The 72089-nt window shown below is 38.6% G+C and overlaps 1 long non-coding RNA gene across 11 annotated transcripts; it reads right to left on the bottom strand.

Annotated features, from left to right (window-relative positions):
• Positions 1 to 44710: 44710 nt before the first annotated feature.
• On the bottom strand, positions 44711 to 54811 carry LOC309689610. 11 transcript variants are annotated; one of them, XR_014271450.1, is made up of 9 exons: positions 54430 to 54811; positions 52351 to 53212; positions 51990 to 52098; positions 51765 to 51884; positions 51461 to 51622; positions 47467 to 47580; positions 46592 to 46749; positions 46107 to 46164; positions 44711 to 45153 (listed from the first exon to the last, which is right to left on the bottom strand). It is a non-coding gene; the product is annotated as an uncharacterized lncRNA (long non-coding RNA). The 11 variants fall into 11 exon arrangements; XR_014271460.1 differs by having other exon boundaries at positions 44712 to 45153; positions 52351 to 54495; positions 54701 to 54803; XR_014271451.1 differs by adding an exon at positions 46974 to 47073 and having other exon boundaries at positions 44715 to 45153; positions 52351 to 54805.
• Between the last annotated feature and the right edge of the window lie 17278 nt (positions 54812 to 72089).

The raw sequence follows: 72089 nt of genomic DNA, 5'->3' as shown, positions 1-72089 counted from the left end.
ACAATGCGTTTCTCACTGTTACATGCATTTGAATGGGAAACTCGCCTGAAACAAAGTATAGGTTTTCATTATGTGAATAATTTTAAAATCTTAGCTCAAACGGCTGCAAAACCTGTTTGCCCAGCACGGGGATATTGAGTTCTATAAGATAAAGCCATAAACATGTGTTTCTGAGTCTTCTATCAAAAGTTACAGCGATTTATATGAAGTTGTACGAAAACGCTTTATTTCGCCAAGACAATGCGTTTCTCACTGTTACATGCATTTGAATGGGAAACTCGCCTGAAACAAAGTATAGGTTTTCATTATGTGAATAATTTTAAAATCTTAGCTCAAACGGCTGCAAAACCTGTTTGCCCAGCACGGGGATATTGAGTTCTTTAAGATAAAGCCATAAACATGTGTTTCTGAGTCTTCTATCAAAAGTTACAGCGATTTATATGAAGTTGTACGAAAACGCTTTATTTCGCCAAGACAATGCGTTTCTCACTGTTACATGCATTTGAATGGGAAACTCGCCTGAAACAAAGTATAGGTTTTCATTATGTGAATAATTTTAAAATCTTAGCTCAAACGGCTGCAAAACCTGTTTGCCCAGCACGGGGATATTGAGTTCTATAAGATAAAGCCATAAACATGTGTTTCTGAGTCTTCTATCAAAAGTTACAGCGATTTATATGAAGTTGTTCAAAAACGCTTTATTTCGCCAAGACAATGCGTTTCTCACTGTTACATGCATTTGAATGGGAAACTCGCCTGAAACAAAGTATAGGTTTTCATTATGTGAATAATTTTAAAATCTTAGCTCAAACGGCTGCAAAACCTGTTTGCCCAGCACGGGGATATTGAGTTCTATAAGATAAAGCCATAAACATGTGTTTCTGAGTCTTCTATCAAAAGTTACAGCGATTTATATGAAGTTGTTCAAAAACGCTTTATTTCGCCAAGACAATGCGTTTCTCACTGTTACATGCATTTGAATGGGAAACTCGCCTGAAACAAAGTATAGGTTTTCATTATGTGAATAATTTTAAAATCTTAGCTCAAACGGCTGCAAAACCTGTTTGCCCAGCACGGGGATATTGAGTTCTATAAGATAAAGCCATAAACATGTGTTTCTGAGTCTTCTATCAAAAGTTACAGCGATTTATATGAAGTTGTTCAAAAACGCTTTATTTCGCCAAGACAATGCGTTTCTCACTGTTACATGCATTTGAATGGGAAACTCGCCTGAAACAAAGTATAGGTTTTCATTATGTGAATAATTTTAAAATCTTAGCTCAAACGGCTGCAAAACCTGTTTGCCCAGCACGGGGATATTGAGTTCTATAAGATAAAGCCATAAACATGTGTTTCTGAGTCTTCTATCAAAAGTTACAGCGATTTATATGAAGTTGTACGAAAACGCTTTATTTCGCCAAGACAATGCGTTTCTCACTGTTACATGCATTTGAATGGGAAACTCGCCTGAAACAAAGTATAGGTTTTCATTATGTGAATAATTTTAAAATCTTAGCTCAAACGGCTGCAAAACCTGTTTTCCCAGCACGGGGATATTGAGTTCTATAAGATAAAGCCATAAACATGTGTTTCTGAGTCTTCTATCAAAAGTTACAGCGATTTATATGAAGTTGTTCAAAAACGCTTTATTTCGCCAAGACAATGCGTTTCTCACTGTTACATGCATTTGAATGGGAAACTCGCCTGAAACAAAGTATAGGTTTTCATTATGTGAATAATTTTAAAATCTTAGCTCAAACGGCTGCAAAACCTGTTTGCCCAGCACGGGGATATTGAGTTCTATAAGATAAAGCCATAAACATGTTTGTCTGAGTCTTCTATCAAAAGTTACAGCGATTTATATGAAGTTGTACGAAAATGCTTTCTTTCGCCAAGACAGTGTGTTTCTCACTGTTACATGCATTTGAATGGGAAACTCGCCTGAAACAAAGTATAGGTTTTCATTATGTGAATAATTTTAAAATCTTAGCTCAAACGGCTGCAAAACCTGTTTGCCCAGCACGGGGATATTGAGTTCTATAAGATAAAGCCATAAACATGTTTGTCTGAGTCTTCTATCAAAAGTTACAGCGATTTATATGAAGTTGTACGAAAACGCTTTATTTCGCCAAGACAATGCGTTTCTCACTGTTACATGCATTTGAATGGGAAACTCGCCTGAAACAAAGTATAGGTTTTCATTATGTGAATAATTTTAAAATCTTAGCTCAAACGGCTGCAAAACCTGTTTGCCCAGCACGGGGATATTGAGTTCTATAAGATAAAGCCATAAACATGTTTGTCTGAGTCTTCTATCAAAAGTTACAGCGATTTATATGAAGTTGTACGAAAATGCTTTCTTTCGCCAAGACAGTGTGTTTCTCACTGTTACATGCATTTGAATGGGAAACTCGCCTGAAACAAAGTATAGGTTTTCATTATGTGAATAATTTTAAAATCTTAGCTCAAACGGCTGCAAAACCTGTTTGCCCAGCACGGGGATATTGAGTTCTATAAGATAAAGCCATAAACATGTGTTTCTGAGTCTTCTATCAAAAGTTACAGCGATTTATATGAAGTTGTACGAAAACGCTTTATTTCGCCAAGACAATGCGTTTCTCACTGTTACATGCATTTGAATGGGAAACTCGCCTGAAACAAAGTATAGGTTTTCATTATGTGAATAATTTTAAAATCTTAGCTCAAACGGCTGCAAAACCTGTTTGCCCAGCACGGGGATATTGAGTTCTATAAGATAAAGCCATAAACATGTGTTTCTGAGTCTTCTATCAAAAGTTACAGCGATTTATATGAAGTTGTACGAAAACGCTTTATTTCGCCAAGACAATGCGTTTCTCACTGTTACATGCATTTGAATGGGAAACTCGCCTGAAACAAAGTATAGGTTTTCATTATGTGAATAATTTTAAAATCTTAGCTCAAACGGCTGCAAAACCTGTTTGCCCAGCACGGGGATATTGAGTTCTTTAAGATAAAGCCATAAACATGTGTTTCTGAGTCTTCTATCAAAAGTTACAGCGATTTATATGAAGTTGTTCAAAAACGCTTTATTTCGCCAAGACAATGCGTTTCTCACTGTTACATGCATTTGAATGGGAAACTCGCCTGAAACAAAGTATAGGTTTTCATTATGTGAATAATTTTAAAATCTTAGCTCAAACGGCTGCAAAACCTGTTTGCCCAGCACGGGGATATTGAGTTCTATAAGATAAAGCCATAAACATGTGTTTCTGAGTCTTCTATCAAAAGTTACAGCGATTTATATGAAGTTGTACGAAAACGCTTTATTTCGCCAAGACAATGCGTTTCTCACTGTTACATGCATTTGAATGGGAAACTCGCCTGAAACAAAGTATAGGTTTTCATTATGTGAATAATTTTAAAATCTTAGCTCAAACGGCTGCAAAACCTGTTTGCCCAGCACGGGGATATTGAGTTCTATAAGATAAAGCCATAAACATGTGTTTCTGAGTCTTCTATCAAAAGTTACAGCGATTTATATGAAGTTGTACAAAAATGCTTTATTTCGCCAAGACAATGCGTTTCTCACTGTTACATGCATTTGAATGGGAAACTCGCCTGAAACAAAGTATAGGTTTTCATTATGTGAATAATTTTAAAATCTTAGCTCAAACGGCTGCAAAACCTGTTTGCCCAGCACGGGGATATTGAGTTCTATAAGATAAAGCCATAAACATGTGTTTCTGAGTCTTCTATCAAAAGTTACAGCGATTTATATGAAGTTGTACGAAAACGCTTTATTTCGCCAAGACAATGCGTTTCTCACTGTTACATGCATTTGAATGGGAAACTCGCCTGAAACAAAGTATAGGTTTTCATTATGTGAATAATTTTAAAATCTTAGCTCAAACGGCTGCAAAACCTGTTTGCCCAGCACGGGGATATTGAGTTCTTTAAGATAAAGCCATAAACATGTGTTTCTGAGTCTTCTATCAAAAGTTACAGCGATTTATATGAAGTTGTACGAAAACGCTTTATTTCGCCAAGACAATGCGTTTCTCACTGTTACATGCATTTGAATGGGAAACTCGCCTGAAACAAAGTATAGGTTTTCATTATGTGAATAATTTTAAAATCTTAGCTCAAACGGCTGCAAAACCTGTTTGCCCAGCACGGGGATATTGAGTTCTATAAGATAAAGCCATAAACATGTGTTTCTGAGTCTTCTATCAAAAGTTACAGCGATTTATATGAAGTTGTTCAAAAACGCTTTATTTCGCCAAGACAATGCGTTTCTCACTGTTACATGCATTTGAATGGGAAACTCGCCTGAAACAAAGTATAGGTTTTCATTATGTGAATAATTTTAAAATCTTAGCTCAAACGGCTGCAAAACCTGTTTGCCCAGCACGGGGATATTGAGTTCTTTAAGATAAAGCCATAAACATGTGTTTCTGAGTCTTCTATCAAAAGTTACAGCGATTTATATGAAGTTGTACGAAAACGCTTTATTTCGCCAAGACAATGCGTTTCTCACTGTTACATGCATTTGAATGGGAAACTCGCCTGAAACAAAGTATAGGTTTTCATTATGTGAATAATTTTAAAATCTTAGCTCAAACGGCTGCAAAACCTGTTTGCCCAGCACGGGGATATTGAGTTCTATAAGATAAAGCCATAAACATGTGTTTCTGAGTCTTCTATCAAAAGTTACAGCGATTTATATGAAGTTGTTCAAAAACGCTTTATTTCGCCAAGACAATGCGTTTCTCACTGTTACATGCATTTGAATGGGAAACTCGCCTGAAACAAAGTATAGGTTTTCATTATGTGAATAATTTTAAAATCTTAGCTCAAACGGCTGCAAAACCTGTTTGCCCAGCACGGGGATATTGAGTTCTATAAGATAAAGCCATAAACATGTGTTTCTGAGTCTTCTATCAAAAGTTACAGCGATTTATATGAAGTTGTTCAAAAACGCTTTATTTCGCCAAGACAATGCGTTTCTCACTGTTACATGCATTTGAATGGGAAACTCGCCTGAAACAAAGTATAGGTTTTCATTATGTGAATAATTTTAAAATCTTAGCTCAAACGGCTGCAAAACCTGTTTGCCCAGCACGGGGATATTGAGTTCTATAAGATAAAGCCATAAACATGTGTTTCTGAGTCTTCTATCAAAAGTTACAGCGATTTATATGAAGTTGTTCAAAAACGCTTTATTTCGCCAAGACAATGCGTTTCTCACTGTTACATGCATTTGAATGGGAAACTCGCCTGAAACAAAGTATAGGTTTTCATTATGTGAATAATTTTAAAATCTTAGCTCAAACGGCTGCAAAACCTGTTTGCCCAGCACGGGGATATTGAGTTCTATAAGATAAAGCCATAAACATGTGTTTCTGAGTCTTCTATCAAAAGTTACAGCGATTTATATGAAGTTGTACGAAAACGCTTTATTTCGCCAAGACAATGCGTTTCTCACTGTTACATGCATTTGAATGGGAAACTCGCCTGAAACAAAGTATAGGTTTTCATTATGTGAATAATTTTAAAATCTTAGCTCAAACGGCTGCAAAACCTGTTTGCCCAGCACGGGGATATTGAGTTCTATAAGATAAAGCCATAAACATGTGTTTCTGAGTCTTCTATCAAAAGTTACAGCGATTTATATGAAGTTGTTCAAAAACGCTTTATTTCGCCAAGACAATGCGTTTCTCACTGTTACATGCATTTGAATGGGAAACTCGCCTGAAACAAAGTATAGGTTTTCATTATGTGAATAATTTTAAAATCTTAGCTCAAACGGCTGCAAAACCTGTTTGCCCAGCACGGGGATATTGAGTTCTATAAGATAAAGCCATAAACATGTGTTTCTGAGTCTTCTATCAAAAGTTACAGCGATTTATATGAAGTTGTACGAAAACGCTTTATTTCGCCAAGACAATGCGTTTCTCACTGTTACATGCATTTGAATGGGAAACTCGCCTGAAACAAAGTATAGGTTTTCATTATGTGAATAATTTTAAAATCTTAGCTCAAACGGCTGCAAAACCTGTTTGCCCAGCACGGGGATATTGAGTTCTTTAAGATAAAGCCATAAACATGTGTTTCTGAGTCTTCTATCAAAAGTTACAGCGATTTATATGAAGTTGTTCAAAAACGCTTTATTTCGCCAAGACAATGCGTTTCTCACTGTTACATGCATTTGAATGGGAAACTCGCCTGAAACAAAGTATAGGTTTTCATTATGTGAATAATTTTAAAATCTTAGCTCAAACGGCTGCAAAACCTGTTTGCCCAGCACGGGGATATTGAGTTCTATAAGATAAAGCCATAAACATGTTTGTCTGAGTCTTCTATCAAAAGTTACAGCGATTTATATGAAGTTGTACGAAAATGCTTTATTTCGCCAAGACAATGCGTTTCTCACTGTTACATGCATTTGAATGGGAAACTCGCCTGAAACAAAGTATAGGTTTTCATTATGTGAATAATTTTAAAATCTTAGCTCAAACGGCTGCAAAACCTGTTTGCCCAGCACGGGGATATTGAGTTCTATAAGATAAAGCCATAAACATGTTTGTCTGAGTCTTCTATCAAAAGTTACAGCGATTTATATGAAGTTGTACGAAAACGCTTTATTTCGCCAAGACAATGCGTTTCTCACTGTTACATGCATTTGAATGGGAAACTCGCCTGAAACAAAGTATAGGTTTTCATTATGTGAATAATTTTAAAATCTTAGCTCAAACGGCTGCAAAACCTGTTTGCCCAGCACGGGGATATTGAGTTCTTTAAGATAAAGCCATAAACATGTGTTTCTGAGTCTTCTATCAAAAGTTACAGCGATTTATATGAAGTTGTACGAAAACGCTTTATTTCGCCAAGACAATGCGTTTCTCACTGTTACATGCATTTGAATGGGAAACTCGCCTGAAACAAAGTATAGGTTTTCATTATGTGAATAATTTTAAAATCTTAGCTCAAACGGCTGCAAAACCTGTTTGCCCAGCACGGGGATATTGAGTTCTATAAGATAAAGCCATAAACATGTGTTTCTGAGTCTTCTATCAAAAGTTACAGCGATTTATATGAAGTTGTACGAAAACGCTTTATTTCGCCAAGACAATGCGTTTCTCACTGTTACATGCATTTGAATGGGAAACTCGCCTGAAACAAAGTATAGGTTTTCATTATGTGAATAATTTTAAAATCTTAGCTCAAACGGCTGCAAAACCTGTTTGCCCAGCACGGGGATATTGAGTTCTTTAAGATAAAGCCATAAACATGTGTTTCTGAGTCTTCTATCAAAAGTTACAGCGATTTATATGAAGTTGTACGAAAACGCTTTATTTCGCCAAGACAATGCGTTTCTCACTGTTACATGCATTTGAATGGGAAACTCGCCTGAAACAAAGTATAGGTTTTCATTATGTGAATAATTTTAAAATCTTAGCTCAAACGGCTGCAAAACCTGTTTGCCCAGCACGGGGATATTGAGTTCTATAAGATAAAGCCATAAACATGTGTTTCTGAGTCTTCTATCAAAAGTTACAGCGATTTATATGAAGTTGTTCAAAAACGCTTTATTTCGCCAAGACAATGCGTTTCTCACTGTTACATGCATTTGAATGGGAAACTCGCCTGAAACAAAGTATAGGTTTTCATTATGTGAATAATTTTAAAATCTTAGCTCAAACGGCTGCAAAACCTGTTTGCCCAGCACGGGGATATTGAGTTCTTTAAGATAAAGCCATAAACATGTGTTTCTGAGTCTTCTATCAAAAGTTACAGCGATTTATATGAAGTTGTACGAAAACGCTTTATTTCGCCAAGACAATGCGTTTCTCACTGTTACATGCATTTGAATGGGAAACTCGCCTGAAACAAAGTATAGGTTTTCATTATGTGAATAATTTTAAAATCTTAGCTCAAACGGCTGCAAAACCTGTTTGCCCAGCACGGGGATATTGAGTTCTATAAGATAAAGCCATAAACATGTGTTTCTGAGTCTTCTATCAAAAGTTACAGCGATTTATATGAAGTTGTACGAAAACGCTTTATTTCGCCAAGACAATGCGTTTCTCACTGTTACATGCATTTGAATGGGAAACTCGCCTGAAACAAAGTATAGGTTTTCATTATGTGAATAATTTTAAAATCTTAGCTCAAACGGCTGCAAAACCTGTTTGCCCAGCACGGGGATATTGAGTTCTATAAGATAAAGCCATAAACATGTGTTTCTGAGTCTTCTATCAAAAGTTACAGCGATTTATATGAAGTTGTTCAAAAACGCTTTATTTCGCCAAGACAATGCGTTTCTCACTGTTACATGCATTTGAATGGGAAACTCGCCTGAAACAAAGTATAGGTTTTCATTATGTGAATAATTTTAAAATCTTAGCTCAAACGGCTGCAAAACCTGTTTGCCCAGCACGGGGATATTGAGTTCTATAAGATAAAGCCATAAACATGTGTTTCTGAGTCTTCTATCAAAAGTTACAGCGATTTATATGAAGTTGTACGAAAACGCTTTATTTCGCCAAGACAATGCGTTTCTCACTGTTACATGCATTTGAATGGGAAACTCGCCTGAAACAAAGTATAGGTTTTCATTATGTGAATAATTTTAAAATCTTAGCTCAAACGGCTGCAAAACCTGTTTGCCCAGCACGGGGATATTGAGTTCTATAAGATAAAGCCATAAACATGTGTTTCTGAGTCTTCTATCAAAAGTTACAGCGATTTATATGAAGTTGTTCAAAAACGCTTTATTTCGCCAAGACAATGCGTTTCTCACTGTTACATGCATTTGAATGGGAAACTCGCCTGAAACAAAGTATAGGTTTTCATTATGTGAATAATTTTAAAATCTTAGCTCAAACGGCTGCAAAACCTGTTTGCCCAGCACGGGGATATTGAGTTCTATAAGATAAAGCCATAAACATGTGTTTCTGAGTCTTCTATCAAAAGTTACAGCGATTTATATGAAGTTGTACGAAAACGCTTTATTTCGCCAAGACAATGCGTTTCTCACTGTTACATGCATTTGAATGGGAAACTCGCCTGAAACAAAGTATAGGTTTTCATTATGTGAATAATTTTAAAATCTTAGCTCAAACGGCTGCAAAACCTGTTTGCCCAGCACGGGGATATTGAGTTCTTTAAGATAAAGCCATAAACATGTGTTTCTGAGTCTTCTATCAAAAGTTACAGCGATTTATATGAAGTTGTACGAAAACGCTTTATTTCGCCAAGACAATGCGTTTCTCACTGTTACATGCATTTGAATGGGAAACTCGCCTGAAACAAAGTATAGGTTTTCATTATGTGAATAATTTTAAAATCTTAGCTCAAACGGCTGCAAAACCTGTTTGCCCAGCACGGGGATATTGAGTTCTATAAGATAAAGCCATAAACATGTGTTTCTGAGTCTTCTATCAAAAGTTACAGCGATTTATATGAAGTTGTTCAAAAACGCTTTATTTCGCCAAGACAATGCGTTTCTCACTGTTACATGCATTTGAATGGGAAACTCGCCTGAAACAAAGTATAGGTTTTCATTATGTGAATAATTTTAAAATCTTAGCTCAAACGGCTGCAAAACCTGTTTGCCCAGCACGGGGATATTGAGTTCTTTAAGATAAAGCCATAAACATGTGTTTCTGAGTCTTCTATCAAAAGTTACAGCGATTTATATGAAGTTGTACGAAAACGCTTTATTTCGCCAAGACAATGCGTTTCTCACTGTTACATGCATTTGAATGGGAAACTCGCCTGAAACAAAGTATAGGTTTTCATTATGTGAATAATTTTAAAATCTTAGCTCAAACGGCTGCAAAACCTGTTTGCCCAGCACGGGGATATTGAGTTCTATAAGATAAAGCCATAAACATGTGTTTCTGAGTCTTCTATCAAAAGTTACAGCGATTTATATGAAGTTGTACGAAAACGCTTTATTTCGCCAAGACAATGCGTTTCTCACTGTTACATGCATTTGAATGGGAAACTCGCCTGAAACAAAGTATAGGTTTTCATTATGTGAATAATTTTAAAATCTTAGCTCAAACGGCTGCAAAACCTGTTTGCCCAGCACGGGGATATTGAGTTCTATAAGATAAAGCCATAAACATGTGTTTCTGAGTCTTCTATCAAAAGTTACAGCGATTTATATGAAGTTGTTCAAAAACGCTTTATTTCGCCAAGACAATGCGTTTCTCACTGTTACATGCATTTGAATGGGAAACTCGCCTGAAACAAAGTATAGGTTTTCATTATGTGAATAATTTTAAAATCTTAGCTCAAACGGCTGCAAAACCTGTTTGCCCAGCACGGGGATATTGAGTTCTATAAGATAAAGCCATAAACATGTGTTTCTGAGTCTTCTATCAAAAGTTACAGCGATTTATATGAAGTTGTACGAAAACGCTTTATTTCGCCAAGACAATGCGTTTCTCACTGTTACATGCATTTGAATGGGAAACTCGCCTGAAACAAAGTATAGGTTTTCATTATGTGAATAATTTTAAAATCTTAGCTCAAACGGCTGCAAAACCTGTTTGCCCAGCACGGGGATATTGAGTTCTATAAGATAAAGCCATAAACATGTGTTTCTGAGTCTTCTATCAAAAGTTACAGCGATTTATATGAAGTTGTTCAAAAACGCTTTATTTCGCCAAGACAATGCGTTTCTCACTGTTACATGCATTTGAATGGGAAACTCGCCTGAAACAAAGTATAGGTTTTCATTATGTGAATAATTTTAAAATCTTAGCTCAAACGGCTGCAAAACCTGTTTGCCCAGCACGGGGATATTGAGTTCTATAAGATAAAGCCATAAACATGTGTTTCTGAGTCTTCTATCAAAAGTTACAGCGATTTATATGAAGTTGTACGAAAACGCTTTATTTCGCCAAGACAATGCGTTTCTCACTGTTACATGCATTTGAATGGGAAACTCGCCTGAAACAAAGTATAGGTTTTCATTATGTGAATAATTTTAAAATCTTAGCTCAAACGGCTGCAAAACCTGTTTGCCCAGCACGGGGATATTGAGTTCTATAAGATAAAGCCATAAACATGTGTTTCTGAGTCTTCTATCAAAAGTTACAGCGATTTATATGAAGTTGTTCAAAAACGCTTTATTTCGCCAAGACAATGCGTTTCTCACTGTTACATGCATTTGAATGGGAAACTCGCCTGAAACAAAGTATAGGTTTTCATTATGTGAATAATTTTAAAATCTTAGCTCAAACGGCTGCAAAACCTGTTTGCCCAGCACGGGGATATTGAGTTCTATAAGATAAAGCCATAAACATGTGTTTCTGAGTCTTCTATCAAAAGTTACAGCGATTTATATGAAGTTGTACGAAAACGCTTTATTTCGCCAAGACAATGCGTTTCTCACTGTTACATGCATTTGAATGGGAAACTCGCCTGAAACAAAGTATAGGTTTTCATTATGTGAATAATTTTAAAATCTTAGCTCAAACGGCTGCAAAACCTGTTTGCCCAGCACGGGGATATTGAGTTCTTTAAGATAAAGCCATAAACATGTGTTTCTGAGTCTTCTATCAAAAGTTACAGCGATTTATATGAAGTTGTTCAAAAACGCTTTATTTCGCCAAGACAATGCGTTTCTCACTGTTACATGCATTTGAATGGGAAACTCGCCTGAAACAAATGTTACCGCGCCAGATCCGCGGCCCCGAACCGTAGTAAGGAAACCTCTGGCAGTTACTTGACTCGCAGCCGGCAACAGCTTACTATACAGGTCAACTCCGCTAGCAAGAAGATCGAGGGAGGCGTAGGAAACTGCTTTACCGAACCTTTATTTCTCCTCCAAGGCACGAACACCGCGTACAGTGGGCTGAAACAGTTTACTCACAGCGGGCATCGCCGATACAACTTTGGCTGCCGAGGGAGTTATTATATTCCTTTTATTTACTTTCTCTTCGTCTCTTCTGTAGCTAACCGTTACTTTTCTTTTCCTTCTCCGCTCACCCTCACACACCCGACAGGCAGTTCCGCTACACACACCCGCATACATTTCCCATCAGGCTTCACCCTTAAAGGACCATGCCTGTAACACTACCCCCACTCTGGATGATAATTAAACCCTTAACATCATTCCAGCACATGAACCCCCCATTAACAAGGAAACATACAGCATTCGTGCCCCCAGTCCAAAAATGGCGATCCTTAGGATGGAACAATCTTGAAGTAGACAACTGTCCATATTTTAAGCACAAGAAAACATAGGATGTACAGGGTTCACTTTGAGGAGGGTGCAAGTCAATGTCCATATCCCGCCCTTCACATAGACAGTATTCATAAAGAAAGACATTAAGGCACTACAGCTGAACGTTTACCCCTATATCCAGCTTTACCTCATTAGTATAAACAGTTCAAACAATAACTTGCAGCCCGTCGACAGCCATGTTGCCAGGAAACAGCAAGACAAACAAACCCAACAGTACACGTAAGAATAGCCCCCTGTAACAACTCAATTTACAACAGTCATATCCCTTAACATATGTAACATGAACAATTTTTTTTTTTTTTTTTTTTTTTTTTTTAACTACTGAGCAGGGCAGCGATCCGCCTACACCCCGACTCAGTTAGGACATACTAGCCTAGTGACTGACCCAGTCACCAAACATGTCCGGCGCCCGCCGCACACGCTGTGGTCTGGAACGGGGTGTGGACCTGAAGGAAGGGTGCTGTTCTGGTCCTTCAGCCCCATCCATGTAAGGCTGAACAGGGCTGGCTGGCAACCCACTACCATCTCCTTGAGCGGGTGGCGGAGAGCCAGCTCTCAGGGAAGCACCAGTATCTGGTTGATCTGCCCCAGCTGGGGTCTCCCACAAGTCGAAGGGGCCGAAATCAATGTCAGAATCGCTTTCGTCGAGCGCTGGAGGAGGCACCTCGGTGGGTGCTGCCTGGTCGGAGTCTTGGAAGACCCAGCTGTTGTCCAGCGGCGTTCTTGAGTGATAAGGCTTGAGTCTGTCGTGATGAACCACTTTAGCCTTTGCTCGGGGCCCCTTTTTAATGCAGTAGACTAAATCATCCAACAGGCCCACTACGAAGTAGGGGCCCTCATAGGAAGGCAGAAACTTGCGAACCTTGTGCCGCACTCTCTTGGTCCCTTTGATCAGATGCCACACTGCAGCGCCGACTGGATACTGAACTTGGCAGATATTCTTATCGTACTGTTTCTTAGCGCGCTCAACAGATTTCCCGAGAGCCTCCCGTGCCAGTTGGTGGGAAAGCTCCAGCCTTTCCCTGAGTTGCACCACATACTGTGGTGTAGTGCAGTTGGGGGTGTCGTCGGCCGGCAGACCCGCGACCAGGTCAATAGGCTCGGTTATCTCTCGGCCCAGAAGCATCATGTTTGGGGTCAATCCTGTGGAACTGTGCTTAGTTGCCCGATAAGCCATGACAGCATAGGGGATCATTATATCCCAGTCCCAGTGGCAGCGCTCCGCGGTGGTGGCTAAGGCCTTCTGCAGGGTAGCATTAAAACGCTCTACCTGGCCATCGGACTGTGGATGAAAGGGCGTGGTGCGTGTCTTTTTGATTCCGAACAGTTCACACATCCCCTGGAACACAGCCGACTCAAAGTTGGTGCCCTGGTCGCTATGCAGAGACTGTGGGGCTCCATATCTACATACCCACTCCGCAACAACCTTTCCTGCCACCGTGGGCGCTTGTGCATCGGGGACTGGATAAGCCTCCACCCACTTGCTGAAGTAGTCTTGTACCACCAATATGAATCGGTTATGCCTTTCTGTTTCGTTCAACGGTCCCATCAGATCGACTGCAATCCTCTCCATGGGGGCGCCAACACGTACCGTGCCCATCGCTGCCTGGGGGGTTTTTGGGGGCCGCGCCCTTTCAGCACAACTGGTGCAAGTGCGGCACCACAGGGTCACATCATCTTTCATGTTGTACCAGTAGTACCTATTCTTCAAGCGTGCCAGGGTCCTTTCTGCCCCAAAGTGGCCACCCACTGGGCCATCGTGCATCTGCTGCATTACGGAGTGACGATAGGCGTGAGGCAGAAGGATTTGGGGGAAAAACACATTACTTTCTGTACAGTGGAATTTCCTCACCAGCACTCCATCTTTTAGGTACAGTCTCTTCCACTGCGCCCAGTAGGCTTTGGTTGCGGGGCTGCATGCCGCTACATCGGCCCAGACGGGCCGACCTTCCCCTTTTTCCTTCCATTCCCAAACTGGGCCTATATCCACATCGTTCTTCTGGCTAGCCAAGAGCTGTTCTGGGGTCCAGCCACTGAACAAGCTAGTGTGATGGGACTCATCCACCCGGTGGATATTTGGGCAGGTGTCGTGGCTACTACTGGAACAACAGTCCACTGCTGCTACGGGTGCACACTCTGGTTCTGCTACCCGGCTTTTCCCATCGGTACCATCAGGCCCCACTACCCCCACTGGGGGCTGCCCTGGGGGGGTCATGCTGGTACCACAGTCCTCTAAGTTACACTGCACACCTTTATGCTCGAACCGGTCGCTGTTGATGGTGGGCTCTGGGAGTGTGCACGGGCATGAAGCGCGGCAGGGTCTCCTGGAAAGTGCATCCGCATTCTGGTGGTTTTTCCCAGGTCGGTGCAGCACCTGGAAGTTATACTCTGCCAGCTTCTCCAACCAGCGGGCCAGCTGGCCCTCGGGCTCCCTCAGCCTGGTCAGCCAGCGGAGGCTGCTATGGTCAGTCCGGACAGTGAACGGCCTACCCAGCAGGTACTGTCTGAAGTGGGAAGTGAACGCCACAACCGCCAGAAGCTCTCGCCTGGTCGTACAATAGTTTTGTTCGGTAGCCGACAGCCGCCTGCTCCCATAGGCCAAGACCCGCTCTTCGCCCCCTTGCACTTGGGAGAGAATCGCTCCAATCCCACAATTGCTGGCATCAGTGTCGAGGAAGAAGTCACCCTGGTCCAGTGGGTAACCCAGGACAGGGGCTGCCGTAAGCCGTCTTTTTAATTCCTGGAATGCTCCCTGGCAGTCGGCAGTCCAGTTAAAACGGGCATACTTCTTAGTAAGTTCGTGGAGGGGTTTAGCCACTGTGGCAAAGTCCTCCACGAACCGGCGGTAGTATGAGGCTAAGCCAACAAACTGACGCACTTCTGTGACGGTCCGCGGTGCAGGCCAGTCCGTCACCTGCTGGACTTTCTGGGGGTCCGTGGAAATACCTCCAGCAGAGATGATATGGCCCAGATAGGCCACCTGCTCCCGAAACAGGCAGCATTTAGATGGCTTCAGTTTTAGGTTGGCTCCACGCAATCTGATGAACACTTGCTCGAGCCGCTCCAGCATCTGGGTGCTATCCTGGCCCAGGACAATGATGTCATCTAGGTACACTAGGCATGTCTCCCACTGCAGCCCAGCCAGGACTCTGTCCATAAGCCTTTGGAATGTGGCCGGTGCGTTGCACAGTCCAAACGGCATCACATTCCACTCGAACAATCCCTTACGGGTACAAAATGCAGCTGCTTTTCGGGCTCTGGGGGTCATCTCTACCTGCCAGTACCCTGAAGTCAGGTCTAGTGTACTGAAGTACTTGGCAGTAGAAAGCGTGTCAAGGGTGTCCTGGATGCGTGGCAGGGGATAAGCGTCTTTAAGGGTTCGCTCATTTAGTGGTCTATAGTCCACGCATAGTCTGGGACTCTGGTCCTTCTTCTTCACCATCACAATTGGAGCAGCCCAGCCGCTATTGCTAGGTTGAGCTAGCCCAGCCTCCAAGCTCTGCTGTACTTGCTGGTCGGCCGCTATTTGTTTGTCCCCTGCCATCCTGCGCGGCGGGTGCTTAACTGGTGGCCCTGGCGTGGTCAGGATGTCATGCTGGACAACACCAGTGCGACCAAGGTCATTCGGGCCAGTGGAGAAGACATCACTGTAGGACCTCAGCAGGCCTGCCAGATCGTAGCGGGCAACGTGAGTCAAACCGGGGCTGCTCTCGGCGTAAAGGGCCTGCAAATGGCTTGGTACAGAAGCAGGGGGAGTACCATTAAGTTCGAGGGCTGCCAGGACCCTTGGTGGGCGACCCCCCGACCCCTCCAGGACCTGCACGGGCTGAAGAACCCCTGCCACGGCACCACGCTTTAAGGTGACAGCTGCGGCCCCAGGGTTAAAGACTCTGATTGGGATGCTAGAGGGTTTACTAGGTTGCACAACTGCGTGAGCTACCAGTACTTGGTGCTTCTCCACAAAGCCCTTTGTAGGGCTTAGCATCATGTCTCTATGGGCGGCACAGTGGGAGCTGGAAAACCCGGGGACCACATACTCGCAGCCTGGTTCCAAAACCGTAGTGCGTGCCACCCTAACAACAAGCACCTGGGGTCGAGGGCCCACGCCAGAACATGGTATCTTTTCATTAAACAGGGTTATCTCTTGGCGGCCGTAGTCTAAGCAAGCGCACGATTGTTGCAGGAAAGGGTGCCCCAGAATAACTTCAGTGCCTTCAGCCATGTCGGCCAAAAGAAAGTCTACATTTTCAACACCGCTCCCCACCTGTACAGGCAGGATGACCTCGCCCAGAACGGCCAATCCCTCTGGACCAATGCCTTGTAGAGTCTGAGCAATGGATGCCTGCACCTGAGGTCTTGACTCTGCGGGGATGGTGTTAAAATAGTGGAGGGGCAGCACATTCCGCCGTGCACCAGAATCCAGCAAGGCCCGTATTTCCCGTCCCTGTATTGCTATCTGGACACACATCACATCTTGGCCTCCGTTGTGGAACACTGTGCCTGGGTCAGGGGCTGGGCCTCTAGCAGCTTTTACAGGCTTTTGGGCAGGTGAGCGAGGAGAGGGGCAGTTCCTCTGTAGATGTCCTATGCCGGAGCAGTTATGGCAAACAGCCTCCTTCCTGCTTGACCTGTTAGATGTGCTCCAGCTTTGGCGCCCACGCTGGATAGGTCTTTGGGCCCTCTCCGGTGGTTCATAACTTAGCATATGAACACTCTCCCGTAATGCAGCTGTTCGGGTCCCCTGTGCTGTAGAGACTCGTGGCCCTGGCTGCATAAGCTGTGTGACTGCCCTGGCGGCCCTTTTCGTTGTCTCGAACCTGTGGGCGATTTCATAGGCTCTTGCCAGGGTGCGTGGTTGTTCTTCCAACAATTTCTGGACCATTTCAGCATCTGCCAAAGCATTAGTGAAGATCTCTACAGCAATGCAGTCCTGCTCCAGCTCGGAGCGGTTGGCATACACAATGGAAACCTTCTCGTATATATCATCTCTGAGGGTGTGCAGGGCCTCACCTGGTTTCCGGATTCTCTGCCGTAGCTCAATGCCAATGGCTGCTGCATGCTCTGAACACGGCCCATAGGCAGCCTCCACCTCCTCCACAATCCTCTGGTAACTCCAGCGAGCAGATTTGGGGTTTTTGTGGATTATGGCTCCAGCTGCGCCCCTCAGGCTGAATCTCAGTTGGACAGCCATGGTGTTCTCCGTCCAGCAGTTGGCCTTTGCACAGGTCTCGAACTGATAGAGAAAGTCTTTCCATGACCCTGACCCATCGAAATGGTCTGGTTGTAATGTGGGAATTTTCTCCTTGCCCCTCGTCTGTCCATCAGCACTACAATCTGCAAAACCCCCGTCTTGCACTACACCAGGAAAACAGCCGCGTGGCCCTGGCATGGCTTGTTTTGAACTGTGACCCTGGTCATGCTTGCAAAGCCCACACCCCCCATCTGGTGCTGGTATTGCCATGCGAGTTGTTGGGGAAAAATAGCCCTGAGCTGGCATTTCATAGCTGTACTGCGCAGGTTGGGGTATACCCGGCATAATGTGTAGCTTCGCTGGCTCAGTAAACGGCGTTTTTCTAGGGACACTGCAGGTACAGTTCACGGCGGTGAATGGCTGGCTGCATGGCCGAGATGTAACAATCCGAGGTGGGTGATCATGCGAGCCATGCTGTCCCACTGTGAGCGGTGTAGATGCAGTGTTACCAGGGCCTCCGCAGTCTGAGCACTGCAACTGCTTAAACTCACTGCACACTGCATTCTGCTTCGCTATTGGTGTTAAGAAAGGGTTGGTGTGAGCTGAAGGTGGCGGGGTGAGATGCCATGCAGCCTCAAACTCCGTCGTATAGACTGCTGCTATGCTCGCCGCTGGCGTTAACTCTATGTCCGTGATGAAGGGGTTGCTGCTGTGGATTCTATTGTTTACATAAGTGGCACGGTCCACATTAGCTGTGCCACTCTCTGGGGTTTCTGGCAAAAATGGGTTGCTGCTCTTACTGAAGTACATTCCCATGCCATCCCCTTCAGCATCTCTCGGAGCCGCCATTTTCTCTGTCGTCCGAGGGAAAAGAGAAAAAGAAAGTTCGCTCCCTCTCTCTCGGCGCTTTGCGGAGTTTTATCCCGGAAAAGAGCCCCCAGTGTTACCGCGCCAGATCCGCGGCCCCGAACCGTAGTAAGGAAACCTCTGGCAGTTACTTGACTCGCAGCCGGCAACAGCTTACTATACAGGTCAACTCCGCTAGCAAGAAGATCGAGGGAGGCGTAGGAAACTGCTTTACCGAACCTTTATTTCTCCTCCAAGGCACGAACACCGCGTACAGTGGGCTGAAACAGTTTACTCACAGCGGGCATCGCCGATACAACTTTGGCTGCCGAGGGAGTTATTATATTCCTTTTATTTACTTTCTCTTCGTCTCTTCTGTAGCTAACCGTTACTTTTCTTTTCCTTCTCCGCTCACCCTCACACACCCGACAGGCAGTTCCGCTACACACACCCGCATACATTTCCCATCAGGCTTCACCCTTAAAGGACCATGCCTGTAACACAAAGTATAGGTTTTCATTATGTGAATAATTTTAAAATCTTAGCTCAAACGGCTGCAAAACCTGTTTGCCCAGCACGGGGATATTGAGTTCTATAAGATAAAGCCATAAACATGTTTGTCTGAGTCTTCTATCAAAAGTTACAGCGATTTATATGAAGTTGTACGAAAATGCTTTATTTCGCCAAGACAATGCGTTTCTCACTGTTACATGCATTTGAATGGGAAACTCGCCTGAAACAAAGTATAGGTTTTCATTATGTGAATAATTTTAAAATCTTAGCTCAAACGGCTGCAAAACCTGTTTGCCCAGCACGGGGATATTGAGTTCTATAAGATAAAGCCATAAACATGTTTGTCTGAGTCTTCTATCAAAAGTTACAGCGATTTATATGAAGTTGTACGAAAACGCTTTATTTCGCCAAGACAATGCGTTTCTCACTGTTACATGCATTTGAATGGGAAACTCGCCTGAAACAAAGTATAGGTTTTCATTATGTGAATAATTTTAAAATCTTAGCTCAAACGGCTGCAAAACCTGTTTGCCCAGCACGGGGATATTGAGTTCTTTAAGATAAAGCCATAAACATGTGTTTCTGAGTCTTCTATCAAAAGTTACAGCGATTTATATGAAGTTGTACGAAAACGCTTTATTTCGCCAAGACAATGCGTTTCTCACTGTTACATGCATTTGAATGGGAAACTCGCCTGAAACAAAGTATAGGTTTTCATTATGTGAATAATTTTAAAATCTTAGCTCAAACGGCTGCAAAACCTGTTTGCCCAGCACGGGGATATTGAGTTCTATAAGATAAAGCCATAAACATGTGTTTCTGAGTCTTCTATCAAAAGTTACAGCGATTTATATGAAGTTGTACGAAAACGCTTTATTTCGCCAAGACAATGCGTTTCTCACTGTTACATGCATTTGAATGGGAAACTCGCCTGAAACAAAGTATAGGTTTTCATTATGTGAATAATTTTAAAATCTTAGCTCAAACGGCTGCAAAACCTGTTTGCCCAGCACGGGGATATTGAGTTCTTTAAGATAAAGCCATAAACATGTGTTTCTGAGTCTTCTATCAAAAGTTACAGCGATTTATATGAAGTTGTACGAAAACGCTTTATTTCGCCAAGACAATGCGTTTCTCACTGTTACATGCATTTGAATGGGAAACTCGCCTGAAACAAAGTATAGGTTTTCATTATGTGAATAATTTTAAAATCTTAGCTCAAACGGCTGCAAAACCTGTTTGCCCAGCACGGGGATATTGAGTTCTATAAGATAAAGCCATAAACATGTGTTTCTGAGTCTTCTATCAAAAGTTACAGCGATTTATATGAAGTTGTTCAAAAACGCTTTATTTCGCCAAGACAATGCGTTTCTCACTGTTACATGCATTTGAATGGGAAACTCGCCTGAAACAAAGTATAGGTTTTCATTATGTGAATAATTTTAAAATCTTAGCTCAAACGGCTGCAAAACCTGTTTGCCCAGCACGGGGATATTGAGTTCTTTAAGATAAAGCCATAAACATGTGTTTCTGAGTCTTCTATCAAAAGTTACAGCGATTTATATGAAGTTGTACGAAAACGCTTTATTTCGCCAAGACAATGCGTTTCTCACTGTTACATGCATTTGAATGGGAAACTCGCCTGAAACAAAGTATAGGTTTTCATTATGTGAATAATTTTAAAATCTTAGCTCAAACGGCTGCAAAACCTGTTTGCCCAGCACGGGGATATTGAGTTCTATAAGATAAAGCCATAAACATGTGTTTCTGAGTCTTCTATCAAAAGTTACAGCGATTTATATGAAGTTGTTCAAAAACGCTTTATTTCGCCAAGACAATGCGTTTCTCACTGTTACATGCATTTGAATGGGAAACTCGCCTGAAACAAAGTATAGGTTTTCATTATGTGAATAATTTTAAAATCTTAGCTCAAACGGCTGCAAAACCTGTTTGCCCAGCACGGGGATATTGAGTTCTATAAGATAAAGCCATAAACATGTGTTTCTGAGTCTTCTATCAAAAGTTACAGCGATTTATATGAAGTTGTTCAAAAACGCTTTATTTCGCCAAGACAATGCGTTTCTCACTGTTACATGCATTTGAATGGGAAACTCGCCTGAAACAAAGTATAGGTTTTCATTATGTGAATAATTTTAAAATCTTAGCTCAAACGGCTGCAAAACCTGTTTGCCCAGCACGGGGATATTGAGTTCTATAAGATAAAGCCATAAACATGTGTTTCTGAGTCTTCTATCAAAAGTTACAGCGATTTATATGAAGTTGTTCAAAAACGCTTTATTTCGCCAAGACAATGCGTTTCTCACTGTTACATGCATTTGAATGGGAAACTCGCCTGAAACAAAGTATAGGTTTTCATTATGTGAATAATTTTAAAATCTTAGCTCAAACGGCTGCAAAACCTGTTTGCCCAGCACGGGGATATTGAGTTCTATAAGATAAAGCCATAAACATGTTTGTCTGAGTCTTCTATCAAAAGTTACAGCGATTTATATGAAGTTGTACGAAAACGCTTTATTTCGCCAAGACAATGCGTTTCTCACTGTTACATGCATTTGAATGGGAAACTCGCCTGAAACAAAGTATAGGTTTTCATTATGTGAATAATTTTAAAATCTTAGCTCAAACGGCTGCAAAACCTGTTTGCCCAGCACGGGGATATTGAGTTCTATAAGATAAAGCCATAAACATGTGTTTCTGAGTCTTCTATCAAAAGTTACAGCGATTTATATGAAGTTGTTCAAAAACGCTTTATTTCGCCAAGACAATGCGTTTCTCACTGTTACATGCATTTGAATGGGAAACTCGCCTGAAACAAAGTATAGGTTTTCATTATGTGAATAATTTTAAAATCTTAGCTCAAACGGCTGCAAAACCTGTTTGCCCAGCACGGGGATATTGAGTTCTATAAGATAAAGCCATAAACATGTGTTTCTGAGTCTTCTATCAAAAGTTACAGCGATTTATATGAAGTTGTACGAAAACGCTTTATTTCGCCAAGACAATGCGTTTCTCACTGTTACATGCATTTGAATGGGAAACTCGCCTGAAACAAAGTATAGGTTTTCATTATGTGAATAATTTTAAAATCTTAGCTCAAACGGCTGCAAAACCTGTTTTCCCAGCACGGGGATATTGAGTTCTATAAGATAAAGCCATAAACATGTGTTTCTGAGTCTTCTATCAAAAGTTACAGCGATTTATATGAAGTTGTTCAAAAACGCTTTATTTCGCCAAGACAATGCGTTTCTCACTGTTACATGCATTTGAATGGGAAACTCGCCTGAAACAAAGTATAGGTTTTCATTATGTGAATAATTTTAAAATCTTAGCTCAAACGGCTGCAAAACCTGTTTGCCCAGCACGGGGATATTGAGTTCTATAAGATAAAGCCATAAACATGTTTGTCTGAGTTTTCTATCAAAAGTTACAGCGATTTATATGAAGTTGTACGAAAATGCTTTCTTTCGCCAAGACAGTGTGTTTCTCACTGTTACATGCATTTGAATGGGAAACTCGCCTGAAACAAAGTATAGGTTTTCATTATGTGAATAATTTTAAAATCTTAGCTCAAACGGCTGCAAAACCTGTTTGCCCAGCACGGGGATATTGAGTTCTATAAGATAAAGCCATAAACATGTTTGTCTGAGTCTTCTATCAAAAGTTACAGCGATTTATATGAAGTTGTACGAAAACGCTTTATTTCGCCAAGACAATGCGTTTCTCACTGTTACATGCATTTGAATGGGAAACTCGCCTGAAACAAAGTATAGGTTTTCATTATGTGAATAATTTTAAAATCTTAGCTCAAACGGCTGCAAAACCTGTTTGCCCAGCACGGGGATATTGAGTTCTATAAGATAAAGCCATAAACATGTGTTTCTGAGTCTTCTATCAAAAGTTACAGCGATTTATATGAAGTTGTTCAAAAACGCTTTATTTCGCCAAGACAATGCGTTTCTCACTGTTACATGCATTTGAATGGGAAACTCGCCTGAAACAAAGTATAGGTTTTCATTATGTGAATAATTTTAAAATCTTAGCTCAAACGGCTGCAAAACCTGTTTGCCCAGCACGGGGATATTGAGTTCTATAAGATAAAGCCATAAACATGTGTTTCTGAGTCTTCTATCAAAAGTTACAGCGATTTATATGAAGTTGTACGAAAACGCTTTATTTCGCCAAGACAATGCGTTTCTCACTGTTACATGCATTTGAATGGGAAACTCGCCTGAAACAAAGTATAGGTTTTCATTATGTGAATAATTTTAAAATCTTAGCTCAAACGGCTGCAAAACCTGTTTTCCCAGCACGGGGATATTGAGTTCTATAAGATAAAGCCATAAACATGTGTTTCTGAGTCTTCTATCAAAAGTTACAGCGATTTATATGAAGTTGTTCAAAAACGCTTTATTTCGCCAAGACAATGCGTTTCTCACTGTTACATGCATTTGAATGGGAAACTCGCCTGAAACAAAGTATAGGTTTTCATTATGTGAATAATTTTAAAATCTTAGCTCAAACGGCTGCAAAACCTGTTTGCCCAGCACGGGGATATTGAGTTCTATAAGATAAAGCCATAAACATGTTTGTCTGAGTCTTCTATCAAAAGTTACAGCGATTTATATGAAGTTGTACGAAAATGCTTTCTTTCGCCAAGACAGTGTGTTTCTCACTGTTACATGCATTTGAATGGGAAACTCGCCTGAAACAAAGTATAGGTTTTCATTATGTGAATAATTTTAAAATCTTAGCTCAAACGGCTGCAAAACCTGTTTGCCCAGCACGGGGATATTGAGTTCTATAAGATAAAGCCATAAACATGTTTGTCTGAGTCTTCTATCAAAAGTTACAGCGATTTATATGAAGTTGTACGAAAACGCTTTATTTCGCCAAGACAATGCGTTTCTCACTGTTACATGCATTTGAATGGGAAACTCGCCTGAAACAAAGTATAGGTTTTCATTATGTGAATAATTTTAAAATCTTAGCTCAAACGGCTGCAAAACCTGTTTGCCCAGCACGGGGATATTGAGTTCTATAAGATAAAGCCATAAACATGTGTTTCTGAGTCTTCTATCAAAAGTTACAGCGATTTATATGAAGTTGTTCAAAAACGCTTTATTTCGCCAAGACAATGCGTTTCTCACTGTTACATGCATTTGAATGGGAAACTCGCCTGAAACAAAGTATAGGTTTTCATTATGTGAATAATTTTAAAATCTTAGCTCAAACGGCTGCAAAACCTGTTTGCCCAGCACGGGGATATTGAGTTCTATAAGATAAAGCCATAAACATGTGTTTCTGAGTCTTCTATCAAAAGTTACAGCGATTTATATGAAGTTGTTCAAAAACGCTTTATTTCGCCAAGACAATGCGTTTCTCACTGTTACATGCATTTGAATGGGAAACTCGCCTGAAACAAAGTATAGGTTTTCATTATGTGAATAATTTTAAAATCTTAGCTCAAACGGCTGCAAAACCTGTTTGCCCAGCACGGGGATATTGAGTTCTATAAGATAAAGCCATAAACATGTGTTTCTGAGTCTTCTATCAAAAGTTACAGCGATTTATATGAAGTTGTTCAAAAACGCTTTATTTCGCCAAGACAATGCGTTTCTCACTGTTACATGCATTTGAATGGGAAACTCGCCTGAAACAAAGTATAGGTTTTCATTATGTGAATAATTTTAAAATCTTAGCTCAAACGGCTGCAAAACCTGTTTTCCCAGCACGGGGATATTGAGTTCTATAAGATAAAGCCATAAACATGTGTTTCTGAGTCTTCTATCAAAAGTTACAGCGATTTATATGAAGTTGTTCAAAAACGCTTTATTTCGCCAAGACAATGCGTTTCTCACTGTTACATGCATTTGAATGGGAAACTCGCCTGAAACAAAGTATAGGTTTTCATTATGTGAATAATTTTAAAATCTTAGCTCAAACGGCTGCAAAACCTGTTTGCCCAGCACGGGGATATTGAGTTCTATAAGATAAAGCCATAAACATGTTTGTCTGAGTCTTCTATCAAAAGTTACAGCGATTTATATGAAGTTGTACGAAAATGCTTTCTTTCGCCAAGACAGTGTGTTTCTCACTGTTACATGCATTTGAATGGGAAACTCGCCTGAAACAAAGTATAGGTTTTCATTATGTGAATAATTTTAAAATCTTAGCTCAAACGGCTGCAAAACCTGTTTGCCCAGCACGGGGATATTGAGTTCTATAAGATAAAGCCATAAACATGTTTGTCTGAGTCTTCTATCAAAAGTTACAGCGATTTATATGAAGTTGTACGAAAACGCTTTATTTCGCCAAGACAATGCGTTTCTCACTGTTACATGCATTTGAATGGGAAACTCGCCTGAAACAAAGTATAGGTTTTCATTATGTGAATAATTTTAAAATCTTAGCTCAAACGGCTGCAAAACCTGTTTGCCCAGCACGGGGATATTGAGTTCTATAAGATAAAGCCATAAACATGTGTTTCTGAGTCTTCTATCAAAAGTTACAGCGATTTATATGAAGTTGTTCAAAAACGCTTTATTTCGCCAAGACAATGCGTTTCTCACTGTTACATGCATTTGAATGGGAAACTCGCCTGAAACAAAGTATAGGTTTTCATTATGTGAATAATTTTAAAATCTTAGCTCAAACGGCTGCAAAACCTGTTTGCCCAGCACGGGGATATTGAGTTCTATAAGATAAAGCCATAAACATGTGTTTCTGAGTCTTCTATCAAAAGTTACAGCGATTTATATGAAGTTGTACGAAAACGCTTTATTTCGCCAAGACAATGCGTTTCTCACTGTTACATGCATTTGAATGGGAAACTCGCCTGAAACAAAGTATAGGTTTTCATTATGTGAATAATTTTAAAATCTTAGCTCAAACGGCTGCAAAACCTGTTTTCCCAGCACGGGGATATTGAGTTCTATAAGATAAAGCCATAAACATGTGTTTCTGAGTCTTCTATCAAAAGTTACAGCGATTTATATGAAGTTGTTCAAAAACGCTTTATTTCGCCAAGACAATGCGTTTCTCACTGTTACATGCATTTGAATGGGAAACTCGCCTGAAACAAAGTATAGGTTTTCATTATGTGAATAATTTTAAAATCTTAGCTCAAACGGCTGCAAAACCTGTTTGCCCAGCACGGGGATATTGAGTTCTATAAGATAAAGCCATAAACATGTTTGTCTGAGTCTTCTATCAAAAGTTACAGCGATTTATATGAAGTTGTACGAAAATGCTTTCTTTCGCCAAGACAGTGTGTTTCTCACTGTTACATGCATTTGAATGGGAAACTCGCCTGAAACAAAGTATAGGTTTTCATTATGTGAATAATTTTAAAATCTTAGCTCAAACGGCTGCAAAACCTGTTTGCCCAGCACGGGGATATTGAGTTCTATAAGATAAAGCCATAAACATGTGTTTCTGAGTCTTCTATCAAAAGTTACAGCGATTTATATGAAGTTGTACGAAAACGCTTTATTTCGCCAAGACAATGCGTTTCTCACTGTTACATGCATTTGAATGGGAAACTCGCCTGAAACAAAGTATAGGTTTTCATTATGTGAATAATTTTAAAATCTTAGCTCAAACGGCTGCAAAACCTGTTTGCCCAGCACGGGGATATTGAGTTCTTTAAGATAAAGCCATAAACATGTGTTTCTGAGTCTTCTATCAAAAGTTACAGCGATTTATATGAAGTTGTTCAAAAACGCTTTATTTCGCCAAGACAATGCGTTTCTCACTGTTACATGCATTTGAATGGGAAACTCGCCTGAAACAAAGTATAGGTTTTCATTATGTGAATAATTTTAAAATCTTAGCTCAAACGGCTGCAAAACCTGTTTGCCCAGCACGGGGATATTGAGTTCTATAAGATAAAGCCATAAACATGTGTTTCTGAGTCTTCTATCAAAAGTTACAGCGATTTATATGAAGTTGTACGAAAACGCTTTATTTCGCCAAGACAATGCGTTTCTCACTGTTACATGCATTTGAATGGGAAACTCGCCTGAAACAAAGTATAGGTTTTCATTATGTGAATAATTTTAAAATCTTAGCTCAAACGGCTGCAAAACCTGTTTTCCCAGCACGGGGATATTGAGTTCTATAAGATAAAGCCATAAACATGTGTTTCTGAGTCTTCTATCAAAAGTTACAGCGATTTATATGAAGTTGTTCAAAAACGCTTTATTTCGCCAAGACAATGCGTTTCTCACTGTTACATGCATTTGAATGGGAAACTCGCCTGAAACAAAGTATAGGTTTTCATTATGTGAATAATTTTAAAATCTTAGCTCAAACGGCTGCAAAACCTGTTTGCCCAGCACGGGGATATTGAGTTCTATAAGATAAAGCCATAAACATGTTTGTCTGAGTCTTCTATCAAAAGTTACAGCGATTTATATGAAGTTGTACGAAAATGCTTTCTTTCGCCAAGACAGTGTGTTTCTCACTGTTACATGCATTTGAATGGGAAACTCGCCTGAAACAAAGTATAGGTTTTCATTATGTGAATAATTTTAAAATCTTAGCTCAAACGGCTGCAAAACCTGTTTGCCCAGCACGGGGATATTGAGTTCTATAAGATAAAGCCATAAACATGTTTGTCTGAGTCTTCTATCAAAAGTTACAGCGATTTATATGAAGTTGTACGAAAACGCTTTATTTCGCCAAGACAATGCGTTTCTCACTGTTACATGCATTTGAATGGGAAACTCGCCTGAAACAAAGTATAGGTTTTCATTATGTGAATAATTTTAAAATCTTAGCTCAAACGGCTGCAAAACCTGTTTGCCCAGCACGGGGATATTGAGTTCTATAAGATAAAGCCATAAACATGTGTTTCTGAGTCTTCTATCAAAAGTTACAGCGATTTATATGAAGTTGTTCAAAAACGCTTTATTTCGCCAAGACAATGCGTTTCTCACTGTTACATGCATTTGAATGGGAAACTCGCCTGAAACAAAGTATAGGTTTTCATTATGTGAATAATTTTAAAATCTTAGCTCAAACGGCTGCAAAACCTGTTTGCCCAGCACGGGGATATTGAGTTCTATAAGATAAAGCCATAAACATGTGTTTCTGAGTCTTCTATCAAAAGTTACAGCGATTTATATGAAGTTGTACGAAAACGCTTTATTTCGCCAAGACAATGCGTTTCTCACTGTTACATGCATTTGAATGGGAAACTCGCCTGAAACAAAGTATAGGTTTTCATTATGTGAATAATTTTAAAATCTTAGCTCAAACGGCTGCAAAACCTGTTTTCCCAGCACGGGGATATTGAGTTCTATAAGATAAAGCCATAAACATGTGTTTCTGAGTCTTCTATCAAAAGTTACAGCGATTTATATGAAGTTGTTCAAAAACGCTTTATTTCGCCAAGACAATGCGTTTCTCACTGTTACATGCATTTGAATGGGAAACTCGCCTGAAACAAAGTATAGGTTTTCATTATGTGAATAATTTTAAAATCTTAGCTCAAACGGCTGCAAAACCTGTTTGCCCAGCACGGGGATATTGAGTTCTATAAGATAAAGCCATAAACATGTTTGTCTGAGTTTTCTATCAAAAGTTACAGCGATTTATATGAAGTTGTACGAAAATGCTTTCTTTCGCCAAGACAGTGTGTTTCTCACTGTTACATGCATTTGAATGGGAAACTCGCCTGAAACAAAGTATAGGTTTTCATTATGTGAATAATTTTAAAATCTTAGCTCAAACGGCTGCAAAACCTGTTTGCCCAGCACGGGGATATTGAGTTCTATAAGATAAAGCCATAAACATGTTTGTCTGAGTCTTCTATCAAAAGTTACAGCGATTTATATGAAGTTGTACGAAAACGCTTTATTTCGCCAAGACAATGCGTTTCTCACTGTTACATGCATTTGAATGGGAAACTCGCCTGAAACAAAGTATAGGTTTTCATTATGTGAATAATTTTAAAATCTTAGCTCAAACGGCTGCAAAACCTGTTTGCCCAGCACGGGGATATTGAGTTCTATAAGATAAAGCCATAAACATGTGTTTCTGAGTCTTCTATCAAAAGTTACAGCGATTTATATGAAGTTGTTCAAAAACGCTTTATTTCGCCAAGACAATGCGTTTCTCACTGTTACATGCATTTGAATGGGAAACTCGCCTGAAACAAAGTATAGGTTTTCATTATGTGAATAATTTTAAAATCTTAGCTCAAACGGCTGCAAAACCTGTTTGCCCAGCACGGGGATATTGAGTTCTATAAGATAAAGCCATAAACATGTGTTTCTGAGTCTTCTATCAAAAGTTACAGCGATTTATATGAAGTTGTACGAAAACGCTTTATTTCGCCAAGACAATGCGTTTCTCACTGTTACATGCATTTGAATGGGAAACTCGCCTGAAACAAAGTATAGGTTTTCATTATGTGAATAATTTTAAAATCTTAGCTCAAACGGCTGCAAAACCTGTTTTCCCAGCACGGGGATATTGAGTTCTATAAGATAAAGCCATAAACATGTGTTTCTGAGTCTTCTATCAAAAGTTACAGCGATTTATATGAAGTTGTTCAAAAACGCTTTATTTCGCCAAGACAATGCGTTTCTCACTGTTACATGCATTTGAATGGGAAACTCGCCTGAAACAAAGTATAGGTTTTCATTATGTGAATAATTTTAAAATCTTAGCTCAAACGGCTGCAAAACCTGTTTGCCCAGCACGGGGATATTGAGTTCTATAAGATAAAGCCATAAACATGTTTGTCTGAGTCTTCTATCAAAAGTTACAGCGATTTATATGAAGTTGTACGAAAATGCTTTCTTTCGCCAAGACAGTGTGTTTCTCACTGTTACATGCATTTGAATGGGAAACTCGCCTGAAACAAAGTATAGGTTTTCATTATGTGAATAATTTTAAAATCTTAGCTCAAACGGCTGCAAAACCTGTTTGCCCAGCACGGGGATATTGAGTTCTATAAGATAAAGCCATAAACATGTTTGTCTGAGTCTTCTATCAAAAGTTACAGCGATTTATATGAAGTTGTACGAAAACGCTTTATTTCGCCAAGACAATGCGTTTCTCACTGTTACATGCATTTGAATGGGAAACTCGCCTGAAACAAAGTATAGGTTTTCATTATGTGAATAATTTTAAAATCTTAGCTCAAACGGCTGCAAAACCTGTTTGCCCAGCACGGGGATATTGAGTTCTATAAGATAAAGCCATAAACATGTGTTTCTGAGTCTTCTATCAAAAGTTACAGCGATTTATATGAAGTTGTTCAAAAACGCTTTATTTCGCCAAGACAATGCGTTTCTCACTGTTACATGCATTTGAATGGGAAACTCGCCTGAAACAAAGTATAGGTTTTCATTATGTGAATAATTTTAAAATCTTAGCTCAAACGGCTGCAAAACCTGTTTGCCCAGCACGGGGATATTGAGTTCTATAAGATAAAGCCATAAACATGTGTTTCTGAGTCTTCTATCAAAAGTTACAGCGATTTATATGAAGTTGTTCAAAAACGCTTTATTTCGCCAAGACAATGCGTTTCTCACTGTTACATGCATTTGAATGGGAAACTCGCCTGAAACAAAGTATAGGTTTTCATTATGTGAATAATTTTAAAATCTTAGCTCAAACGGCTGCAAAACCTGTTTGCCCAGCACGGGGATATTGAGTTCTATAAGATAAAGCCATAAACATGTGTTTCTGAGTCTTCTATCAAAAGTTACAGCGATTTATATGAAGTTGTTCAAAAACGCTTTATTTCGCCAAGACAATGCGTTTCTCACTGTTACATGCATTTGAATGGGAAACTCGCCTGAAACAAAGTATAGGTTTTCATTATGTGAATAATTTTAAAATCTTAGCTCAAACGGCTGCAAAACCTGTTTTCCCAGCACGGGGATATTGAGTTCTATAAGATAAAGCCATAAACATGTGTTTCTGAGTCTTCTATCAAAAGTTACAGCGATTTATATGAAGTTGTTCAAAAACGCTTTATTTCGCCAAGACAATGCGTTTCTCACTGTTACATGCATTTGAATGGGAAACTCGCCTGAAACAAAGTATAGGTTTTCATTATGTGAATAATTTTAAAATCTTAGCTCAAACGGCTGCAAAACCTGTTTGCCCAGCACGGGGATATTGAGTTCTATAAGATAAAGCCATAAACATGTTTGTCTGAGTCTTCTATCAAAAGTTACAGCGATTTATATGAAGTTGTACGAAAATGCTTTCTTTCGCCAAGACAGTGTGTTTCTCACTGTTACATGCATTTGAATGGGAAACTCGCCTGAAACAAAGTATAGGTTTTCATTATGTGAATAATTTTAAAATCTTAGCTCAAACGGCTGCAAAACCTGTTTGCCCAGCACGGGGATATTGAGTTCTATAAGATAAAGCCATAAACATGTTTGTCTGAGTCTTCTATCAAAAGTTACAGCGATTTATATGAAGTTGTACGAAAACGCTTTATTTCGCCAAGACAATGCGTTTCTCACTGTTACATGCATTTGAATGGGAAACTCGCCTGAAACAAAGTATAGGTTTTCATTATGTGAATAATTTTAAAATCTTAGCTCAAACGGCTGCAAAACCTGTTTGCCCAGCACGGGGATATTGAGTTCTATAAGATAAAGCCATAAACATGTGTTTCTGAGTCTTCTATCAAAAGTTACAGCGATTTATATGAAGTTGTTCAAAAACGCTTTATTTCGCCAAGACAATGCGTTTCTCACTGTTACATGCATTTGAATGGGAAACTCGCCTGAAACAAAGTATAGGTTTTCATTATGTGAATAATTTTAAAATCTTAGCTCAAACGGCTGCAAAACCTGTTTGCCCAGCACGGGGATATTGAGTTCTATAAGATAAAGCCATAAACATGTGTTTCTGAGTCTTCTATCAAAAGTTACAGCGATTTATATGAAGTTGTACGAAAACGCTTTATTTCGCCAAGACAATGCGTTTCTCACTGTTACATGCATTTGAATGGGAAACTCGCCTGAAACAAAGTATAGGTTTTCATTATGTGAATAATTTTAAAATCTTAGCTCAAACGGCTGCAAAACCTGTTTTCCCAGCACGGGGATATTGAGTTCTATAAGATAAAGCCATAAACATGTGTTTCTGAGTCTTCTATCAAAAGTTACAGCGATTTATATGAAGTTGTTCAAAAACGCTTTATTTCGCCAAGACAATGCGTTTCTCACTGTTACATGCATTTGAATGGGAAACTCGCCTGAAACAAAGTATAGGTTTTCATTATGTGAATAATTTTAAAATCTTAGCTCAAACGGCTGCAAAACCTGTTTGCCCAGCACGGGGATATTGAGTTCTATAAGATAAAGCCATAAACATGTTTGTCTGAGTCTTCTATCAAAAGTTACAGCGATTTATATGAAGTTGTACGAAAATGCTTTCTTTCGCCAAGACAGTGTGTTTCTCACTGTTACATGCATTTGAATGGGAAACTCGCCTGAAACAAAGTATAGGTTTTCATTATGTGAATAATTTTAAAATCTTAGCTCAAACGGCTGCAAAACCTGTTTGCCCAGCACGGGGATATTGAGTTCTATAAGATAAAGCCATAAACATGTGTTTCTGAGTCTTCTATCAAAAGTTACAGCGATTTATATGAAGTTGTACGAAAACGCTTTATTTCGCCAAGACAATGCGTTTCTCACTGTTACATGCATTTGAATGGGAAACTCGCCTGAAACAAAGTATAGGTTTTCATTATGTGAATAATTTTAAAATCTTAGCTCAAACGGCTGCAAAACCTGTTTGCCCAGCACGGGGATATTGAGTTCTTTAAGATAAAGCCATAAACATGTGTTTCTGAGTCTTCTATCAAAAGTTACAGCGATTTATATGAAGTTGTTCAAAAACGCTTTATTTCGCCAAGACAATGCGTTTCTCACTGTTACATGCATTTGAATGGGAAACTCGCCTGAAACAAAGTATAGGTTTTCATTATGTGAATAATTTTAAAATCTTAGCTCAAACGGCTGCAAAACCTGTTTGCCCAGCACGGGGATATTGAGTTCTATAAGATAAAGCCATAAACATGTGTTTCTGAGTCTTCTATCAAAAGTTACAGCGATTTATATGAAGTTGTACGAAAACGCTTTATTTCGCCAAGACAATGCGTTTCTCACTGTTACATGCATTTGAATGGGAAACTCGCCTGAAACAAAGTATAGGTTTTCATTATGTGAATAATTTTAAAATCTTAGCTCAAACGGCTGCAAAACCTGTTTTCCCAGCACGGGGATATTGAGTTCTATAAGATAAAGCCATAAACATGTGTTTCTGAGTCTTCTATCAAAAGTTACAGCGATTTATATGAAGTTGTTCAAAAACGCTTTATTTCGCCAAGACAATGCGTTTCTCACTGTTACATGCATTTGAATGGGAAACTCGCCTGAAACAAAGTATAGGTTTTCATTATGTGAATAATTTTAAAATCTTAGCTCAAACGGCTGCAAAACCTGTTTGCCCAGCACGGGGATATTGAGTTCTATAAGATAAAGCCATAAACATGTTTGTCTGAGTCTTCTATCAAAAGTTACAGCGATTTATATGAAGTTGTACGAAAATGCTTTCTTTCGCCAAGACAGTGTGTTTCTCACTGTTACATGCATTTGAATGGGAAACTCGCCTGAAACAAAGTATAGGTTTTCATTATGTGAATAATTTTAAAATCTTAGCTCAAACGGCTGCAAAACCTGTTTGCCCAGCACGGGGATATTGAGTTCTATAAGATAAAGCCATAAACATGTTTGTCTGAGTCTTCTATCAAAAGTTACAGCGATTTATATGAAGTTGTACGAAAACGCTTTATTTCGCCAAGACAATGCGTTTCTCACTGTTACATGCATTTGAATGGGAAACTCGCCTGAAACAAAGTATAGGTTTTCATTATGTGAATAATTTTAAAATCTTAGCTCAAACGGCTGCAAAACCTGTTTGCCCAGCACAGGGATATTGAGTTCTATAAGATAAAGCCATAAACATGTTTGTCTGAGTCTTCTATCAAAAGTTACAGCGATTTATATGAAGTTGTACGAAAATGCTTTCTTTCGCCAAGACAGTGTGTTTCTCACTGTTACATGCATTTGAATGGGAAACTCGCCTGAAACAAAGTATAGGTTTTCATTATGTGAATAATTTTAAAATCTTAGCTCAAACGGCTGCAAAACCTGTTTGCCCAGCACGGGGATATTGAGTTCTTTAAGATAAAGCCATAAACATGTGTTTCTGAGTCTTCTATCAAAAGTTACAGCGATTTATATGAAGTTGTACGAAAACGCTTTATTTCGCCAAGACAATGCGTTTCTCACTGTTACATGCATTTGAATGGGAAACTCGCCTGAAACAAAGTATAGGTTTTCATTATGTGAATAATTTTAAAATCTTAGCTCAAACGGCTGCAAAACCTGTTTGCCCAGCACGGGGATATTGAGTTCTATAAGATAAAGCCATAAACATGTGTTTCTGAGTCTTCTATCAAAAGTTACAGCGATTTATATGAAGTTGTTCAAAAACGCTTTATTTCGCCAAGACAATGCGTTTCTCACTGTTACATGCATTTGAATGGGAAACTCGCCTGAAACAAAGTATAGGTTTTCATTATGTGAATAATTTTAAAATCTTAGCTCAAACGGCTGCAAAACCTGTTTGCCCAGCACGGGGATATTGAGTTCTATAAGATAAAGCCATAAACATGTGTTTCTGAGTCTTCTATCAAAAGTTACAGCGATTTATATGAAGTTGTTCAAAAACGCTTTATTTCGCCAAGACAATGCGTTTCTCACTGTTACATGCATTTGAATGGGAAACTCGCCTGAAACAAAGTATAGGTTTTCATTATGTGAATAATTTTAAAATCTTAGCTCAAACGGCTGCAAAACCTGTTTGCCCAGCACGGGGATATTGAGTTCTATAAGATAAAGCCATAAACATGTGTTTCTGAGTCTTCTATCAAAAGTTACAGCGATTTATATGAAGTTGTTCAAAAACGCTTTATTTCGCCAAGACAATGCGTTTCTCACTGTTACATGCATTTGAATGGGAAACTCGCCTGAAACAAAGTATAGGTTTTCATTATGTGAATAATTTTAAAATCTTAGCTCAAACGGCTGCAAAACCTGTTTGCCCAGCACGGGGATATTGAGTTCTTTAAGATAAAGCCATAAACATGTGTTTCTGAGTCTTCTATCAAAAGTTACAGCGATTTATATGAAGTTGTACGAAAACGCTTTATTTCGCCAAGACAATGCGTTTCTCACTGTTACATGCATTTGAATGGGAAACTCGCCTGAAACAAAGTATAGGTTTTCATTATGTGAATAATTTTAAAATCTTAGCTCAAACGGCTGCAAAACCTGTTTGCCCAGCACGGGGATATTGAGTTCTATAAGATAAAGCCATAAACATGTGTTTCTGAGTCTTCTATCAAAAGTTACAGCGATTTATATGAAGTTGTTCAAAAACGCTTTATTTCGCCAAGACAATGCGTTTCTCACTGTTACATGCATTTGAATGGGAAACTCGCCTGAAACAAAGTATAGGTTTTCATTATGTGAATAATTTTAAAATCTTAGCTCAAACGGCTGCAAAACCTGTTTGCCCAGCACGGGGATATTGAGTTCTATAAGATAAAGCCATAAACATGTGTTTCTGAGTCTTCTATCAAAAGTTACAGCGATTTATATGAAGTTGTTCAAAAACGCTTTATTTCGCCAAGACAATGCGTTTCTCACTGTTACATGCATTTGAATGGGAAACTCGCCTGAAACAAAGTATAGGTTTTCATTATGTGAATAATTTTAAAATCTTAGCTCAAACGGCTGCAAAACCTGTTTGCCCAGCACGGGGATATTGAGTTCTATAAGATAAAGCCATAAACATGTGTTTCTGAGTCTTCTATCAAAAGTTACAGCGATTTATATGAAGTTGTTCAAAAACGCTTTATTTCGCCAAGACAATGCGTTTCTCACTGTTACATGCATTTGAATGGGAAACTCGCCTGAAACAAAGTATAGGTTTTCATTATGTGAATAATTTTAAAATCTTAGCTCAAACGGCTGCAAAACCTGTTTGCCCAGCACGGGGATATTGAGTTCTATAAGATAAAGCCATAAACATGTGTTTCTGAGTCTTCTATCAAAAGTTACAGCGATTTATATGAAGTTGTTCAAAAACGCTTTATTTCGCCAAGACAATGCGTTTCTCACTGTTACATGCATTTGAATGGGAAACTCGCCTGAAACAAAGTATAGGTTTTCATTATGTGAATAATTTTAAAATCTTAGCTCAAACGGCTGCAAAACCTGTTTGCCCAGCACGGGGATATTGAGTTCTATAAGATAAAGCCATAAACATGTGTTTCTGAGTCTTCTATCAAAAGTTACAGCGATTTATATGAAGTTGTACGAAAACGCTTTATTTCGCCAAGACAATGCGTTTCTCACTGTTACATGCATTTGAATGGGAAACTCGCCTGAAACAAAGTATAGGTTTTCATTATGTGAATAATTTTAAAATCTTAGCTCAAACGGCTGCAAAACCTGTTTGCCCAGCATGGGGATATTGAGTTCTTTAAGATAAAGCCATAAACATGTGTTTCTGAGTCTTCTATCAAAAGTTACAGCGATTTATATGAAGTTGTACGAAAACGCTTTATTTCGCCAAGACAATGCGTTTCTCACTGTTACATGCATTTGAATGGGAAACTCGCCTGAAACAAAGTATAGGTTTTCATTATGTGAATAATTTTAAAATCTTAGCTCAAACGGCTGCAAAACCTGTTTGCCCAGCACGGGGATATTGAGTTCTATAAGATAAAGCCATAAACATGTGTTTCTGAGTCTTCTATCAAAAGTTACAGCGATTTATATGAAGTTGTTCAAAAACGCTTTATTTCGCCAAGACAATGCGTTTCTCACTGTTACATGCATTTGAATGGGAAACTCGCCTGAAACAAAGTATAGGTTTTCATTATGTGAATAATTTTAAAATCTTAGCTCAAACGGCTGCAAAACCTGTTTGTCCAGCACGGGGATATTGAGTTCTATAAGATAAAGCCATAAACATGTTTGTCTGAGTCTTCTATCAAAAGTTACAGCGATTTATATGAAGTTGTACGAAAATGCTTTCTTTCGCCAAGACAGTGTGTTTCTCACTGTTACATGCATTTGAATGGGAAACTCGCCTGAAACAAAGTATAGGTTTTCATTATGTGAATAATTTTAAAATCTTACCTCAAACGGCTGCAAAACCTGTTTGCCCAGCACGGGGATATTGAGTTCTATAAGATAAAGCCATAAACATGTGTTTCTGAGTCTTCTATCAAAAGTTACAGCGATTTATATGAAGTTGTACGAAAACGCTTTATTTCGCCAAGACAATGCGTTTCTCACTGTTACATGCATTTGAATGGGAAACTCGCCTGAAACAAAGTATAGGTTTTCATTATGTGAATAATTTTAAAATCTTAGCTCAAACGGCTGCAAAACCTGTTTGCCCAGCACGGGGATATTGAGTTCTATAAGATAAAGCCATAAACATGTTTGTCTGAGTCTTCTATCAAAAGTTACAGCGATTTATATGAAGTTGTTCAAAAGCGCTTTATTTCGCCAAGACAATGCGTTTCTCACTGTTACATGCATTTGAATGGGAAACTCGCCTGAAACAAAGTATAGGTTTTCATTATGTGAATAATTTTAAAATCTTAGCTCAAACGGCTGCAAAACCTGTTTGCCCAGCACGGGGATATTGAGTTCTATAAGATAAAGCCATAAACATGTGTTTCTGAGTCTTCTATCAAAAGTTACAGCGATTTATATGAAGTTGTACGAAAACGCTTTATTTCGCCAAGACAATGCGTTTCTCACTGTTACATGCATTTGAATGGGAAACTCGCCTGAAACAAAGTATAGGTTTTCATTATGTGAATAATTTTAAAATCTTAGCTCAAACGGCTGCAAAACCTGTTTGCCCAGCACGGGGATATTGAGTTCTATAAGATAAAGCCATAAACATGTTTGTCTGAGTCTTCTATCAAAAGTTACAGCGATTTATATGAAGTTGTTCAAAAGCGCTTTATTTCGCCAAGACAATGCGTTTCTCACTGTTACATGCATTTGAATGGGAAACTCGCCTGAAACAAAGTATAGGTTTTCATTATGTGAATAATTTTAAAATCTTAGCTCAAACGGCTGCAAAACCTGTTTGCCCAGCACGGGGATATTGAGTTCTATAAGATAAAGCCATAAACATGTGTTTCTGCGTCTTCTATCAAAAGTTACAGCGATTTATATGAAGTTGTACGAAAACGCTTTATTTCGCCAAGACAATGCGTTTCTCACTGTTACATGCATTTGAATGGGAAACTCGCCTGAAACAAAGTATAGGTTTTCATTATGTGAATAATTTTAAAATCTTAGCTCAAACGGCTGCAAAACCTGTTTGCCCAGCACGGGGATATTGAGTTCTATAAGATAAAGCCATAAACATGTGTTTCTGAGTCTTCTATCAAAAGTTACAGCGATTTATATGAAGTTGTTCAAAAACGCTTTATTTCGCCAAGACAATGCGTTTCTCACTGTTACATGCATTTGAATGGGAAACTCGCCTGAAACAAAGTATAGGTTTTCATTATGTGAATAATTTTAAAATCTTAGCTCAAACGGCTGCAAAACCTGTTTGCCCAGCACGGGGATATTGAGTTCTATAAGATAAAGCCATAAACATGTGTTTCTGAGTCTTCTATCAAAAGTTACAGCGATTTATATGAAGTTGTTCAAAAACGCTTTATTTCGCCAAGACAATGCGTTTCTCACTGTTACATGCATTTGAATGGGAAACTCGCCTGAAACAAAGTATAGGTTTTCATTATGTGAATAATTTTAAAATCTTAGCTCAAACGGCTGCAAAACCTGTTTGCCCAGCACGGGGATATTGAGTTCTTTAAGATAAAGCCATAAACATGTGTTTCTGAGTCTTCTATCAAAAGTTACAGCGATTTATATGAAGTTGTACGAAAACGCTTTATTTCGCCAAGACAATGCGTTTCTCACTGTTACATGCATTTGAATGGGAAACTCGCCTGAAACAAAGTATAGGTTTTCATTATGTGAATAATTTTAAAATCTTAGCTCAAACGGCTGCAAAACCTGTTTGCCCAGCACGGGGATATTGAGTTCTATAAGATAAAGCCATAAACATGTGTTTCTGAGTCTTCTATCAAAAGTTACAGCGATTTATATGAAGTTGTTCAAAAACGCTTTATTTCGCCAAGACAATGCGTTTCTCACTGTTACATGCATTTGAATGGGAAACTCGCCTGAAACAAAGTATAGGTTTTCATTATGTGAATAATTTTAAAATCTTAGCTCAAACGGCTGCAAAACCTGTTTGCCCAGCACGGGGATATTGAGTTCTATAAGATAAAGCCATAAACATGTGTTTCTGAGTCTTCTATCAAAAGTTACAGCGATTTATATGAAGTTGTTCAAAAACGCTTTATTTCGCCAAGACAATGCGTTTCTCACTGTTACATGCATTTGAATGGGAAACTCGCCTGAAACAAAGTATAGGTTTTCATTATGTGAATAATTTTAAAATCTTAGCTCAAACGGCTGCAAAACCTGTTTGCCCAGCACGGGGATATTGAGTTCTATAAGATAAAGCCATAAACATGTGTTTCTGAGTCTTCTATCAAAAGTTACAGCGATTTATATGAAGTTGTTCAAAAACGCTTTATTTCGCCAAGACAATGCGTTTCTCACTGTTACATGCATTTGAATGGGAAACTCGCCTGAAACAAAGTATAGGTTTTCATTATGTGAATAATTTTAAAATCTTAGCTCAAACGGCTGCAAAACCTGTTTGCCCAGCACGGGGATATTGAGTTCTTTAAGATAAAGCCATAAACATGTGTTTCTGAGTCTTCTATCAAAAGTTACAGCGATTTATATGAAGTTGTACGAAAACGCTTTATTTCGCCAAGACAATGCGTTTCTCACTGTTACATGCATTTGAATGGGAAACTCGCCTGAAACAAAGTATAGGTTTTCATTATGTGAATAATTTTAAAATCTTAGCTCAAACGGCTGCAAAACCTGTTTGCCCAGCACGGGGATATTGAGTTCTATAAGATAAAGCCATAAACATGTGTTTCTGAGTCTTCTATCAAAAGTTACAGCGATTTATATGAAGTTGTTCAAAAACGCTTTATTTCGCCAAGACAATGCGTTTCTCACTGTTACATGCATTTGAATGGGAAACTCGCCTGAAACAAAGTATAGGTTTTCATTATGTGAATAATTTTAAAATCTTAGCTCAAACGGCTGCAAAACCTGTTTGCCCAGCACGGGGATATTGAGTTCTATAAGATAAAGCCATAAACATGTGTTTCTGAGTCTTCTATCAAAAGTTACAGCGATTTATATGAAGTTGTTCAAAAACGCTTTATTTCGCCAAGACAATGCGTTTCTCACTGTTACATGCATTTGAATGGGAAACTCGCCTGAAACAAAGTATAGGTTTTCATTATGTGAATAATTTTAAAATCTTAGCTCAAACGGCTGCAAAACCTGTTTGCCCAGCACGGGGATATTGAGTTCTATAAGATAAAGCCATAAACATGTTTGTCTGAGTCTTCTATCAAAAGTTACAGCGATTTATATGAAGTTGTACGAAAACGCTTTATTTCGCCAAGACAATGCGTTTCTCACTGTTACATGCATTTGAATGGGAAACTCGCCTGAAACAAAGTATAGGTTTTCATTATGTGAATAATTTTAAAATCTTAGCTCAAACGGCTGCAAAACCTGTTTGTCCAGCACGGGGATATTGAGTTCTATAAGATAAAGCCATAAACATGTTTGTCTGAGTCTTCTATCAAAAGTTACAGCGATTTATATGAAGTTGTACGAAAATGCTTTCTTTCGCCAAGACAGTGTGTTTCTCACTGTTACATGCATTTGAATGGGAAACTCGCCTGAAACAAAGTATAGGTTTTCATTATGTGAATAATTTTAAAATCTTAGCTCAAACGGCTGCAAAACCTGTTTGCCCAGCACGGGGATATTGAGTTCTATAAGATAAAGCCATAAACATGTGTTTCTGAGTCTTCTATCAAAAGTTACAGCGATTTATATGAAGTTGTACGAAAACGCTTTATTTCGCCAAGACAATGCGTTTCTCACTGTTACATGCATTTGAATGGGAAACTCGCCTGAAACAAAGTATAGGTTTTCATTATGTGAATAATTTTAAAATCTTAGCTCAAACGGCTGCAAAACCTGTTTGCCCAGCACGGGGATATTGAGTTCTATAAGATAAAGCCATAAACATGTTTGTCTGAGTCTTCTATCAAAAGTTACAGCGATTTATATGAAGTTGTTCAAAAACGCTTTATTTCGCCAAGACAATGCGTTTCTCACTGTTACATGCATTTGAATGGGAAACTCGCCTGAAACAAAGTATAGGTTTTCATTATGTGAATAATTTTAAAATCTTAGCTCAAACGGCTGCAAAACCTGTTTGCCCAGCACGGGGATATTGAGTTCTATAAGATAAAGCCATAAACATGTGTTTCTGAGTCTTCTATCAAAAGTTACAGCGATTTATATGAAGTTGTTCAAAAACGCTTTATTTCGCCAAGACAATGCGTTTCTCACTGTTACATGCATTTGAATGGGAAACTCGCCTGAAACAAAGTATAGGTTTTCATTATGTGAATAATTTTAAAATCTTAGCTCAAACGGCTGCAAAACCTGTTTGCCCAGCACGGGGATATTGAGTTCTATAAGATAAAGCCATAAACATGTTTGTCTGAGTCTTCTATCAAAAGTTACAGCGATTTATATGAAGTTGTACGAAAACGCTTTATTTCGCCAAGACAATGCGTTTCTCACTGTTACATGCATTTGAATGGGAAACTCGCCTGAAACAAAGTATAGGTTTTCATTATGTGAATAATTTTAAAATCTTAGCTCAAACGGCTGCAAAACCTGTTTGTCCAGCACGGGGATATTGAGTTCTATAAGATAAAGCCATAAACATGTTTGTCTGAGTCTTCTATCAAAAGTTACAGCGATTTATATGAAGTTGTACGAAAATGCTTTCTTTCGCCAAGACAGTGTGTTTCTCACTGTTACATGCATTTGAATGGGAAACTCGCCTGAAACAAAGTATAGGTTTTCATTATGTGAATAATTTTAAAATCTTAGCTCAAACGGCTGCAAAACCTGTTTGCCCAGCACGGGGATATTGAGTTCTATAAGATAAAGCCATAAACATGTGTTTCTGAGTCTTCTATCAAAAGTTACAGCGATTTATATGAAGTTGTACGAAAACGCTTTATTTCGCCAAGACAATGCGTTTCTCACTGTTACATGCATTTGAATGGGAAACTCGCCTGAAACAAAGTATAGGTTTTCATTATGTGAATAATTTTAAAATCTTAGCTCAAACGGCTGCAAAACCTGTTTGCCCAGCACGGGGATATTGAGTTCTATAAGATAAAGCCATAAACATGTTTGTCTGAGTCTTCTATCAAAAGTTACAGCGATTTATATGAAGTTGTTCAAAAGCGCTTTATTTCGCCAAGACAATGCGTTTCTCACTGTTACATGCATTTGAATGGGAAACTCGCCTGAAACAAAGTATAGGTTTTCATTATGTGAATAATTTTAAAATCTTAGCTCAAACGGCTGCAAAACCTGTTTGCCCAGCACGGGGATATTGAGTTCTATAAGATAAAGCCATAAACATGTGTTTCTGAGTCTTCTATCAAAAGTTACAGCGATTTATATGAAGTTGTACGAAAACGCTTTATTTCGCCAAGACAATGCGTTTCTCACTGTTACATGCATTTGAATGGGAAACTCGCCTGAAACAAAGTATAGGTTTTCATTATGTGAATAATTTTAAAATCTTAGCTCAAACGGCTGCAAAACCTGTTTGCCCAGCACGGGGATATTGAGTTCTATAAGATAAAGCCATAAACATGTTTGTCTGAGTCTTCTATCAAAAGTTACAGCGATTTATATGAAGTTGTTCAAAAGCGCTTTATTTCGCCAAGACAATGCGTTTCTCACTGTTACATGCATTTGAATGGGAAACTCGCCTGAAACAAAGTATAGGTTTTCATTATGTGAATAATTTTAAAATCTTAGCTCAAACGGCTGCAAAACCTGTTTGCCCAGCACGGGGATATTGAGTTCTATAAGATAAAGCCATAAACATGTTTGTCTGAGTCTTCTATCAAAAGTTACAGCGATTTATATGAAGTTGTTCAAAAGCGCTTTATTTCGCCAAGACAATGCGTTTCTCACTGTTACATGCATTTGAATGGGAAACTCGCCTGAAACAAAGTATAGGTTTTCATTATGTGAATAATTTTAAAATCTTAGCTCAAACGGCTGCAAAACCTGTTTGCCCAGCACGGGGATATTGAGTTCTATAAGATAAAGCCATAAACATGTGTTTCTGAGTCTTCTATCAAAAGTTACAGCGATTTATATGAAGTTGTACGAAAACGCTTTATTTCGCCAAGACAATGCGTTTCTCACTGTTACATGCATTTGAATGGGAAACTCGCCTGAAACAAAGTATAGGTTTTCATTATGTGAATAATTTTAAAATCTTAGCTCAAACGGCTGCAAAACCTGTTTGCCCAGCACGGGGATATTGAGTTCTATAAGATAAAGCCATAAACATGTTTGTCTGAGTCTTCTATCAAAAGTTACAGCGATTTATATGAAGTTGTTCAAAAGCGCTTTATTTCGCCAAGACAATGCGTTTCTCACTGTTACATGCATTTGAATGGGAAACTCGCCTGAAACAAAGTATAGGTTTTCATTATGTGAATAATTTTAAAATCTTAGCTCAAACGGCTGCAAAACCTGTTTGCCCAGCACGGGGATATTGAGTTCTATAAGATAAAGCCATAAACATGTTTGTCTGAGTCTTCTATCAAAAGTTACAGCGATTTATATGAAGTTGTACGAAAACGCTTTATTTCGCCAAGACAATGCGTTTCTCACTGTTACATGCATTTGAATGGGAAACTCGCCTGAAACAAAGTATAGGTTTTCATTATGTGAATAATTTTAAAAGTTACAGCTATTTATATAAAGTTGTACAAAAACGCTTTATTTTGTCAAGACCGTGGGTTTTAGAGTCTTCATCATTAAATCTCTGGTTGCTTCATTTTTCTATCCTATATCAGATATTTTAAAGGTTAGCTTAGGTAAAGTTCCATTCTCATGGTGAGGCAAAGTGCTTTATGTGTGTGTGTGCGCGTGTCATGAACGGCTATAAAAGGCCTATAATTAAAGAACAAAGCGGGGTTTGAGTTCGAGTTGCGGCAGACTGTCACTACTTGTAAATGGAACGCAGCCTTCCTACGGCGGACAGCTAATAACAGGAATCGGATGCGGTCCAGCCAAGTCCACAGCAACCACCATAGCAACCGCCTAGCATGACCTTAAAAACATATTCTGTCTTCATAACTATCAAAATCGTGAAATGATTTGCAAAGTGTGAAAGTGTTACAGCTGCAGAGAGCTATGGCGGTATCTATGGAAGCTGTTTACATAGCTAATAATATACGATGTAACCATGGAGACAGTCAGTCACGTTTTCTACAGTGAATAAGGTGATTGAGTGCACAGCGTCCACACTCTGCAGGGGGTAAAGACATTACTTCAATATTGTTTTATATTGATATATATTTGCCTTCTGTTGACCATCACCTCAGGTTCACCATTATAGTTTCAGCATACAAATGCACACTGTCTAAACACATTCAAAAACTCATGTCTCAGAGATAAGCACAGCTGTTCATGTTTGTCATTAGAGTTTTATTTGTAAGAAAATTATGAACTTCATATTGTGCATTAAATAAAAGAACATTTCACAACTCTGAGTCAACAGAAACAGGTAACAGAAATGTCTCTAATGTGTACAGTGTAGTGTAAGCATTAAAAGATCATAAAGGAAAAACTAACATTTATGTGAAACTAATTGTAATAAAAAATGAGCAGGTGCTTTATAGATTTAAAAGAAAGAATCTGAAAACAACACTTTTTTGGTCTAAGTGATCAAAGTAGAAAACAGAACTGATGTTCAAGAACAAACCGTAGCTGCACTAATATTACACATCTCGATCGTTGTACTGAACAGACATGTTGCTTTTAAAACCACATGCAGTGTGTGACCATGACTGTTCACTGAGACCATGAACGCCACTTCGCTGAAGCATTCTTCTTCTTCTTCTTGCCATTAAATTGGAAGCAGAAGCAGCACGAGCTGATTTGATCTACTGAAAGGAAAAAGCAGAACATCTGAGTTGAAACCAGTCAGCTGAAATCATTAAGACAGGAACAAATTCAATGCAGTGTCTCAAGTGGCTTAGCCTGTTACAACTGTTGATACAAGCTAAATACGGTTAACACACAGTGTCAGGGAGCTCCAGTGTGGGAACTAGTGGCTTTAGGTTTGTAGTCATTTAACTTTCATCCATTCATTCATTTAATTCAGGAGGAAGAAATGCCAGGTTGGTGCAGGCTGGTTACATGCATTTGGTCCCATGCTGTCTTTAATTAAATGACTTGGTTCATTTTATGGCTGGGCTGTATGTGGGGTTATATCATGTTATTTGGGCAGGAGTACCTGTCCCCTGTTAGACTTAGAAAGTTTCTCCATAAGTAGAGTTTCTAACTCTTCTAGCACATCTGTGGCTGACAGCTTTTTGGTGGCTCTTTTTACCCCACACTGGTTGTGAGTGTGTAAATAGCCCCACTAGTTATTTTGGGTTGCAGTTAACTAGGGAGGAAGGGGTGGGTATGCCATGATTAGGTGAATAACAATTATATGTGATACATAAATTTCACAATGCATGCATATATCTCTATCAATTAAACCTGGCCTGAGGGCTGCCATTTTTTACATTCAGTTATTTCTCTTAGAAATGTTGGAACTAAATAATGAATGTGTTACAGTTAAAGTGAAACACTGGTCAGTGTAAATGGCTCATTGGGACACAGAAACCTTTAAATTAAACCTGATATCTAGTGTCAAACAATATCAAAGCTGTAAAAGATGTTTACATTCAGAATTTATAAAACTATGATTGTAAATAAATTCAAACAAGTGAGCTTTTCTCTTTGTGCTGAATATCAACACTGTGGTTTCTTAGACTGTAAGCTTTACTTTAGTGCAACCAGTTGCAGAAGCTGCCACTCCAAATGTCTTTTGATAACAAGAAAAAAATACCTTTTCAGTACACGGCCTGAAGTTCTTCTCCGAAATCTTCTGCAATCGGCTTTGTCTGCTGGTTTGAAGACAATAAACCATAAAAAAGATGATTTAGTCACTTTGTCTGTGTCATGCAGCTCGAATGTGTCGTGTAACGATGTTGAATAGCCGTCGTTATCCCTCTGCTGCGTCAGTAGGATTGTACTGTACAGCATCTCATTGATATGTGAGGAATGCTAATGTAACACGATAACAGACTTACATCATTAAAATATAAAGTGCAGGAGATATTTAGATATTTTTTATATCTATATTACATTTTATAGCTGACGGATATTACTAAATAGATAGAATTTACTAAATAGCTGGATGAACATGAAAAATATGTCTATAATAGCAAATGACCATGAGAGCCAGTAGAATTAATTCAGCTGGACACTCGAAAGACGTCCTTAAATGCTCTTTAAGTGGCAGAACAGATGAACAAACAGTTAATCGCTTACTTGAGATGAAATCTGCTCAGCTACTTTGAAAACAGCTTCTAACTGGTTCCTCCTTTAACAGGATGACTGCTCAGGGGTAAGGCCATCATGCAATCCAGCAACCTTTATGGTTCTGCTTTGATTCACCAGGAACTATTAGGGAAACCTTCCAGCGCCTCCTGTGAAAGACACAGGCATAAACACACAAACATTTATTAACATGTTCCACAGTGTTCCAGTTTGATTTTCTTATCCTGTGGACAACAACGTACATGGATGCAGGTTTATTGTTAACTTTTGTAAGGTTTATTTAATGAACATATCCAGCTGCAGCTCCACTGTGATCCTGAACTGGATAAGCACTTAAGAAAATGTGTCAATAAATGGACAAACATCAACTTACTATATTTATCCAAACAGACGGGACCAATAATGCTTCGCTGAGTTAGAGACTTTAACAGACTCTTCTATGTAAGAATGTCTCGTGCTGATATACCTGCAAACTTGACAACAAAGGTTTTTCAGACTACATGTAGCTGTCCTCTATGTCAGCTAACACATTTACATTTATGTCACACTTATTTCTGCTTTCCCATTTTATAATTATTACTTACATTTTGATTAGATACCTTGAGTTTGTAAATGATCAGATTACATACAATGTATCCAATTCAGGGTTGCGGGAGGATGAAGCCTATCCCAGCTGATACAGGACAAAGACAGGCTGCCAGTTTATTGCAGGGATAATACAATATGTGTAACAGAAAATCCACTTAAATGTTTGATATTTCTTATAATAATCATAATTATGACTATTATTTAAAGGTTTCTTCATAAATACATTTTGATTTTTTATAACCCCTAAAATATAAACCTGAGCTGTTTCAGATTCTGACCTCTGACCTCAGTGACCTGGCTGTGTCCTCACTGCAGCTCCCTCTTGGAAGTACGTCTGCTTCTTGTCTTCCCCCAGTGTTGACCGCCTGATATCAAGATATCACGTACTGTAACTGAGGAACAAAAAAGGACAAACACTTGCCTTCATTTAAAAGTACATTCATACAGAGATAATCTATGGAAACACACTAGTTCACAGTTTGGGAGGAACCAGTTCCTGTGAAACATTTCTGTATATGAACATCATGTGGAGAATGAATGAAATGAGTTCTTCAGGTGACTCAGCAGTCCCACACTGACAAATGAAATCTAGTTAAACTATTAAGCATATTTGCTCTTCTGAAATCTGTGTTAAACAACAACAAACATAAATTAGTAACAAAAACTACAGCTGAGTATAGGCTTTACAAACCACCAGCAGCCATAATGCTAAATTTTAATCTTCAAATGTTTCTGAGCTGTCTTCAACCTGCTTTTAGCACATTAAAGTCTCAATAAATAAAGTCAATGCAGACTCAGTCCTAAATGTTCAGCACACAGAGACACAGAGGTACCGTTTAAAGTTTAGTGTTAACTTGAGTCACTGATCATTCACAGTATTACAGAGTCTGGCAGTCTTTGCATGATGTCCACGTCACTGTAAGTTTCTAGCTGACTCTCAGGTGTGCCAGCAGGAAAGAGTAATAATAACCTGCATCCTGAGGTTTGTCATGCAGGATTAAAGGAGCCAAGCTTTGTTCACACAGCTAGGATTGTATTTTACACTGACCCTGGGTCAGTATCAACTTCAAGAAGACAGCTGTAACTGTTGATAGAAGAATCACACACACATATTTATGGCTTTGCCTTATAGAATTCAGCATCTCAGTGCTCAGGAAATAGGTTTTGCAGCTGTTTGAGCTAAGATTTTCAAGTTATTCACAAATTAAAACCTATACTTTGTGTCGGGCAAGAACTAAATTCAAATGCATGTAACAGTGAGAAACGCACTGTCTTGGCGAAGTAAAGCGTTTCTCATCAACTTCATAGAGCTTGCTGTAACTTTTGATAGAAGACTCAGACAAACATATTCATGGCTTTATCTTATAGACTTCAATATCCCCCCAATGTGTGTGTGAGTCTTCTCTCAAAATTTACAGCTGTCTTTATGAAGTTTATGGAAAAACGCTTTATTTCACCACGTTAGTGCGTTTCTCGCTATTACATGCATTTGAATGGAGTTCTCGCCCGACACAAAGTATAGGTTTTCAATTTGTGAATAACTTGAAAATCTTAGCTCAAACAGCTGCAAAACCTATTTCCTCAGCACGGAGATGCTGAATTCTATAAGGCAAAGCCATAAATATGTTTGTGTGTGAGTCCTCTATCAAAAGTTACAGCTGTCTTCATGAAGTTGATACTGACCCAGGGTCAGTGTAAAATACAAGTTATTCACATAATGAAAACTTATACTTTGTTTCGTGCAAGAACTCCATTCAAATGCATGTAATAGTCAGAAACGCACTGTCTCGGCGAAATGAAGCCTTTTTGTACAACTTCATGAAGTTAGCTGTAACTTTTGATAAAAGGCTCAAAGCAGAGGGATAACGACGGCTATTCAACATCGTTACACGACACATTCGAGCTGCATGACGCAGACAAAGTGACTAAATCATCTTCTTTGTGGTTTATTGTCTTCAAACCAGCAGACAAAGCCGATTGCAGAAGATGTCGGAGAAGAACTTCAGGCCGTGTACTGAAAAGGTATTTTTTTCTTGTTATCAAAAGACATTTGGAGTGGCAGCTTCTGCAACTGGTTGCACTAAAGTAAAGCTTACAGTCTAAGAAACCACAGTGTTGATATTCAGCACAAAGAGAAAAGCTCACTTGTTTGAATTTATTTACAATCATAGTTTTATAAATTCTGAATGTAAACATCTTTTACAGCTTTGATATTGTTTGACACTAGATATCAGGTTTAATTTAAAGGTTTCTGTGTCCCAATGAGCCATTTACACTGACCAGTGTTTCACTTTAACTGTAACACATTCATTATTTAGTTCCAACATTTCTAAGATAAATAACTGAATGTAAAAAATGGCAGCCCTCAGGCCAGGTTTAATTGATAGAGATATATGCATGCATTGTGAAATTTATGTATCACATATAATTGTTATTCACCTAATCATGGCATACCCACCCCTTCCTCCCTAGTTAACTGCAACCCAAAATAACTAGTGGGGCTATTTACACACTCACAACCAGTGTGGGGTAAAAAGAGCCACCAAAAAGCTGTCAGCCACAGATGTGCTAGAAGAGTTAGAAACTCTACTTATGGAGAAACTTTCTAAGTCTAACAGGGGACAGGTACTCCTGCCCAAATAACCTGATATAACCCCACATACAGCCCAGCCATAAAATGAACCAAGTCATTTAATTAAAGACAGCATGGGACCAAATGCATGTAACCAGCCTGCACCAACCTGGCATTTCTTCCTCCTGAATTAAATGAATGAATGGATGAAAGTTAAATGACTACAAACCTAAAGCCACTAGTTCCCACACTGGAGCTCCCTGACACTGTGTGTTAACCGTATTTAGCTTGTATCAACAGTTGTAACAGGCTAAGCCACTTGAGACACTGCATTGAATTTGTTCCTGTCTTAATGATTTCAGCTGACTGGTTTCAACTCAGATGTTCTGCTTTTTCCTTTCAGTAGATCAAATCAGCTCGTGCTGCTTCTGCTTTCAATTTAATGGCAAGAAGAAGAAGAAGAATGCTTCAGCGAAGTGGCGTTCATGGTCTCAGTGAACAGTCATGGTCACACACTGCATGTGGTTTTAAAAGCAACATGTCTGTTCAGTACAACGATCGAGATGTGTAATATTAGTGCAGCTACGGTTTGTTCTTGAACATCAGTTCTGTTTTCTACTTTGATCACTTAGACCAAAAAAGTGTTGTTTTCAGATTCTTTCTTTTAAATCTATAAAGCACCTGCTCATTTTTTATTACAATTAGTTTCACATAAATGTTAGTTTTTCCTTTATGATCTTTTAATGCTTACACTACACTGTACACATTAGAGACATTTCTGTTACCTGTTTCTGTTGACTCAGAGTTGTGAAATGTTCTTTTATTTAATGCACAATATGAAGTTCATAATTTTCTTACAAATAAAACTCTAATGACAAACATGAACAGCTGTGCTTATCTCTGAGACATGAGTTTTTGAATGTGTTTAGACAGTGTGCATTTGTATGCTGAAACTATAATGGTGAACCTGAGGTGATGGTCAACAGAAGGCTAATAGATATCAATATAAAATAATATTGAAGTAATGTCTTTATCCCCTGCAGAGTGTGGACGCTGTGCACTCAATCACCTTATTCACTGTAGTAAACATGCACCGCTAGCTCAAGTGACTGACTGTCTCCATGGTTACATCGTATATTATTAGCTATGTAAACAGCTTCCATAGATACCGCCATAGCTCTCTGCAGCTGTAACACTTTCACACTTTGCAAATCATTTCACGATTTTGATAGTTATGAAGACAGAATATGTTTTTAAGGTCATGCTAGGCGGTTGCTATGGTGGTTGCTGTGGACTTGGCTGGACCGCGTCCGATTCCTGTTATTAGCTGTCCGCCGTAGGAAGGCTGCGTTCCATTTACAAGTAGTGACAGTCTGCCGCAACTCGAACTCAAACCCCACTTTGTTCTTTAATTATAGGCCTTTTATAGCCGTTCATGACACACGCACACACACACATAAAGCACTTTGCCTCACCATGAGAATGGAACTTTACCTAAGCTAACCTTTAAAATATCTGATATAGGATAGAAAAAATGAAGCAACCAGAGATTTAATGATGAAGACTCTGGGTTCTGTAGTGACCTGAATGACTCTTTGCATACAATTTATTGAAGAGGACTTTAGAATGCACTTTACATTTAGACTGTTGCTGTTTAATTTTTTACATTGTTGCGGTGTTATGTCATGAATAAAGTTCACCTGCTGGGGGTTTGATGGATCAGATCATCATAATCAATGGGTCCTGAGGTGGGCGGGACTGTCTCTGGTGATGTCACCATGAAGGAACAGCATCTGGCACGTGTTGCTGAAACATCCCAGTACACTGGTGTAGTTTCCTCTCCAGCTGTTTGACATTTGACACTTCAACATTAAGGGGAAGAAGAAGAAACAGTGTTAGGTCAGGTGACCACATGGTTTCTAAAGTAACTGACAGGAAGTAACCAGGCCGTTAGAAATGGATGGCATGTGTTTAGAGTTACTGGAGTTGGGTAACTCTACTTACCAAAAGCAGAAGCACACAGATGAAGGATCAGATGCTGAATGTTGCAGGAACATGCTCGTGCGGTGGTCATTCAGTGCTGCTCCGGCAGGTTAGACAGTCCAAGACTGATATACTGCCCATCTGAGAGTTTGAAAACACACATGCAAAGATTTATTTTGTATTACAGTCAAAGTTGGATGTTCATTTTTGTCCTTTAAAAATGTTTGTGTATTTGAAAGCACTAACATTTAAGGATGACTTGGATCGTCTCCTTTAAAGGGGAGACAAGTGTATCCACTGATCCACGTCACTTTACCTGGATGATGACTCCTCTCCCCCTCACTCAGAAACGCTCCTAATATAACCAAGCAAATAAATAATATTGAAGATTTACTTACATCATTACAAAAACAGGAAAAACATCTCCCTTTGATTCTATTTCTCCATTCCTGCTGAACATCAGGCAACAAATATCTCAATAAATCACAGTAAAATGTAAAGCACATGTTTTCTCTGCTTTGTCTAACCTCTGCAGAGCCTCTGTCAAGAAAAACATATCTGTAAGCATAAAACAAATATACATTTCATAACATGTCACTGGACAAACCTCGGTCAGTTGATTTCCTCTGTGCAGTGCAGACGAACATCAGTCAGCAAGTCAAGGTGGTGAGATGGACTGGTGTCCTTTGTGACTCTGCTGGTTCTTCTGAGGAAATACCACCGTCTCTCCACACTGTCACCATCTGTGAGCACAAACTGCTGCTCTGCTCTGCCAGCATGTAGGAAATCACATATCACACACACAGGGGTGAAGAAACATTAGAACTCAACTTTGGATACTTTAGATCTAAACAGATCAAAGTAGCTCTTAGCTTCAACAATCAGTGAACAGACAAACAATGATACCATACTGATTCTGTATGAATACAATATGGTATTTTCAATACAGGTGTCAAATTAATTTACTAAAACTAATACAGATATATGTATTTTTTTTTTTTGATAAATTCGTTTGCTAAATTATAAGAATATATATTTTTTCATTTAACAATTGCAACTGAAAGAAATTAAATATTGAACAAAAATATATTGTCACATTCTGAGCATGCTCAGCATGCTGACAGACTTGAAGTTGCTACAGATTTTAAGAAGTGATAATTATAGGGAAAAAACTTCTCTTTTTCATCCATTTAATCAAACATTTGATGCCTTAGATGTCTCAGTCCTATAGCATTCTGCAACTACAACTAAGCTGAAGCTTGGATTTGGCTGCAGGTGCCCTGTACATCCTTCTCAACATGTGGGTACCATTTAATCACACTTCTTCCTGAGCTTTGCTTCGTCACAAGACCAAAGGTGGCATCCCGTGTCACGGTCATATCATCATCCAGAAGAAACATTTGAAGAAACATCATGGAGAAGAAACATTTACGTGCCTCCCGGTTTTGTTTTCTGATCCTGCAAAAAGACTGAGGACAACAAAGCCCAGAGAACACGAGATACACAACATCCAACATTCAGACTCAACAGCCTCCATAAATGAAGAGCACCAGGTTGGTTCAGTTATAGTAGATGTCATGGAATTTTTTAAATAAAGTCTGCAACACAGAAAGAGCTGTGATCATGCTATTTATTACTGTGCACAGGAGAGCAAACACACATCAAACATCACAGTTCAGTCATGTCAGCTCTGCCACTTCACGTGTCTCGCTATGAAACCTAACGGATCAATGGTTATGCTGTTTTGTGCCCTTGACGTTATCAGCACCTGTAAAGGGAGTTGTTTTCTCAAACTGCTGAAGTAAGTTCATCTAGTTTTAGAAACTTTCATTGAACAGTCTATAACAGTGTCACAACTAAGCATATGCATAAGCACTTAAATGCTTTAAATGAGAATAACATAAAATTTCTATTACAGGAGCTAGAGCCTGTCCCAGTAGTCATAGGTAGAGCACACCTGGACAGGTCACCAGTCTGTCAGAGGACTAACACAGATGCAGCCTGACTCAATCCTAAATGTTCAGCACACAGAGACACAGAGGTACCGTTTAAAGTTTAGTGTTAACTTGAGTCACTGATCATTTGCAGTATTACAGAGTCTGGCAGTCTTTGCATGATGTCCACGTCACTGTAAGTTTCTAGCTGACTCTCAGGTGCGACAGGTGTGCCAGCAGGAAAGAGTAATAATAGCCTGCATCCTGAGGTTTTTCATGCAGGATTAAAGGAGCCAGGCTTTGTTCACACAGCTAGGATTGTATTTTACACTGACCCTGGGTCAGTATAAGTATCATACAGTTTAAACGAAGCACTGAAACTTGCACATATTTATTACAGATGCACTGAAGCTAATCGAGATATTTGCTGTCAGTCTGTGGCTGCGATTAAACACTTTACTGGAAACTTTATTAACTAGTAACTTCGTCAGTCATGACAGAAGCTAATATTTCTGTGCTAACATCGTTTAAACAGTAACAGCTTTACTCCAATATAAGCTAACGTTTACACCGTAACTTTAAGCTAGCACCATAAAGACGGCAAAACACGTAATAACATCTACAAATGCATCTTAAAGCTGTTATATTAGCACTCGGTGTATTACTAACATAACCACATTAACATTATTGACACTCGCTGGTCTGACTTTTAATAGTCATTCTATAAATGCTGTCCGTTTAAACGGTCTTACCTGTACACACATTGCAGCCAGAGTGGATTCTGGAGTCTTCCCACGCTCCTGTTAGTGATCCTCCATCTGGATGGATGATAACAACCTTCTGAACAATCTAGCAGGAGATGGTCCATATCTAGGGGATATGGACTGATAACAGCCGAAGCGGGTGAATAAAGTCACCCAGTCGCTAGCTGTGCGATTACCCAGCATACACCAGCACAATATTAGGCACAGCACCACCATAGACATTTTCAGTGGTTTTGAATGCAGGACATGGTTATCTTACCTTGTAAAATGCATGACAATAAAACAGCTAACCACCATAAAATGGTATTGTGTATGTATGTATGTGCATGTGTGTGTGTGTGTGTGTGTGTGTGTGAGAGAGAGAGAGAGAGAGAGAGAGAGAGAGAGAGAAAGAGAGGGGGGGGAAGAGATCAAAGGCCTGCGCTTATGTTTTTTCTTGATCAAGAGTGTGCCTCCTCTCTCTTATTGGATGTATGGTATAGCATGTTTATTCAGGTGCACCTTTGAAGTCTATGAGAATACTTTGCAGCCTGGTCTGAGTGGTCATTTCTGCACAGACACAATGAAGCGTGCACTCAGTTTAGAGGAGGCTGTTGCTGCAGTTTTGCACTCTCCACAAGCAGTGGAGATACTTCTGACAGCGAAGAAGAATTTTTGCCAGGCACCAAGGAGCTTTGCAGCTCATGTGCGGAGGAGGAGAAGGAGAAGGAGGAAGAAGAGCAGGAGGAAGAGACAAGACTGGAGGATGGCCAGTGGAGATCTAAAAATGGAGAAATCATGTGGCAACCCACACACGAAGAGGTCCTGCCATTTTTTCCTCCCCCCATTTTAACCCCAGGACCAACCCATTATGCAAATCGTATAGGATCAGCAGCCCTGTGAGCACTTTCCATCTTTTTTTTTGCAGAGGACATTATGCAGCTAATCCTGCATTTCACCAACCTGCAGGGGCAACAGGTCAGTAAAAGACTGGAAGGACATAGATGAGGAGTTGCAGGCTTACATGGGGCTTGTGATGCTGGCTGGCCTGTACAGGTCTCAACATGAAACGACAACAAGCCTGTGAAATGGGGAGACAGGGCTCTTCTGTTTCATGCTACCATGTCAAAAAAAAAAAGAAAAGATTTGAGCAAATTAATCGGGCAGTAAGATTCGATGATCGTCTCTCCCGTCCAGGTCGCTACAGGGGGGGGGGGGGGGGGGGGGGCAAGGCTGTGGTTTCCTACATCCCCAAGCAAAGAAAAAAGGTTGTCTTATTGAGCACCAGGCACCGTGAGCTACAAGTCCAGGACTCTGGGAAGAGAAAGCCCCACATCATCCTGGATTATAACAAATGCAAAGGGACTGTGGATCATTTGGACCAGGTAAGCACAATTATAAGTATTTATTTTCATTTTATTATTATTTTTTATTATTATTTATTATTATTTTATTTATTTTAAATTATAAGTATTATTTGCCAAATTGTTTACCGTTTCTCATTGTTATAACTGATAAAGTCATAATGTGATTATAATAGTTTTGATATGAGATGATAGTTTTAGACTATGATAGTTTTGATAGTTACAGTAAGGAGGGGGGGGGGGGGGGGGGTCCAGTTTGACGCCCACAGGCAGGAAGAATCTCTTGCTTATGGCTGTATAAATCTGTTCATGTCACCTGATCATTTCTTTTTGTTTTGCAGGTTTGTGGCAACTACTCCTGCCATAGAAGGACACGTAGGTGGCCCATGTGTCTGTTCTACCACATGATCGAGGTAAGCTGCTATAATGCTTTCATTCAAGACAGCTGTAACTTTTGATAGAAGACGCATATAAACATATTTATGGCTTTGTCTTATAAAGTTCGATATCCCCGTGTTGAGCAAACAGGTTTTGCAGCTGTTTGATCTAAGATTTTCAAGTTATTCACAAAATGAATACCTATGCTTTGTTTCGTGCGACAACTCCATTCAAATGCATGTAATAGTCAGAAACGCACTGTCTTGGCGAAATAAAGCGTTTACAACTTCATGAAGACAGCTCTAACTTTTGATAGGAGACTCAGATATGCGTATTTATGGCTTTATCTTATCGAATTCAATATCCCCGTGTTGAGCAAACAGTTTTAAAGCTATGTGAGCTAAGATTTTCAAGTTATTCACAAGATGAAAACCTATACTTTGTTTCGTGCGAGAACTCCATTCAAATGCATGTAATAGTCAGAAACGCACGGTCTCGGCGAAATAAAGTTTTTTTGTACAGCTTCATGAAGTTACCTGTAACTTTTGATAGAAGGCTCAGACACACATCAATATGGCTTTGCCTTATACAATTCAGCATCTCCGTGCTGGGGAAACAGGTTTTGCAGCTGTTTGAGCCAAGAGCTTCCAGTTATTGAAAAAATGAAAGCCTATACTTTGTTTCGTGCGAGAACTCCATTCAAATGCATGTAAAAGTCAGAAACGCACTGTCTCGGCGAAATAAAGGGTTTACAACTTCATGAAGACAGCTGTAACTTTTGATAGGAAACTCAGATATACGTATTTATGGCTTTATCTTATAGAATTCAATATCCCCGTTGAGCAAACAGTTTTAAAGCTATGTGAGCTAAGATTTTTAAGTTATTCACAAAATAAAAAGCTATACTTTGTTTCGTGTTTGAACTCCATTTATGTTACGCCCCTAATCTAGGCGTGTAGGGACGCACATAAGGTTGGAGGAGAGAGAGACAAATCCCCGCCCTGGTTCCCAAGCCAAACATCCAAACCAGTTGTGAGTAAAAAAAGGTGATTTTATTTAAGGACAAGAAGCATAGCTCCAGGGTGAGCCCAGGCCAAAATAATAAACAAAACCAACTAAGACCGACCAGAAAAGACTAACTAAACCCTAGGAAAGAAAAATAACAAACAAATGACAGAGCTATCCCTCGCTCCCTGACCAAGAAAACAGGAGAAAACGATTCCAAAAGAAAAGGCAGCTCACCCCTTCCGCTTCAGCCCACGAGTGCCTAAGCTCTCAGCTAATGCACTAGGAGCGGCTTTTACAATTCACCCTCACACAAATACACAAGATAAGCACAGGCTGGGAAAACCATGGTAAGAACCGCGAAGGCTGTCAGGCTACTCGCTCGTTGCACACACTCTCTCTCTCTCTCCCCTCTGGAGCTGTCAGAGCGGCTTTTTGAACGTGGTCACCTGTTCCATGGTCCAATCAGCTGCTCACTACTCTTCATTAGGGGAGGGACCTGTAAAGTGTCTTAAACACAGTAAAGAGACACATGTCTCGCATGTAATAGTCAGAAACGCACTATCTTTGCAAAATAAAGCCTTTTTGTACAACTTCATGAAGTTAGCTGTAACTTTTGATAGAAGATTCAGATTTAAGTAGTTATGACTTTATCTTATAATATTCAGTATCCCCGTGTTGAGCAAACAGGTTTGAGCTAAGATTTTCGGGTTATTCACATAATGAAAACCTATATTTTGTTTCGTGCGAGAACTGCATTCAAATGCATGTAATAGTCAGAAACGCACTGTCTCGGCGAAATAAAGTGTTTTTGTACAGCTTCATGAAGACAGCTGTAACTTTTGATAGAAGGCTCAGATTTACGTATTTATGGTTTTATGTTATATAATTCAATATCCCCGTGCTGGGCAAACAGATTTTGCAGCTGTGTGAGCTAAGATTTCCAAGTTATACACATAATGAAAACCTATACTTTGTTTCAGGCGAGTTCCCCATTCAAATGCATGTAACAGTGAGAAACGCACTGTCTTGGCGAAAGAAAGCGTTTTTGTACAACTTCATATAAATAGCTGTAACTTTTGATAGAAGACTCGGATACACATGTTTATGGCTTTATCTTATAGAACTCAAGGTCCCTGTGCTGAGAAAACAGGTTTTGCAGCCGTTTGAGCTAAGATTTCCAAGTTATACACATAATGAAAACCTATACTTTGTTTCGGGCGAGTTCCCCATTCAAATGCATGTAACAGTGAGAAACGCACTGTCTTGGCGAAAGAAAGCGTTTTTGTACAACTTCATATAAATAGCTGTAACTTTTGATAGAAGACTCAGACAAACATGTTTATGGCTTTATCTTATAGAACTCAAGGTCCCCGTGCTGGGAAAACAGGTTTTGCAGCTGTTTGAGCTAAGATTTTCAAGTTATACACATAATGAAAACCTATACTTTGTTTCGGTCGAGTTCCCCATTCAAATGCATGTAACAGTGAGAAACTCACTGTCTTGGCGAAAGAAAGCGTTTTTGTACAACTTCATATAAATAGCTGTAACTTTTGATAGAAGACTCAGACAAACATGTTTATGGCTTTATCTTATAGAACTCAAGGTCCCCGTGCTGGGAAATCAGGTTTTGCAGCTGTTTGAGCTAAGATTTTCAAGTTATACACATAATGAAAACCTATACTTTGTTTCGGTCGAGTTCCCCATTCAAATGCATGTAACAGTGAGAAACGCACTGTCTTGGCAAAAGAAAGCGTTTTTGTACAACTTCATATAAATAGCTGTAACTTTTGATAGAAGACTCAGACAAACATGTTTATGGCTTTATCTTATAGAACTCAAGGTCCCCGTGCTGGGAAAACAGGATTTGCAGCTGTTTGAGCTAAGATTTCCAAGTTATACACATAATGAAAACCTATACTTTGTTTCAGGCGAGTTCCCCATTAAAATGCATGTAACAGTGAGAAACACACTGTCTTGGCAAAAGAAAGCGTTTTTGTACAACTTCATATAAATAGCTGTAACTTTTGATAGAAGACTCAGACAAACATGTTTATGGCTTTATCTTATAGAACTCAAGGTCCCCGTGCTGGGAAAACAGGTTTTGCAGCTGTTTGAGCTAAGATTTTCAAGTTATACACATAATGAAAACCTATACTTTGTTTCGGTCGAGTTCCCCATTCAAATGCATGTAACAGTGAGAAACGCACTGTCTTGGCGAAAGAAAGCGTTTTTGTACAACTTCATATAAATAGCTGTAACTTTTGATATAAGACTCAGACAAACATGTTTATGGCTTTATCTTATAGAACTCAATGTCCCCGTGCTGGGAAAACAGGTTTTGCAGCTGTTTGAGCTAAGATTTTCAAGTTATACACATAATGAAAACCTATGCTTTGTTTCGGTCGAGTTCCCCATTCAAATGCATGTAACAGTGAGAAACGCACTGTCTTGGCGAAAGAAAGCGTTTTTGTACAACTTCATATAAATAGCTGTAACTTTTGATAGAAGACTCAGACAAACATGTTTATGGCTTTATCTTATAGAACTCAAGGTCCCCGTGCTGGGAAATCAGGTTTTGCAGCTGTTTGAGCTAAGATTTTCAAGTTATACACATAATGAAAACCTATACTTTGTTTCGGTCGAGTTCCCCATTCAAATGCATGTAACAGTGAGAAACACACTGTCTTAGCAAAAGAAAGCGTTTTTGTACAACTTCATATAAATCGCTGTAACTTTTGATATACGACTCAGACAAACATGTTTATGGCTTTATCTTATAGAACTCAAGGTCCCCGTGCTGGGAAATCAGGTTTTGCAGCTGTTTGAGCTACGATTTTCAAGTTATACACATAATGAAAACCTATACTTTGTTTCGGTCGAGTTCCCCATTCAAATGCATGTAACAGTGAGAAACGCACTGTCTTGGCAAAAGAAAGCGTTTTTGTACAACTTCATATAAATAGCTGTAACTTTTGATAGAAGACTCAGACAAACATGTTTATGGCTTTATCTTATAGAACTCAAGGTCCCTGTGCTGAGAAAACAGGTTTTGCAGCCGTTTGAGCTAAGATTTCCAAGTTATACACATAATGAAAACCTATACTTTGTTTCGGGCGAGTTCCCCATTCAAATGCATGTAACAGTGAGAAACGCACTGTCTTGGCGAAAGAAAGCGTTTTTGTACAACTTCATATAAATAGCTGTAACTTTTGATAGAAGACTCAGACAAACATGTTTATGGCTTTATCTTATAGAACTCAAGGTCCCCGTGCTGGGAAAACAGGTTTTGCAGCTGTTTGAGCTAAGATTTTCAAGTTATACACATAATGAAAACCTATACTTTGTTTCGGTCGAGTTCCCCATTCAAATGCATGTAACAGTGAGAAACGCACTGTCTTGGCGAAAGAAAGCGTTTTTGTACAACTTCATATAAATAGCTGTAACTTTTGATATAAGACTCAGACAAACATGTTTATGGCTTTATCTTATAGAACTCAATATCCCCGTGCTGGGAAAACAGGTTTTGAAGCTGTTTGAGCTAAGATTTTCAAGTTATACACATAATGAAAACCTATACTTTGTTTCGGTCGAGTTCCCCATTCAAATGCATGTAACAGTGAGAAACGCACTGTCTTGGCGAAAGAAAGCGTTTTTGTACAACTTCATATAAATAGCTGTAACTTTTGATAGAATATTCGGATACACATGTTTATGGCTTTATCTTATAGAACTCAAGGTCCCTGTGCTGAGAAAAAAGGTTTTGCAGCTGTTTGAGCTAAGATTTCCAAGTTATACACATAATGAAAACCTATACTTTGTTTCGGTCGAGTTCCCCATTCAAATGCATGTAACAGTGAGAAACGCACTGTCTTGGCAAAAGAAAGCGTTTTTGTACAACTTCATATAAATAGCTGTAACTTTAGATAGAAGACTCAGACAAACATGTTTATGGCTTTATCTTATAGAACTCAAGGTCCCTGTGCTGAGAAAACAGGTTTTGCAGCCATTTGAGCTAAGATTTCCAAGTTATACACATAATGAAAACCTATACTTTGTTTCGGGCGAGTTCCCCATTCAAATGCATGTAACAGTGAGAAACGCACTGTCTTGGCGAAAGAAAGCGTTTTTGTACAACTTCATATAAATAGCTGTAACTTTTGATAGAAGACTCAGACAAACATGTTTATGGCTTTATCTTATAGAACTCAAGGTCCCCGTGCTGGGAAAACAGGTTTTGCAGCCGTTTGAGCTAAGATTTCCAAGTTATACACATAATGAAAACCTATACTTTGTTTCGGGCGAGTTCCCCATTCAAATGCATGTAACAGTGAGAAACGCACTGTCTTGGCGAAAGAAAGCGTTTTTGTACAACTTCATATAAATAGCTGTAACTTTTGATAGAAGACTCAGCCAAACATGTTTATGGCTTTATCTTATAGAACTCAATATCCCCGTGCTGGGAAAACAGGTTTTGCAGCTGTTTGAGCTAAGATTTCCAAGTTATACACATAATGAAAACCTATACTTTGTTTCAGGCGAGTTCCCCATTCAAATGCATGTAACAGTGAGAAACACACTGTCTTGGCAAAAGAAAGCGTTTTTGTACAACTTCATATAAATAGCTGTAACTTTTGATAGAAGACTCAGACAAACATGTTTATGGCTTTATCTTATAGAACTCAAGGTCCCCGTGCTGGGAAATCAGGTTTTGCAGCTGTTTGAGCTAAGATTTTCAAGTTATACACATAATGAAAACCTATACTTTGTTTCGGTCGAGTTCCCCATTCAAATGCATGTAACAGTGAGAAACGCACTGTCTTAGCAAAAGAAAGCGTTTTTGTACAACTTCATATAAATAGCTGTAACTTTTGATATAAGACTCAGACAAACATGTTTATGGCTTTATCTTATAGAACTCAATATCCCCGTGCTGGGAAAACAGGTTTTGCAGCTGTTTGAGCTAAGATTTTAAAATTATTCACATAATGAAAACCTATACTTTGTTTCAGGCGAGTTTCCCATTCAAATGCATGTAACAGTGAGAAACGCACTGTCTTGGCAAAAGAAAGCGTTTTTGTACAACTTCATATAAATAGCTGTAACTTTAGATAGAAGACTCAGACAAACATGTTTATGGCTTTATCTTATAGAACTCAAGGTCCCTGTGCTGAGAAAACAGGTTTTGCAGCCATTTGAGCTAAGATTTCCAAGTTATACACATAATGAAAACCTATACTTTGTTTCGGGCGAGTTCCCCATTCAAATGCATGTAACAGTGAGAAACGCACTGTCTTGGCGAAAGAAAGCGTTTTTGTACAACTTCATATAAATAGCTGTAAGTTTTGATAGAAGACTCAGACAAACATGTTTATGGCTTTATCTTTTAGAACTCAATATCCCCGTGCTGGGAAAACAGGTTTTGCAGCTGTTTGAGCTAAGATTTTCAAGTTATACACATAATGAAAACCTATACTTTGTTTCGGTCGAGTTCCCCATTCAAATGCATGTAACAGTGAGAAACGCACTGTCTTGGCGAAATAAAGTGTTTTTGTACAACTTCATATAAATAGCTGTAACTTTAGATATAAGACTCAGACAAACATGTTTATGGCTTTATCTTATAGAACTCAATATCCCCGTGCTGGGCAAACAGGTTTTGCAGCCGTTTAAGCTAAGATTTTAAAATTATTCACATAATGAAAACCTATACTTTGTTTCAGGCGAGTTTCCCATTCAAATGCATGTAACAGTGAGAAACGCACTGTCTTGGCAAAAGAAAGCGTTTTTGTACAACTTCATATAAATAGCTGTAACTTTAGATAGAAGACTCAGACAAACATGTTTATGGCTTTATCTTATAGAACTCAAGGTCCCTGTGCTGAGAAAACAGGTTTTGCAGCCGTTTGAGCTAAGATTTCCAAGTTATACACATAATGAAAACCTATACTTTGTTTCGGGCGAGTTCCCCATTCAAATGCATGTAACAGTGAGAAACGCACTGTCTTGGCGAAAGAAAGCGTTTTTGTACAACTTCATATAAATAGCTGTAACTTTTGATAGAAGACTCAGACAAACATGTTTATGGCTTTATCTTATAGAACTCAAGGTCCCCGTGCTGGGAAAACAGGTTTTGCAGCTGTTTGAGCTAAGATTTTCAAGTTATACACATAATGAAAACCTATACTTTGTTTCGGTCGAGTTCCCCATTCAAATGCATGTAACAGTGAGAAACGCACTGTCTTAGCAAAAGAAAGCGTTTTTGTACAACTTCATATAAATCGCTGTAACTTTTGATATACGACTCAGACAAACATGTTTATGGCTTTATCTTATAGAACTCAAGGTCCCCGTGCTGGGAAATCAGGTTTTGCAGCTGTTTGAGCTACGATTTTCAAGTTATACACATAATGAAAACCTATACTTTGTTTCGGTCGAGTTCCCCATTCAAATGCATGTAACAGTGAGAAACGCACTGTCTTGGCAAAAGAAAGCGTTTTTGTACAACTTCATATAAATAGCTGTAACTTTTGATAGAAGACTCAGACAAACATGTTTATGGCTTTATCTTATAGAACTCAAGGTCCCTGTGCTGAGAAAACAGGTTTTGCAGCCGTTTGAGCTAAGATTTCCAAGTTATACACATAATGAAAACCTATACTTTGTTTCGGGCGAGTTCCCCATTCAAATGCATGTAACAGTGAGAAACGCACTGTCTTGGCGAAAGAAAGCGTTTTTGTACAACTTCATATAAATAGCTGTAACTTTTGATAGAAGACTCAGACAAACATGTTTATGGCTTTATCTTATAGAACTCAAGGTCCCCGTGCTGGGAAAACAGGTTTTGCAGCTGTTTGAGCTAAGATTTTCAAGTTATACACATAATGAAAACCTATACTTTGTTTCGGTCGAGTTCCCCATTCAAATGCATGTAACAGTGAGAAACGCACTGTCTTGGCGAAAGAAAGCGTTTTTGTACAACTTCATATAAATAGCTGTAACTTTTGATAGAAGACTCAGACAAACATGTTTATGGCTTTATCTTATAGAACTCAAGGTCCCCGTGCTGGGAAAACAGGATTTGCAGCTGTTTGAGCTAAGATTTCCAAGTTATACACATAATGAAAACCTATACTTTGTTTCGGGCGAGTTCCCCATTCAAATGCATGCAACAGTGAGAAACGCACTGTCTTGGCGAAAGAAAGCGTTTTTGTACAACTTCATATAAATAGCTGTAACTTTTGATAGAAGACTCAGACAAACATGTTTATGGCTTTATCTTATAGAACTCAAAGTCCCCGTGCTGGGAAAACAGGTTTTGCAGCTGTTTGAGCTAAGATTTTCAAGTTATACACATAATGAAAACCTATACTTTGTTTCGGTCGAGTTCCCCATTGAAATGCATGTAACAGTGAGAAACGCACTGTCTTGGCGAAAGAAAGCGTTTTTGTACAACTTCATATAAATAGCTGTAACTTTTGATAGAAGACTCGGATACACATGTTTATGGCTTTATCTTATAGAACTCAAGGTCCCTGTGCTGAGAAAACAGGTTTTGCAGCTGTTTGAGCTAAGATTTTCAAGTTATACACATAATGAAAACCTATACTTTGTTTCAGGCGAGTTCCCCATTCAAATGCATGTAACAGTGAGAAACGCACTGTCTTGGCGAAAGAAAGCGTTTTTGTACAACTTCATATAAATAGCTGTAACTTTTGATAGAAGACTCAGACAAACATGTTTATGGCTTTATCTTATAGAACTCAAGGTCCCCGTGCTGGGAAATCAGGTTTTGCAGCTGTTTGAGCTAAGATTTTCAAGTTATACACGTAATGAAAACCTATACTTTGTTTCGGTCGAGTTCCCCATTCAAATGCATGTAACAGTGAGAAACGCACTGTCTTGGCGAAAGAAAGCGTTTTTGTACAACTTCATATAAATAGCTGTAACTTTTGATATAAGACTCAGACAAACATGTTTATGGCTTTATCTTATAGAACTCAATATCCCCGTGCTGGGAAAACAGGTTTTGCAGCTGTTTGAGCTAAGATTTTCAAGTTATACACATAATGAAAACCTATACTTTGTTTCGGTCGAGTTCCCCATTCAAATGCATGTAACAGTGAGAAACGCACTGTCTTGGCGAAAGAAAGCGTTTTTGTACAACTTCATATAAATAGCTGTAACTTTTGATAGAATATTCGGATACACATGTTTATGGCTTTATCTTATAGAACTCAAGGTCCCTGTGCTGAGAAAAAAGGTTTTGCAGCTGTTTGAGCTAAGATTTCCAAGTTATACACATAATGAAAACCTATACTTTGTTTCGGTCGAGTTCCCCATTCAAATGCATGTAACAGTGGGAAACGCACTGTCTTGGCAAAAGAAAGCGTTTTTGTACAACTTCATATAAATAGCTGTAACTTTAGATAGAAGACTCAGACAAACATGTTTATGGCTTTATCTTATAGAACTCAAGGTCCCTGTGCTGAGAAAACAGGTTTTGCAGCCATTTGAGCTAAGATTTCCAAGTTATACACATAATGAAAACCTATACTTTGTTTCGGGCGAGTTCCCCATTCAAATGCATGTAACAGTGAGAAACGCACTGTCTTGGCGAAAGAAAGCGTTTTTGTACAACTTCATATAAATAGCTGTAACTTTTGATAGAAGACTCAGACAAACATGTTTATGGCTTTATCTTATAGAACTCAAGGTCCCCGTGCTGGGAAAACAGGTTTTGCTGCCGTTTGAGCTAAGATTTCCAAGTTATACACATAATGAAAACCTATACTTTGTTTCGGGCGAGTTCCCCATTCAAATGCATGTAACAGTGAGAAACGCACTGTCTTGGCGAAAGAAAGCGTTTTTGTACAACTTCATATAAATAGCTGTAACTTTTGATAGAAGACTCAGCCAAACATGTTTATGGCTTTATCTTATAGAACTCAATATCCCCGTGCTGGGAAAACAGGTTTTGCAGCTGTTTGAGCTAAGATTTCCAAGTTATACACATAATGAAAACCTATACTTTGTTTCAGGCGAGTTCCCCATTCAAATGCATGTAACAGTGAGAAACACACTGTCTTGGCAAAAGAAAGCGTTTTTGTACAACTTCATATAAATAGCTGTAACTTTTGATAGAAGACTCAGACAAACATGTTTATGGCTTTATCTTATAGAACTCAAGGTCCCCGTGCTGGGAAATCAGGTTTTGCAGCTGTTTGAGCTAAGATTTTCAAGTTATACACATAATGAAAACCTATACTTTGTTTCGGTCGAGTTCCCCATTCAAATGCATGTAACAGTGAGAAACGCACTGTCTTAGCAAAAGAAAGCGTTTTTGTACAACTTCATATAAATAGCTGTAACTTTTGATATAAGACTCAGACAAACATGTTTATGGCTTTATCTTATAGAACTCAATATCCCCGTGCTGGGAAAACAGGTTTTGCAGCTGTTTGAGCTAAGATTTTCAAGTTATACACATAATGAAAACCTATACTTTGTTTCGGTCGAGTTCCCCATTCAAATGCATGTAACAGTGAGAAACGCACTGTCTTGGCGAAATAAAGTGTTTTTGTTCAACTTCATATAAATAGCTGTAACTTTAGATATAAGACTCAGACAAACATGTTTATGGCTTTATCTTATAGAACTCAATATCCCCGTGCTGGGCAAACAGGTTTTGCAGCCGTTTAAGCTAAGATTTTAAAATTATTCACATAATGAAAACCTATACTTTGTTTCAGGCGAGTTTCCCATTCAAATGCATGTAACAGTGAGAAACGCACTGTCTTGGCAAAAGAAAGCGTTTTTGTACAACTTCATATAAATAGCTGTAACTTTAGATAGAAGACTCAGACAAACATGTTTATGGCTTTATCTTATAGAACTCAAGGTCCCTGTGCTGAGAAAACAGGTTTTGCAGCCGTTTGAGCTAAGATTTCCAAGTTATACACATAATGAAAACCTATACTTTGTTTCAGGCGAGTTCCCCATTCAAATGCATGTAACAGTGAGAAACGCACTGTCTTGGCGAAAGAAAGCGTTTTTGTACAACTTCATATAAATAGCTGTAACTTTTGATAGAAGACTCGGATAAACATGTTTATGGCTTTATCTTATAGAACTCAAAGTCCCCGTGCTGGGAAATCAGGTTTTGCAGCTGTTTGAGCTAAGATTTTCAAGTTATACACATAATGAAAACCTATACTTTGTTTCGGGCGAGTTCCCCATTCAAATGCATGTAACAGTGAGAAACGCACTGTCTTGGCGAAATAAAGTGTTTTTGTACAACTTCATATAAATAGCTGTAACTTTTGATAGAAGACTCAGACAAACATGTTTATGGCTTTATCTTATAGAACTCAAGGTCCCCGTGCTGGGAAATCAGGTTTTGCAGCTGTTTGAGCTAAGATTTTCAAGTTATACACATAATGAAAACCTATACTTTGTTTCGGTCGAGTTCCCCATTCAAATGCATGTAACAGTGAGAAACGCACTGTCTTAGCAAAAGAAAGCGTTTTTGTACAACTTCATATAAATAGCTGTAACTTTTGATATACGACTCAGACAAACATGTTTATGGCTTTATCTTATAGAACTCAAGGTCACCGTGCTGGGAAATCAGGTTTTGCAGCTGTTTGAGCTAAGATTTCCAAGTTATACACATAATGAAAACCTATACTTTGTTTCGGGCGAGTTCCCCATTCAAATGCATGTAACAGTGAGAAACGCACTGTCTTGGCGAAAGAAAGCGTTTTTGTACAACTTCATATAAATAGCTGTAACTTTTGATAGAAGACTCAGACAAACATGTTTATGGCTTTATCTTATAGAACTCAAGGTCCCCGTGCTGGGAAAACAGGTTTTGCAGCTGTTTGAGCTAAGATTTTCAAGTTATACACATAATGAAAACCTATACTTTGTTTCGGTCGAGTTCCCCATTCAAATGCATGTAACAGTGAGAAACGCACTGTCTTGGCGAAATAAAGTGTTTTTGTACAACTTCATATAAATAGCTGTAACTTTAGATATAAGACTCAGACAAACATGTTTATGGCTTTATCTTATAGAACTCAATATCCCCGTGCTGGGCAAACAGGTTTTGCAGCCGTTTAAGCTAAGATTTTAAAATTATTCACATAATGAAAACCTATACTTTGTTTCAGGCGAGTTTCCCATTCAAATGCATGTAACAGTGAGAAACGCACTGTCTTGGCAAAAGAAAGCGTTTTTGTACAACTTCATATAAATAGCTGTAACTTTAGATAGAAGACTCAGACAAACATGTTTATGGCTTTATCTTATAGAACTCAAGGTCCCTGTGCTGAGAAAACAGGTTTTGCAGCCATTTGAGCTAAGATTTCCAAGTTATACACATAATGAAAACCTATACTTTGTTTCGGGCGAGTTCCCCATTCAAATGCATGTAACAGTGAGAAACGCACTGTCTTGGCGAAAGAAAGCGTTTTTGTACAACTTCATATAAATAGCTGTAAGTTTTGATAGAAGACTCAGACAAACATGTTTATGGCTTTATCTTATAGAACTCAATATCCCCGTGCTGGGAAAACAGGTTTTGCAGCTGTTTGAGCTAAGATTTTCAAGTTATACACATAATGAAAACCTATACTTTGTTTCGGTCGAGTTCCCCATTCAAATGCATGTAACAGTGAGAAACGCACTGTCTTGGCGAAATAAAGTGTTTTTGTACAACTTCATATAAATAGCTGTAACTTTAGATATAAGACTCAGACAAACATGTTTATGGCTTTATCTTATAGAACTCAATATCCCCGTGCTGGGCAAACAGGTTTTGCAGCCGTTTAAGCTAAGATTTTAAAATTATTCACATAATGAAAACCTATACTTTGTTTCAGGCGAGTTTCCCATTCAAATGCATGTAACAGTGAGAAACGCACTGTCTTGGCAAAAGAAAGCGTTTTTGTACAACTTCATATAAATAGCTGTAACTTTAGATAGAAGACTCAGACAAACATGTTTATGGCTTTATCTTATAGAACTCAAGGTCCCTGTGCTGAGAAAACAGGTTTTGCAGCCGTTTGAGCTAAGATTTCCAAGTTATACACATAATGAAAACCTATACTTTGTTTCAGGCGAGTTCCCCATTCAAATGCATGTAACAGTGAGAAACGCACTGTCTTGGCGAAAGAAAGCGTTTTTGTACAACTTCATATAAATAGCTGTAACTTTTGATAGAAGACTCAGACAAACATGTTTATGGCTTTATCTTATATAACTCAAGGTCCCTGTGCTGAGAAAAAAGGTTTTGCAGCTGTTTGAGCTAAGATTTCCAAGTTATACACATAATGAAAACCTATACTTTGTTTCAGGCGAGTTCCCCATTCAAATGCATGTAACAGTGAGAAACGCACTGTCTTGGCGAAAGAAAGCGTTTTTGTACAACTTCATATAAATAGCTGTAACTTTTGATAGAAGACTCGGATAAACATGTTTATGGCTTTATCTTATAGAACTCAAAGTCCCCGTGCTGGGAAATCAGGTTTTGCAGCTGTTTGAGCTAAGATTTTCAAGTTATACACATAATGAAAACCTATACTTTGTTTCGGTCGAGTTCCCCATTCAAATGCATGTAACAGTGAGAAACGCACTGTCTTGGCGAAATAAAGTGTTTTTGTACAACTTCATATAAATAGCTGTAACTTTAGATATAAGACTCAGACAAACATGTTTATGGCTTTATCTTATAGAACTCAAGGTCCCCGTGCTGGGAAAACAGGATTTGCAGCTGTTTGAGCTAAGATTTCCAAGTTATACACATAATGAAAACCTATACTTTGTTTCGGGCGAGTTCCCCATTCAAATGCATGCAACAGTGAGAAACGCACTGTCTTGGCGAAAGAAAGCGTTTTTGTACAACTTCATATAAATAGCTGTAACTTTTGATAGAAGACTCAGACAAACATGTTTATGGCTTTATCTTATAGAACTCAAAGTCCCCGTGCTGGGAAAACAGGTTTTGCAGCTGTTTGAGCTAAGATTTTCAAGTTATACACATAATGAAAACCTATACTTTGTTTCGGTCGAGTTCCCCATTGAAATGCATGTAACAGTGAGAAACGCACTGTCTTGGTGAAAGAAAGCGTTTTTGTACAACTTCATATAAATAGCTGTAACTTTTGATAGAAGACTCGGATACACATGTTTATGGCTTTATCTTATAGAACTCAAGGTCCCTGTGCTGAGAAAACAGGTTTTGCAGCTGTTTGAGCTAAGATTTTCAAGTTATACACATAATGAAAACCTATACTTTGTTTCAGGCGAGTTCCCCATTCAAATGCATGTAACAGTGAGAAACGCACTGTCTTGGCGAAAGAAAGCGTTTTTGTACAACTTCATATAAATAGCTGTAACTTTTGATAGAAGACTCAGACAAACATGTTTATGGCTTTATCTTATAGAACTCAAGGTCCCCGTGCTGGGAAATCAGGTTTTGCAGCTGTTTGAGCTAAGATTTTCAAGTTATACACGTAATGAAAACCTATACTTTGTTTCGGTCGAGTTCCCCATTCAAATGCATGTAACAGTGAGAAACGCACTGTCTTGGCGAAAGAAAGCGTTTTTGTACAACTTCATATAAATAGCTGTAAGTTTTGATAGAAGACTCAGACAAACATGTTTATGGCTTTATCTTATAGAACTCAATATCCCCGTGCTGGGAAAACAGGTTTTGCAGCTGTTTGAGCTAAGATTTTCAAGTTATACACATAATGAAAACCTATACTTTGTTTCGGTCGAGTTCCCCATTCAAATGCATGTAACAGTGAGAAACGCACTGTCTTGGCGAAAGAAAGCGTTTTTGTACAACTTCATATAAATAGCTGTAACTTTTGATAGAATATTCGGATACACATGTTTATGGCTTTATCTTATAGAACTCAAGGTCCCTGTGCTGAGAAAAAAGGTTTTGCAGCTGTTTGAGCTAAGATTTCCAAGTTATACACATAATGAAAACCTATACTTTGTTTCGGTCGAGTTCCCCATTCAAATGCATGTAACAGTGAGAAACGCACTGTCTTGGCAAAAGAAAGCGTTTTTGTACAACTTCATATAAATAGCTGTAACTTTAGATAGAAGACTCAGACAAACATGTTTATGGCTTTATCTTATAGAACTCAAGGTCCCTGTGCTGAGAAAACAGGTTTTGCAGCCATTTGAGCTAAGATTTCCAAGTTATACACATAATGAAAACCTATACTTTGTTTCGGGCGAGTTCCCCATTCAAATGCATGTAACAGTGAGAAACGCACTGTCTTGGCGAAAGAAAGCGTTTTTGTACAACTTCATATAAATAGCTGTAACTTTTGATAGAAGACTCAGACAAACATGTTTATGGCTTTATCTTATAGAACTCAAGGTCCCCGTGCTGGGAAAACAGGTTTTGCAGCCGTTTGAGCTAAGATTTCCAAGTTATACACATAATGAAAACCTATACTTTGTTTCGGGCGAGTTCCCCATTCAAATGCATGTAACAGTGAGAAACGCACTGTCTTGGCGAAAGAAAGCGTTTTTGTACAACTTCATATAAATAGCTGTAACTTTTGATAGAAGACTCAGCCAAACATGTTTATGGCTTTATCTTATAGAACTCAATATCCCCGTGCTGGGAAAACAGGTTTTGCAGCTGTTTGAGCTAAGATTTCCAAGTTATACACATAATGAAAACCTATACTTTGTTTCAGGCGAGTTCCCCATTCAAATGCATGTAACAGTGAGAAACACACTGTCTTGGCAAAAGAAAGCGTTTTTGTACAACTTCATATAAATAGCTGTAACTTTTGATAGAAGACTCAGACAAACATGTTTATGGCTTTATCTTATAGAACTCAAGGTCCCCGTGCTGGGAAATCAGGTTTTGCAGCTGTTTGAGCTAAG

The sequence above is a fragment of the Aulonocara stuartgranti genome (genome assembly GCF_965226115.1).
Source record: "Aulonocara stuartgranti genome assembly, chromosome: 15".
In the NCBI taxonomy this organism is placed as follows: domain Eukaryota; kingdom Metazoa; phylum Chordata; class Actinopteri; order Cichliformes; family Cichlidae; genus Aulonocara; species Aulonocara stuartgranti.
The sequence above is the reverse complement of the archived record's forward strand: the minus strand, read 5'-3'. Positions and strand labels throughout refer to the sequence as shown.